This window comes from Bubalus bubalis, chromosome 10, assembly GCF_019923935.1.
Source record: "Bubalus bubalis isolate 160015118507 breed Murrah chromosome 10, NDDB_SH_1, whole genome shotgun sequence".
Classification (NCBI taxonomy): Eukaryota; Metazoa; Chordata; class Mammalia; order Artiodactyla; family Bovidae; genus Bubalus; species Bubalus bubalis.
Window position 1 is genome coordinate 91,138,285 of NC_059166.1, and position 54,137 is coordinate 91,192,421.

At 41.0% G+C, this 54,137-nt stretch overlaps 2 protein-coding genes across 5 annotated transcripts; one reads left to right on the forward strand and one right to left on the reverse strand.

The window, feature by feature from the left end:
• Nucleotides 1-1,233: 1,233 nt before the first annotated feature.
• EEF1A1 (eukaryotic translation elongation factor 1 alpha 1) lies at nt 1,234-7,769 on the forward strand. Its single transcript, XM_006071099.4, has 8 exons — nt 1,234-1,385; nt 2,319-2,496; nt 2,753-2,932; nt 3,052-3,348; nt 3,429-3,579; nt 3,677-3,933; nt 4,017-4,251; nt 4,353-7,769. Exons 2-8 carry the CDS (start codon nt 2,353-2,355, stop codon nt 4,475-4,477), a joined length of 1,389 nt encoding a protein of 462 aa, XP_006071161.1. The 5' UTR covers nt 1,234-1,385; nt 2,319-2,352; the 3' UTR covers nt 4,478-7,769.
• A 12,009-nt stretch (nt 7,770-19,778) lies between these two features.
• MTO1 (mitochondrial tRNA translation optimization 1) lies at nt 19,779-48,506 on the reverse strand. 4 transcript variants are annotated; one of them, XM_044924512.2, is made up of 13 exons: nt 48,193-48,506; nt 45,968-46,167; nt 45,752-45,869; nt 40,984-41,273; nt 39,009-39,121; nt 38,720-38,910; nt 38,353-38,483; nt 37,488-37,692; nt 37,234-37,405; nt 32,980-33,098; nt 30,112-30,272; nt 28,127-28,277; nt 19,779-20,268 (listed from the first exon to the last, which is right to left on the reverse strand). In XM_044924512.2, the coding sequence occupies exons 1-13, from the start codon at nt 48,407-48,409 to the stop codon at nt 20,168-20,170; spliced, it is 2,169 nt and encodes a 722-aa protein (XP_044780447.1). In that variant the 5' UTR covers nt 48,410-48,506; the 3' UTR covers nt 19,779-20,167. The 4 variants fall into 4 exon arrangements, with proteins under 4 accessions (XP_044780447.1, XP_044780448.1, XP_044780449.1 ...); XM_044924513.2 differs by lacking the exon at nt 19,779-20,268 and adding an exon at nt 26,657-27,923; XM_044924514.2 differs by lacking the exons at nt 19,779-20,268; nt 28,127-28,277 and adding an exon at nt 26,657-27,923.
• Nucleotides 48,507-54,137: the final 5,631 nt, after the last annotated feature.

The following is a 54,137-nucleotide window of genomic DNA, read 5'->3' on the forward strand; positions in this document are numbered from 1 at the left end:
AGGTGTGTTACTCTGTCGTGTCCGACTCTTTGCGATCCCATGGACCGCCGCCCACCAGCCTCCTCTGTCCATGAAATTCTCCAGGCAAGAATACTGGAGTGGGTTGGCATTTTCTTCTCCAAGCAAATGATCTAGTAATTAAGCTCATTAAAGATAAAGCTTCTTCTGCAGGAGTGTTTCTGAGAGTTTGCCCTTATTGCTAAACTAAAAAGGCCTCATCCAGTCTCACCTTAGATTTATGCCTAAAATGTAGTTAAAATCAACAGGATGACGGAAAATGAGGCTATTTACTTAAACCGGATAGGCCATTTTTGGGAAGCAGTGATTTCACAGCAGTAAACTGCGTGGATAAGCTTGCTGATGCTGAGATCTTAGTCTCTACATGAGATCATGTGGAAAGGCTGAATATGAGAAACTCCTTTTAGGTTTTCCATGCTTGCAATCAAACGAGTTTATACTGGAAAATGTACCAGGAGACCAGGCACAGACTGAGGATTTCGTTAACGTAATAACACTAGAGTTAGAAGTAATGCAAACTGCAGGATTTAAGTCTGTTCTAAACTGGAAAACTGGACAGCTGGAGTACCACATGGCGTGACTGTGTGGTATGATAAAAGCTCTGAATGGCGAAAGCCAAGAGACTGCCCCTGGAGCATATTCGTCCGGCTGCTGGCCTCCGAATCGAACCACTCGTGGATTCTCCGGCCCTGTCGGCCTCCGCCCTCGCCCGCCGCCCGGGTCCCCGGGTCTTAGACTTCTCTCCAGTCGGAAGGGGCGCGGAGGGCAGGAGCCGGTGAGACATCAGCCCTGGTACAGCAGGCGGCTGGAGGAGTTGGTCCGGAACCCGCGAGACTGCAAGGCTGGGCACAGGAGATGGACTGCAGGATAAAGGGATACCCCAATATCGGTCTCTGCACTTAAACCGGGAATGGTATAGAGGGAAGCTTCTGGATGTCCCCACCCGGCCGCCTCCTCGCCGCCCCACCCCCCAGCTGTGCAGCGAGTAATTCATACAAAAGGCGGACTCTCCTCTGCCGGGGGAAGCCCAGGGACCGTCGATAAACTCCCACTACTCTGGAACCGAGGGAGCGCTCGTCCCCGCCCCCCACCCACCCGCTCTCGTCCTCCTCTGGGTCTAGAGGAGCATGCGCGGGGCGCCCAGCGCTCGTCAGTGGGCTGAGCGTACATCGCCCACGGTCCCCGAGACGTGGGGGGAGGGGATGGAGATTGAACTGGTGCCTGGTGGAGGCGGCGCGGGGTAAACTGGGAAAGTGGTGTCGTGTGCTGGCTCCGCCCTTTTCCCCGAGGGTGGGGGAGAACCGTATATAAGTGCCGTAGTCCCCGTGAACGTTCTTTTTCGCAACGGGTTTGCCGCCAGGACACAGGTGAGTGCCGGGTGTGGCTTCGGTTGGGCCCAGCCTCCGCCGACGGCCGCGGCCTTCGCGTGCGTGTATCTCCCGCAGCGCCCGTGGGCATTTTCACCATGTTCTTGACCCGAATTTCGGGGTGTGAGAGGGTGGGGGGCGTGGGGAGAGTTCGAGGCCTTGCGCTTTTCTCGCAGTCCCTTCGCCTCGTGCTTGGGTTGAGGCCTGGGCTGTGGCACCGTGGCCGCTGCGTGGGGATCCTGTCGCGCTTTGCCGCTCTGTTCCTCCCACCCCGCCGCCACACACATACTATTGAACAACTCCTTACAGCCGCGGGTTTTTTCGGCCGGGGCGGTTCACCCGGGGCCGGCCGGGGGTTGACAGGATGGGCTTCTCGGCGCCCGTCGGGATTTGGGGTGGGGGCGGCCGCGAGGCGCAAGAGAGCGCGGGCCTGCTTTCCCGGCGCACATGCCGTAGCGGCTTCGCTGGGCCGAGGCGGGGCGGGAGAGCCGTGGCGGCCGGGCGAGCAGAGCGCCGCCCCGCCCGGCACCAGTTGCGTGCGCGGAAAGATGGCCGCTCCCCGGCCCCTCTGCACGGCTTCAAAATGGAGGACGCGGCGGCCCGGGCGGGGAGCGGCCAGTGAGTCACCCGCACAAAGGGCCCGGGCCCGTCCCTGCCTGGCGCCGCTTCCTTGGGATACCCCCCAACCCCCGCCCCCTGCGGCGGACCGGGTGCCGTCCTGGCCCCTCGATGCCTCGCGTTTCCAGAGCGACACATGGGGTGGGGGAGGGGAATCTGGACGGTGGAGCTTATGGGTGGAGACTTGAGTTGGGCCAGCTTGGCTCTAGTTGTAATGCTCCTTGGAATTTGCCCTTGGAGTTCGGATCGTAGCTTTTTCTTCAGCTTCCGGACAGTGGTTTAAAGTTTCCCATACCTCCACCCCTTTCTAATTAGGTGTCGTGAAAACCACCGTTAAACCTAAGCCAAAATGGGAAAGGAGAAGACCCACATCAACATCGTTGTCATTGGGCACGTAGATTCAGGGAAGTCTACCACGACTGGCCATCTGATCTACAAATGTGGCGGGATCGACAAGAGAACAATTGAAAAGTTCGAGAAGGAGGCTGCCGAGGTAGGCAAACTAAGAATATAGGCTGAGAAAATGCATTGAGTGGTAATTTTCCGAAAACGAGCCACTAGTCTAGAATTTTACTAGTTAAAAGGTAAATTGCAAAGTTTGCTAAGTCAGTTAACTTTTGAAAATAAGGTAGATGAACTTAAGTGTAACAGTTGTAAGTGAAATCCGGCATTTTTTCCAAATTCGGTAAAAGAATTTCATGCTGAAGTTCATGGTTTAGTTACCAAGTAATCGTCCGTAATCTTTCTAGATGGGAAAGGGCTCCTTCAAATATGCCTGGGTCTTGGACAAACTTAAAGCTGAACGTGAGCGTGGTATCACCATTGATATCTCCCTGTGGAAATTTGAGACCAGCAAGTACTATGTTACCATCATTGATGCCCCAGGACACAGAGACTTCATCAAAAACATGATTACAGGCACATCCCAGGTTTGTGAGACTAAAAACTACTGAAAATAACTCTTTGGGTCTGTTTTTACACTGGCAAAGCCGTGAATCCTTTTGAAGAACTTGGTTTTAACAGGATGTGGACTTGTTTTCTTTCACAGGCTGACTGTGCTGTCCTGATTGTTGCTGCTGGTGTTGGTGAATTTGAAGCCGGTATCTCCAAGAATGGGCAGACCCGTGAGCATGCCCTTCTGGCTTATACCCTGGGTGTGAAACAACTAATTGTTGGCGTTAACAAAATGGATTCCACTGAGCCACCCTATAGCCAGAAGAGATACGAAGAAATTGTTAAGGAAGTCAGCACCTACATTAAGAAAATTGGCTACAACCCCGACACAGTAGCATTTGTGCCAATTTCTGGCTGGAATGGTGACAACATGCTGGAGCCAAGTGCTAATGTAAGAGATTTTCAAGTTTTTAAGACTTAAGTTCTGTAAGGGGGTTTAGTTTGATGGTAACACAGCCTTTCTTGTTCTAGATGCCATGGTTCAAGGGATGGAAAGTCACCCGTAAGGACGGCAATGCCAGTGGAACCACCCTGCTTGAAGCTCTGGATTGCATCCTGCCACCAACTCGCCCAACTGACAAACCCTTGCGTTTGCCTCTCCAGGATGTCTATAAAATTGGTGGTAAGTAGAATAAAACCATTAGAATTTGTCTGGGTTGGTACAATACCTTCTGCCTGCGTTTGAGGCATTTATTAAGTGCTGTAAACGTTTATTTTAGGTATTGGTACTGTCCCTGTGGGTCGTGTGGAGACTGGTGTTCTCAAACCTGGCATGGTGGTCACCTTTGCTCCAGTCAATGTAACAACTGAAGTGAAGTCTGTAGAAATGCACCACGAAGCATTGAGTGAAGCCCTTCCTGGGGACAATGTGGGCTTCAATGTCAAGAACGTGTCTGTCAAAGATGTCCGTCGTGGCAATGTGGCTGGTGACAGCAAAAATGATCCACCCATGGAAGCTGCTGGCTTCACAGCTCAGGTAACACTTGGAGACAGGTTTTTATTTACTGCTATAACTTTAAGGGTCTTTGAGACACAACTAAATACAAGTCTTCTTTCCAGGTGATTATTTTGAACCATCCAGGCCAAATCAGTGCTGGATATGCACCTGTGCTGGATTGTCACACAGCTCACATTGCTTGCAAGTTTGCTGAGCTGAAGGAGAAGATTGATCGTCGTTCTGGGAAAAAGCTGGAAGATGGCCCTAAATTCTTGAAATCTGGTGACGCTGCCATCGTTGATATGGTTCCTGGCAAGCCCATGTGTGTCGAGAGCTTCTCTGATTATCCTCCCCTGGGTAAGGATGTTTTTCTGCTGTAATTAAAAACTAAGTTTTAGAAGTAAACTTAAAGGTTTGAAAAATGTTTCTAATGGTAATACAATGTTTGTTTTTCATAGGCCGTTTTGCTGTGCGTGACATGAGACAGACAGTCGCTGTGGGTGTCATCAAAGCAGTGGACAAGAAGGCAGCTGGAGCTGGCAAGGTCACCAAGTCTGCCCAGAAAGCTCAGAAGGCTAAATGAATATTATCCCCAATACCTGCCACCCCAGTCTTAATCAGTGGTGGAAGAACGGTCTCAGAACTGTTTGTCTCAATTGGCCATTTAAGTTTAATAGTAAAAGACTGGTTAATGATAACAATGCATCGTAAAACCTTCAGAAGGAAAGGAGAATGTTTTTGTGGACCATATGTTTTGTGTGTGGCAGTTTAAGTTATTAGTTTTTTAAAATCAGTACTTTTTAATGAAAACAACTTGACCAAAAATCTGTCACAGAATTTGAGACCCATTAAAAAAAGTTTAATGAGAAACCTGTGTCTTCCTTTTGGTCAACACTGTAACTCCCTATAGTATTACTTTGGTAAGAGTTGCTCATAAGCTATTTCTGATAAAACAATTTTCAAATTATGGGTTTGTATTTCTAGGGTGGAGCTTCAGGTTTGTTAACCTTGTGTTGAGAACTCCTCTGTTTTAATAACATCTTAAGCATTGGTGCAACACTTTTCTATATTAGGACAGATGAGCAAAGAGTAACTGTTTTATATGTAAGCTAGTTTGTAAGGTCAGATTCTATAGTATAGAAGCTCCTGTTGCATATAAAATTTTGTATGGTTACATAAATGAATAAATCTATGTCATTTAGTTTGCCAGTTATGAGGATGTGCATTCACATTTATAATAAGTAGTTAAAATGTGAGGCTTAAATAGTATTGAGGACTGCCCTGCTAGAGTTAATTGTATACAGGTTCTAGGAAAAATAAAAGATGCTGGAGGCTAATTGTTTCCTGTCACTTAAATAGAAGTGAACTTTATAGGAATTCTCATGTAATGGGCAAGGTTGGGTGAATGAGAACATTGCTACATTGGCGAGGAGGTATGGCCCATTTGGGTCTGAGTGTAGGTTCATCTAGTTAATGTTTTCAAAGTTAACTGCCATTTTAAAAACGAGAAAGGAAACTGGAAGTTGTCATTTGCAGGTTGCTATAATTTGACAGTTGAATGAAAATCACCCTTAACTCGAGAGGAATTACTTTCATAACCTGTCAATTGTAGGGCTTGTTCACAAATGGGAAAAACTAGGTGGTCAGTTGATAATTGGTCTCTGGTATAAGCAATGTAATTCTAAGTTACCTTGGTTTTGATAGTAAGTCTTACGCATTTGCAGAAACTGAGTAATTCTGTATCTGATAACTAGGCTTTTATAATATGAAAGGAAAATTAATCCAGCTGAAACTGGTGAAATCACACCAGATACCATTCTAGAAGCCTTTTTTACGAATAGAAAGCATCCTCTGAGCTGTAGACAGGTGGTTTGTTAATTGCAATTTTTCCTGGATAAAAATAATTTATATGGCCATTGGTAGGGACTCTAAAATGACAAAGGATTTGGTCCCTAGCTTGTTCCTTAATGTTTTGACAGGTATGGTGTTAACTGATTAAAGGAGATATGAATAAAGATTGCTAGCTAGTAAATAGCTGGTGAAGACTTGTCTTCACAAGGAAGGTTTCATTGCAGAAAATAGCTTTTGTTAAGTGGAAGTTTAAGGAGAGCAGGACAGTTGGCATGCTTGGAGCCATAGATTTGTCTGTACAGAATTGCTGTGAGCGCCACCTACTGGTGGTCACTACAGACTTGTTTAAAACATGGATTTCTAGATTCAGGATGAATGTTTTGCTCAGTTTTTTATACAGTTGCTTTCTGAATATGAACTGACTGAAAAGATTTATAAAACAAACTGGTGCTTGACCTTAAACCCCATTTTTAAAATTGCCTAGCTGTTGAAATGGAATCTTGTTGAAACTTGGCCCCAGGAATTCTTGTGTGGTTTCAGAATATGAGAGGCAGTATGATTTCTGAAAAAATGATTCTTAATCCTATTCCCATAATAGGCAGTATAGTTGAGTTTTGGCCAGATTAACTGTGCTTCGGGGGTTTTTTCAAGAGCATGAGCAATTAATCTGGTTGGGTTCTGGTCTGCCCAAAAGCAGATTGCATATACTGAAGAGCTTGATTATTAGTAATTTGCAGAATGGGGTATATAAATACCAGGACAGGACTATAGAGACTATTTTTATTAAAATGTATTTACCTTGGTTACCTTTTGTTAGGTTGAGTACTGAGCTCATGCCAAAAACAGGCTGTTTCTGGCTCTATATACAATTCTTGAAATGGGCAGCTCTAGAAAAGGGATGAAAACTTGTGTGTCAAGATGTCCTTTTATGTTTTCTGTTGATAGGTGTTAGACGTCCTTGTGAAATGCTGCAAGATTATGTACAGTCACTTGGGAATTACTAAAGGTATATTAGTTATTCCCTTGTATCTTAAAAGGAATGAGCAGCATGAGTTCTCAATCTTGTGATAAGAGAAGAGCAAGCTCTTCCATATGAGAAAGAAGGTGGAATGAAATGTATTTTCCTTTATTTGCAGCGTTCCTGAAATTTTTCCTGATCTGGTTTTGGTTTTCATGACTTCTGTCCTTTTTTCTTGCAAACTTAAGAGGTTCTCTCACCTAGGAGCATCAGAGTCCTCTATTTGCAGGCCTCTGGGAACTTCCTAGACTAGTTAAAATCACAATTGAAGTTGCATTGCTTACTCAGGTGATAGTGATTTAGAAAAAACTTTGGAAACTGCCGCATGGCTTCTGAGAGGTCATTGACCTCTGATCCAATGGAAAACTTGGAAAGGATCATATGGGTTTCTTTTCTAAACAGGTTATGCTACATAGTCCTGCTGTTAATAGAAATGAGTGAGATTAGTGAATTTGTCCTATACCTTGGACGACCTTGAGCAGGCCCATGGATCACCAAGCCTTGAGTGCTCAGTGACAACAAAGAGCATGTTAATATTTCAAGTAAGCAATAATAGAAAAGTTATTGGAATATTTTAAAGTTCTTACCACTGTTTTCATTGAGGTCCTTAACCTAAAATTTACCCTGTAAAAAGCATTTTGCAAGTTTTGATAAAGTTTACCAAAAAACAGTTTATTTACCACAATCATGGTATAGAATATTTCCGTCACCTTTCCCCCTCCCAAATTCCCCACGTCCCTGTGTGGTCAATCACTCTTCTCTACCTCTTATTCTTGGTAACTACTGACCTATATTCTTTCCCCGTTACGATTTTTAGCAGTGTCACATACCTGAATTGATACCATATGTAGCCTTTGAATCTGGTTTCTTTACTTAGCATGATGCCTTTGAGATGATCTGTTTTGCATGTATCAGTAATCTGTTCCTTTTTAATAACTATAAGCTTGTTTACAGCTGAGGGACATTGGTTGTTTTGGATAATTACAAATAAACCACTAAACATTCACATATAGGTTTGTGTGTGATTATAGGCTTTCATTTTCCTTGTGTAAAAACCTAGGAGTGGGATTGCTTACCCTTGGCAAGTGTATACTTTTTAAGAAACTGCTAAATTTCAAAGTGAACCGTTAGTAATAAGTTTTATTTTGATAGGAATTTTTTGAAAGTAATTCATTTGGCTCTGTTATTGTTGTCAGGTCTCAGTTGTGGCACATGGGGTCTTAGTTGCATCATTATCTCCCGTTGCAGCACAACTAGGGGCTCTCTAGTTGAGGAGTATAGGGTTAGTTGCCTGGGATCAAACGCACATCTGCATTACAAAGTGAATTCTTAATCATTGGACCACCAAGGAAGTTGCTGATGTGATTAATTTTTTAATGAAAAGTAATTTGAGTAAGGTTTCTCTTGTAGCTCAGTCAGTAAAGATTCTACCTGCAGTGCAGTAGACCGGAGTTCGATCCCTGGGTTGGGAAGATCCCCTGGAGAAGGAAATGGCAAACCTCCAGTATGCTTTCCTGGAAAATGTCATGGACAGAGGAGCCTGGTGGGCTGCAGTCTATAGGGTTGCAGAGTTGGGCTCAACTGAGTGACTAACACTTACTTTGACTAAGTGTTACACTGAGATTCTAGGACAGGGGCGCCAGACACTATTCTATTCCACAAACTTGGGATAGGATTGTGAACAAAAGAGAGAAAGTCCGTGCCCTTGGAGTTGATAGTCTACTGGGGGAACTAAATACTGAGTTAGGTAGGCAAAATCTGAGTTCTGGTGATGCTCTTAAGGGAAAGAAGGATGCTCTGAGCAGGAAGAGTGAAAGAGATGTAATTTAGATGGTCTAGAGAAGGTTACTTGTCAGAAATAGCTGAGATCTTAAAGGATAAGTAAAAATTACTGAATTGAAAAATGTGAAAATGTTGCACTACTCTGTAACAATTACATAGAATCAGAAGTCTTGTGGGTGTGAGTCACTCAGTTGTGTCTGCCTCTTTGGGAGCTCATGGACTGTAACCTGCCAGGCTCCTCTGTCCATGCAATTATCCAGACAAGAATACTGGCGTTGGTAGCCTATTCCTTCTCCAGGGGATCTTCCCAACCTAAGGATCGAACCTAGGTCTCCTGCATTGCAGGTAGATTCTTTACCAGCTGAGCTACCAAGAAAGCCCTAGAAAAGTCTTGAAAACCTAGGAACCTTTTAACTACTCAAATCGATTTTGAATATGCTCATGGCAGTTTTTGGTTGATTACTTTGTCCGTGTGGGGTTGTCAGAAGCACAGTTGCTCAGTTGTGTCTGACACTTTCTGAGCTCATTGACTGTAGCCCACGACTCTTTTTGACCCCATGGACAGTAGCCCACTAGGCTTTTCTGTTCATGGAATTTTCCAGGCAAGAATAGTAGAGTGGGTTGTCATTCCTATTCCAGGGGAGCTTCCTGACCTGGGGTGGGGACTGAACCCTGGTCTCGAGCATCCCTTTCCTTGGCAGGCAGGTTCTTTATCTCTGAGTCACCTGGGGAGCCCCATAGCGCTGTCACTGCTGTTAGAAATGGAGAGACAGGTATGGAGGCGACTAAATGGTCCCATTGCTGGATGAAATTTTTTCTTTAAATTTATTTAAATATTATTGTTGGTAACATAAATAGGGTATTCTCTTCGTCTAATTGAATGATTCCATTTTCTTTTTTAAGAGTTACTAATTTACCTGAAGACGCCAGTCAGTACCTCTCAGTCACATCCGAACTAAACACTTCAGTTCCTACAGCTGTTTCTTAAAGTATAGTTGATTTACAATGTTTCAAGTGTACAGCAAAGTGACTCAGTTATATGTGTATATATTCTTTTTCAGGGGCTTCCCAGGTGGCTCAGTGGTAAAGAATCTGGCTGCCAAGCAGGGGACACGGGTTCCATCCCTGGATTGGGAACTGGTATTACCCACTCCACTATTCTTGCCTGGGAAATCTCTATATTCCATGAGTGCCATATTCCATGGGGTCGCAAAAGAGTTGGACATGACGTAGGGATTTTAACATTTTTTCCCAGGCTCTTCCTGTATATGTTATTTAAAAATATTGAATATAGTTCCCTGTACTATACAGTGGATTTTGTTGGTTACATATTTCTGTTTTTTGTTGGTTTTTTTGGCCTCACTGCACGGCAGCACGTTGGATCTTAATTCCACATTCGACAAGGGATTGAACCCACACACCCTGCAGTGGAAGTGCAGAGTCTTATCCACTAGACTGCCAGGGAAGTCCCTGGTTACCTTTTTCCTTTTGTATGATTCCATTTATATGAAATGTCCAGACTAGACAGAGCCAGAGAGAAAGCAATGATTAAAAATACTCGAGTGATGGTTACACAACAGTAGATACACTCCAAACCATTGACTTTTATACTTTAAAAGAGGTGAATGTTGTATGTGAGTTACATCTCATAGCTTTTAAAAAAAATGTCAGGTATCAGGACAGCCCAGAGGTCAGTTGTTTAAGGCCAAATGTCCATCATGGGTTGATTGTGCAGTCTGTCTTGGATCCACACACTACACAAGGCAGTTACTACACAGGTTACTAGTTCCTTGCCCTAGTAGAAATCGGCACAATTGAGAGATCTCAATTTCCCTAAATAGGCTGATATTAGGTGGGGTGTGTGAATGTGTGTATGGCTTGTCAATTAAAGTGACTTGAAGCAGAACCACCTGTGTAACAGGCCCTGGCTGGCTTTCGGGTATGTGAGGGGGCGAGGAAGGAATGTGTCCCAGTTTTCTGTTATTTAGTCACTAAGTCATGTCTGATTCTTTGCAACCCCATGGACCGTAGCATACCAGGCTTCCCTGTGCTTCTCGATCTCCTGAAGTTTGTTCAAACTCGTCCATTGAATTGGCAATGCTATCCAACCATCTCATCCTCTGTTGCTCCCTTCTCCTGCCCTCAATTTTTCCCAGCATCAGGTCTTTTCCAATGAGTTTGCTCTTCACATAAAATCACCTGTGACCATTTCATGTGTCCTGGGTTTGTGGCAGGCACTGGGTTCCATGAGTGAGAATCCTAAGGGAAACAGATGGAAGCCTTATTATCTTTAATAGGACTCAGCTTTGGAATTGATGTAATGTCATTTCTGTAGTCACTGGCTCACTCCACAGACCCCAACTCGAGGTGAGAGGAGTGTCACTGTCATGTGGTAGGAAGAGCATGTGAGATGGAAGTTGTGGTCATCTTTGGAAAATACCATATTTTTATGATAATGTGTATAGTTCAGTCTCTCAGTCCTGTCCAACTCTTTGGGACCCCATGGACTACAGCATGCCAGGCCTCCCTGTCCATCACCAACTCCTGGAGTTTACTGAAACTCATGTCCATTGAGTCGGTGATGCCATCCAACCATCTCATCCTCTGTCGTCCCCTTCTGCCTTCAATCTTTCAGGGTCTTTACAACTGAGTCAGTTTTTCACATCAGGTGGCCAAAGTATTGGAACTTCAACATCATTGCTTCCAGTGAATATTCAAGACTGATTTCCTTTAGGATGGACTGGTTGGATCTCCTTGCAGTCCAACGGACTCTCAAGAGTCTTCTCCAACACCGAGTCCAAAAGCATCAATTTTTCGGCGCTCACGGAGACGGCAATGGCACCCCACTCCAGCACTCTTGCCTGGAAAATCCCATGGACGGAGGAGCCTTGTGGGCCGCAGTCCGTGGGGTCGCTAAGAGTCGGACATGACTGAGCGACTTCACTTTGACTTTTCACTTTCATGCATTGGAGAAGGAAATGGCAACCCACTCCAGCGTTCTTGCCTAGAGAATCCCAGGGACGGGAGCCTGGTGGGCTGCCGCCTATGGGGTCGCATAGAGTCAGACATGACTGAAACGACTTGGCAGCAGCAGCTTTCTTTATAGTCCAACTCAAATCCATACATGACCACTGGAAAAACCACAACCTTGACTAGATGGACCTTTGTTGGCAAAGTATTGTCTTTGCTTTTTAATATGCTGTCTAGGTTGGTCATAACTTTTTAATTTCATGACTGCAGTCACCATCTGCAATGATTTTGGAGCCCCCCAAAATAAAATCTGTCTCCGTTTCCCCATCTGTTTGCCATGAAGTGATGGGACCAGATGCATGTTTTCTGAATGTTGACTTTAAGCCAACTTTTTCACTCTCCTCTTTCACTTTCATCAAGAGGCTCTTTAGTTCCTCTTTACTTTCTGCCATAAGGGTGGTGTTATCTGTATATCTGAGGTTATTGATATTTCTCTCAGCAATCTTGATTCCAGCTTGTGCTTTATCCAGCCCAGCGTTTCTCATGATGTACTCTGCATGTAAGTTAAATAAGCAGGGTGACAACATACAGCCTTGACGTACTCCTTTCCCAATTTGGAACCAGTCTGTTGTTCCATGTCCAGTTCTAACTGTTGCTTCTTTACCTGCATGGAGATTTCTCAGGAGGCACGTCAGTTGGTCTGGTGTTCCCATCTCTTTAAGAATTTTCCACAGTTTGTTGTGATCCACACAGTCAAAGGCTTTGGCGTAGTCAATAAAGCAGAAGTAGATGTTTTTCTGGAACTCTCTTGCTTTTTTGATGGTCCAGCGGATGCTGGCAATTTGATCTCTGGTTCCACTGCCTTTTCTAAAACCAGCTTGAACATCTGGAAGTTCATGGTTCATGTACTGTTGAAGCCTGGCTTGGAGAATTTTGAGCATTACTGGTGTGTGAGATGAGTGCAATTGTGCGGTAGTTTGAGCATTCTTTGGCATTGCCTTTCTTTGGGATTGGAGTAAAAACCGACCTTTTCCAGTCCTGTGGCCACTGCTGAGTTTTCCAAATTCAGTGTGTATATGTTACTCCCACAGAGAAGGCAATGGCACCCCACTCCAGTACTCTTGCCTGGAAAATTCCATGGACGGAGGAGCCTGGTGTGCTGCAGTCCATAGGGTCACTGGGAATTGGACACAACTGAGCAACTTCACTTTCATGCATTGGAGAAGGAAATGGCAACCCACTCCAGTGTTCTTGCCTGGAGAATCCCAGGGACAGGGGAGCCTGGTGGGCTGCTGTCTATGGGGTCCCACAGAGTCGGACATGACTGAAGCGACTTAGCAGCAGCAGCATGTTACTCACAAATTCCTAATTTATCCTCCCCCAGCCCTTCCCATTTGGTAACCATAAGTTTTTCTATCTATGGGCCTATTTCTATTTTGTATGTAAATTCATTTGTATTACTTCTTGGATTCCACATACAAGCGATAATCATACTTGTCTTTGGTTTAGAATTATAATCTTTAGGTCCATCTGTGTTGCTGCAAATGGCATTGTTCCTTTTGTATGACTAAGTAATATTCTGTTGTGTATATACACCACATCTTCATCCATTCATCTTTTGATAGTCCTTTACTTTGCTTCCATTTCTTATCTATTGTAAATAGTGTTATGAACATAGGGGTGCATGTATTTTTTCAAGATACAGTTTTCTCCAGATAAATACCCAGAAGTGGGATTGCTGGATCATATAGCAACTATAGTTTTTTTTTTTTTAAGGAGCTTCCATACTGTTCTACATAGTGGCTGCATCAATCTACATTCCTACCAGTAATGTAGGAGTATTCCCTTTTCTCCACACCCTCTGCAGCATTTATTATTATTTTAATACTTTTTGATGATGACCATTGACTATGCCAAAGCCTTTGACTGTGTGGATCACAATAAACTGGAAAATTCTGAAAGACATGGGAATACCAGACCACCTGATCTGCCTCTTGAGAAATTTGTATGCAGGTCAGGAAGCAACAGTTAGAAATGGACATGGAACAACAGACTGGTTCCAAATAGGAAAAGGAGTTCGTCAAGGCTGTATATTGTCACCCTGTTTATTTAACTTATATGCAGAGTACATCATGAGAAACGCTGGACTGGAAGAAACACAAGCTGGAATCAAGATTGCTGGGAGAAATATCAATAATCTCAGATATGCAGATGACACCAACCTTATGGCAGAAAGTGAAGAGGAACTCAAAAGCCTCTTGATGAAAGTGAAAGAGGAGAGTGGAAAAAGTTGGCTTAAAGCTCAACATTCAGAAAATGAAGATCATGGCATCCAGTCCCATCACTTCATGGGAAATAGATGAGGAAACAGTGTCAGACTTTCTTTTTCTGGGCTCCAAAATCACTGCAGATGGTGACTGCAGCCATGAAATTAAAAGACACTTACTCCTTGGAAGGAAAGTTACGACCAACCTAGATAGCATATTGAAAAGCAGAGACATTACTTTGCCAACAAAGGTTCGTCTAGTCAAGGTTATGGTTTTTCCTGTGGTCATGTATGGATGTGAGAGTTGGACTGTGAAGAAGGCTGAGTGCCGAAGAATTGATGCCTTTGAACTGTGGTGTTGGAGGAGACTCTTGAGAGTCCCTTGGACTGCAAGGAGATCCAACCAGTCCATTCTGAAGGAGATCAGCCCTGGGATTTCTTTGGAAGGAATGATGCTGAAGCTGAAACTCCAGTACTTTGGCCACCTCATGGGAAGAGTTGACTCATTGGAAAAGACTCTGATGCTGGGAGGGATTGGGGGCAGGAGGAGAAGGGGACGACAGAGGATGAGATGGCTGGATGGCATCACTGACTCGAAGGACGTGAGTCTGAGTGAACTCCGGGAATTGGTGATGGACAGGGAGGCCTGGCGTGCTGCGATTCATGGGGTTGCAAAGAGTCAGACACAACTGAGCGACTGATCTGATGTGATCTGATTCTGACTGGTATGAAGTGATACTTTATGGTAGTTTTGATTTGCAATTCTCTTAATAATTAGTAATGTTGAGCATCTTTTCATGTGCTTATTGGCCATCTGTATGTCTTTGGAGAAATGTCTCTTTAAGTCCGTAGTTCATTTTTTGACTGGGTTGTTGGATTTCCTTTTTTTAACATTGAGCCCTACAGCTTTTCACTTAGATGCACTGCAGAAGGCAACCCACTCCAGTGTTCTTGCCTGGAGAATCCCAGAGACGGGGGAGCCTGGTGGGCTTCCGTCTATCGGGTCGCACAGAGTCTGACACGACTGAAGCGACTTAGCAGCAGCAGCTGTTTCTTAACCTAGATTCTTTCCATGCCATTCTCCCAGACAGCTTATAGCTTTAGAGTGTTTTCACCAAAATTAAACATTATGACCATGGATGCATTAAAAGACTGATTTCTTAACCTAGAGTGTACTTTTATTAATGTGACCCAAGAGATAGTCACCCAAATTTCCTAGTTCCTAAACTGATATATTTGACTAGGTCATTAGAATGGTGTAAATGGATAAAAGCTGTCCTTTTCATCATCTAGCCAGTGGGTACAATACTATCTATCTCTTAAGACTGCTGTGAGGGTGAAAAACTGCCAATAAAAGGTAACTTTGATCATCATTACAGTCATTTGGAAGATCACAGTTGCTTTGAGCAATACCACTCTACTTCTCTGGACTTCCCTGGTAGCTCAGCTGGTAAGAATCCAGAAGACACGGTTTTGATTCCTGGGTTGGGAATGGAGAATGGAGTGTGGCTACCCACTCCAGTATTCTTGGGCTCCTCTGGTGGCTCAGATGGTAAAATAAATCTGCCTGCATGCGGGAGACCTGGGTTTGATCCCTGGGTTGGGAAGATCCCTTGCCATCCCTTGGGCATGGCAGCCAACTCCAGTGTCCTTGCCTGGATAATTCCCATGGACACAGAAGCCTGCTGGGATAAAGTCCATGGAGTCACAAAGAGTCGGACACGACTGAGTGACTAAGTGCAGCACACTGTACTTCTGGATTATTCTAAACATTACCTGATTTTTTAATATGATTCCATTTATATGGAATATCCAGAAAAGGCAAATCCATAGAGACAAAATTGACTCATTTTTTAAAAATTACCTTTGGCTGTGCTGGGTCTTTGAGTTCCAGAAAAACATCTGTGTTATTGACTATGCCAAAGCCTTTGACGTATGGATCACAACATACTGTGGAAAATTCTTAAAGAGATGGGAATACAAGACCACCTGGCCTGTCTCCTGAGAAATCTGTATGCAGGTCAGGAAGCAACAGTTAGAACCCAGCATGGAATAATGGACTGGTTCCGAATTGGGAAAGGAGTATGTCAGGGCTGTATGTTGTCACCCTGCTTATTTAACTTTCACAGAATACATCATACGAAATGCCAGGCAGGATGAAGCACAAGCTGGAATCAAGATTGCTGGGAGAAATATCAATAACCTCAGATATGCAGATACCACCACCCTTATGGCAGAAAGCAGAGAAACTAAAGAGCCTCTTGATGAAAGTGAAAGAGGAGAGTGAAAAATCTGGCTTAAAACTCAACATTCAGAAAATTAAGATCATGGCATCTGGTCCCATCACTTCATGGCAAATAGATGGGGAAACAATGGAAACAGTGATGACTATTTTTTTGGGCTCCAAAATCACAGCAGATGGTGACTGCAGCCATGAATTAAAATACGCTTGCTCCTTGGAAGAAAATCTATGGCCAACCTACACAGCATATGAAGCAGAGACATTACTTGCTAACAAAGGTTCATTTAGTCAAAGTTATGGTTTTTCCAGTAGTCATGTATGGATGTGAGAGTTGGACTATAAAGAAAGCTGAGTGCCAAAGAATTGATGCTTTTGAACTGTGGTGTTGGAGAAGACTCTTGAGAGTCCCTTGGACTGCAAGGAGATCAAACCAGTCTATGGTTAAGGAAATCAGTCCTGAATATTCATTGGAAGGACTGATGTTGAAGCTCCAATACTTTGGCCATCTGATGCTGGGCAAGATTGAAGGCAGAAGGGGATGACAGAGGATGAGATGGTTGGATGGCATCACCGACTTGATGGATATGAGTTTGAGCAAGCTCTGGGAGTTGGTGATGGACAGGGAAGTTTGGTGTGCTGCAGTCCATGGGGTTGCAGAGTTGGACAGACAAGACTGAGCCACTGAACTGAGTCTTTGTTGCTTTTTTGTTGTTTGAGTTTTCTCTGATGTTGAGCAGGGGCTACTCTTAATTGAGGTGTATGGACTTCTCAATGGCAGTGGCTTCTCTTGTTGCAGAGCACAGGCTCTAGGCATGTGGACTTCAGTAGTTCCCGCTCACAGGCTCAGTAGTTGCAGCTGGGCTCTAGAGCAAGGGCTCAGTGGTTGTGGTGCAAGGGCTTAGTTGCTGCATGACATATGGAAGCTTCTCAGATCAGGGACTGAACCCATGTCTCCTGCGTTGGTAGGTGGGTTCTTACCACTGCACCACACGGGTAAGTCCAAAAGTTGACTGATGCTTGCCAGAGACTAGTGAAGGGGGACTAGGGAGTGATCTTTAATTCAGGTTTTCTTTAATGGGGTGATGAAAATGTTCTGGAAGCAGATAGTGACTGGTAGTTTTGTGACCTTGCAAATGAATATACTAGAAACCACTGAACTGTACATTTTAAAAGGGTAAACTATGTTGTAAAAAAAAAAGTATATATATGTACATATGTATATATGTATATATAAAATGGCAGAAAACAAGAGTGACAGCCAAGGGTCAGAGTCCTGCTGTTACTATGCACCATTCCTGGCCCTAACTATGCTTGAGCACAGCCAAGGGATCCTCTACCCTCACTCTCACTGACCTGCCATGAAAACTGATGTTTTTAAACATAAATTATATTTTAGGAAGATCTCTTTTAAGTTGTACTGCATTGTTTTTTTTTAACAGATAAAACTTTATTTTGGAATAAGTTTAGATTTATAGAAAAGTTCCAAAGATAAGTAAAAGCTCCCATATACCCCTTACCTATTTTGTTTCTCCTCCTGTTATCATCCTGCATTACCATAAAACATTTATCAAAACCAAGAAGCCAACATTAGTGTCTAGACTTTATTCAGACTTTGCCAGTTTTTTTTTCAAATGGCCTTTTTACCTGTTTCAGGACACAACCCAAGACACCACTGTGTGATTAACTTTAAAAACTCAAATGCTGGGAGTTTACAGTTACATCTCTGCTATACTTTATCATTTTGTTGAGATAATTTTGCATTTGGAGCCACGTTAAATAAAAATGCGGGCTTTGTCATTTATACATCTCGTATTTTGTGTTTCTGTAGTTTTACTTTAATTATTGTTAAGTACTAAGCAAACCAGGTCCAAAAACAGGGAACTTGGTATTACAGTAGAGAACTGTTGTTTGACTTTGGTCTCACCAATTGCAAATTCACCTAATAATACAATAACCTGTGCCATACTTTACCATTTTAATCACAGGGTTACCATAGTGAAAATTTTATCAAATGTTTGGTTAAAGAAAAGTGAAGTAGGTGAAAGCTTTAAACTGACTTGGCCTTTTTGGGCAGACCGAAAAAAAAAAAAAAAAATTTGCAGAATTTACAGTTTCTATTTTAACCAGTCACACTTTCCCTAAAAGAATTCAGGTAGTTTTGGGTTTTTGTCAGAGTTAACAACATATGCAGTCTGGATATTGCCTTTAACGCTGTCTCTTTTGATACGTTGTATAAAATGTAGGTTATTGCTTGCATAAAGCCAAATCAATTTTAAAACGGACAGAATCAAAAGTAGGTAGTTTATTTTAGTGAGAGTAACTGGCAGCAAAAACCAAGCCAAGCGAGTGTGGTATGATCATGCACGTGTGGTTAAACAACGGATGGCTAATATAAAAAATAACTAAAAACCCGAAAATATTCCACTTGGTTGAGTTTTCAGTAAAATCATGTGGTTGAGAGAATACCCTAGTTGGTGTTGCACTAACTGTAGGGTTGCCACATAAGGAGTTTGAGTTCCAGTGCTGTCTGGAGGAAGCCAAGGTGGGGGTGTGGTCTTCTCAGCCTGCTGGTGAAGCCATCTGCAAAATTTTCTGAGACTTGGGTTGTAACCTTTCAGATGTAAGGATTGCAGCTATGCCATTGCAACAAAGGAAGAACCTGATCTAGACTTGACCTGTAGCCCCTCTCCTTTAACTATTGTCATACCTTCCTGATTGACCCTTTGAACTTCTCTGTTAAGCGTCCTACAGGATTCTGTGTAGAAACTGGCAACTCAGTAAATGTCTGAGAATTGAGGTGGTTTTTATTCAGTCATTGCTATTGCTAAGTCACTTCAGTCGTGTCCGACTGTATGTGACCCCATAGACGGCAGCCCACCAGGCTTCCCCATCCCTGGGATTCTCCAGGCAAGAACACTGGAGTAGGTTGCCATTTCCTTCTCCAATGCATGAAAGTGAAAAGTGAAAGTGAAGTCGCTCAGTCGTGTCTGACCCTCAGTGACCCCATGGACTGCAGCCTTCCAGGCTCCTCCATCCACGGGATTTTCCAGGCAAGAGTACTGGAGTGGGGTGCCATTGCCTTCTATTCAGTCATGGTTGGGTATAAAAAAACATTTTCCCAAACTAACTCTTTGAGTCTAGGGGATGCATCTCTTGGAACTCAATTTCTCATATTTTATATAACTGCTTATAAGTTTTTTTCTTCAAAGCTCTGATACCTGTTTCTGCAGTTTGTTAAATTGCCCCCCTTGAGGTTTTTCTGTATAAAATTGGAAAAAAGATCAGTTAAGTTTCATTGTTTGAAACACCACATGCTTGCACACACATACATAGTCTGATCTTGTATTAAATAGAGTCTAGAAATGTTTCGTTTTAAATTTATGCAGTGTGTTTTTATGTATATTTATGCATTTAAAATTTTCAATTTCCCATGTATTAAAAGGGTATAGACTGGACTTCCCTGGTGATCAAGTGGTTAGGAATCTGCTGTGCAATGCAGGGGACACGGCTTCTATCCTTGGTCCAGGAAGATTACACGTGCTGCCTGTGAGCTACAACTACTGAAGGCCCTAGGGCCTGAGCTCTGCAACAAGAGAAGCCACTGCAATGAGAGGCCTGCACACCAAAACTAGAAAAAGCCCGCATGCAGCAATGAAGACCCAGTGTAGCCAAAAATAAATTTTTGAAAATTTATAAAAGGGTACAGACTAACTCTAAAAGAGAATTAAAAGAAAAACCAACGTAAGACTAAAAATGAATTAATCAGGAGGCACTGGATTTTAAAAAATAGTCTAGCAAACACTTAAAAAAAGCATAACTCCATAAATGCATAGCATGAAATGGTCTGTAAAGAGTGACTGTGGGAACTGAAGGGTAAGCCAAAACAGACTTCTACCCTATATTGTTTAACAAGGAGGAAGAAACACTTTATCCAGTGGAGGACCTTTCCTGGGAGGAAAAAACCTACTTGAAAGTGACAGGCATTGTGAAGTCAGAGTATCTGAGATTCATGCTCAACAGCAACTTGGAATTACATTTAAATCACATCACTTAATCAGGTACAGCATAGGGAGAGACCAATGTCTTGTTTTTAAAAGCTTTTTAGAAAAACTTGAGGAATGTATGTGTGTGTGTGCTCAGTCGCTCAGTCATGTCCAACTTTTGTGATCCCATGCACTGTAGCCCACCATCCTCCTCTGTTCGTGGAATTTTCCAGGCAAGAATACTGGAGCAGGTTGCCATTTCCTACATGGAACAAATATGCCTCTTAAAATTTATGAAATACAATTTGTATATACATTACTGAAACAAAAGTATTAGAACACTTGCTGCATATGACAAAAAACTAATTTCATGATCTGATAATGATTGCAGACAGCAGTTATAAAAATGTCGATTTAGCTCAGTGACAGTCAAAAATGAGGTTTCTAGATTAAAATAGTTGCATTTTTTTCTTTATGGCATAAAAACATAGGACCTCAGGGCTTCCCAGGTGGCTCAGTGGTAAAGAATCCGCCTGCCAATGCGGAACACAGGTTCGATCCCTGGTCTGGGAAGATTCCACATGCAGCGGAGCAAATAAGCCAATGCACCATGACTAGTGAGCTTGTGCTCTTGAGCCCAGGAACCACAAGTACCGAGCCCACGCACTGCACCTGCCGGAGCCTGTGCTCCACGACAAGAGAAACCACCGCAGTAAGAAGCCCGAGCACCCACCTAGACAGCAGCTCTCTCTCTCTGCAACCAGAGAAAAGCCAGCGTAGCAGCGACCCAGCACAGCCAAAAAATAAGCAGATCAAGAGGCGCAGGATCTCAACCTATATATATATTTGTCCACAGGCATCAAGTATATCCAAAAAAGTGTACAATTTGAAAAAAATTTGAAAAAATAAAACAATGTGGCCTTGCCCACAAATTACCATAGCCCACCTCTGACTGCAAGCTGGAACAGCTTTTAGACTTGATTTCTGTAACAATGTGAGTTCACTATTCTGCGCAACTGAACTGCTCTAGTACTTCCTTCAACAGTACAAATTATTTGTCATCTAGGTTCCTGAGCCATCACACATTATAAAGTTATAGCTTTGTTTCTGCCACAAGCTACTGAGTGGATATTTATTTATGAAGGAAAGTCAGTGATTCTCACAGTTGGCTGAGCATCAGAAACACAGATGTGTTAGGAAGGAAGTTAGACATGAGCAACAAGGGGAGGCTTGGCTGAAAGGGAGGCAGGCTGATCTCTAAGCTCCAGCCCAGATGCACCCAGGAGAGCTGACATATGCTAAAAACCACAGACTTTTCAACTGGTGCGCATGTGCCCTAGGCACACAGTGGATACAAAATAACCACAGGGGCTTTTCCAAGGAACTTTAGGCAGTTAGGAGCCCAGTAAGGATTTAGGAATATTCTACATCTAATTTTAACACACTAAATTATTGGAAGACATATGGGAAGACATAACAGAGCCTGCTGTTATATAACTTACAATTATCAACTGGCCTTAAGCATATGCTCATTTGCATTCCCTTTCATTGATTGGTGGTGGGTATAAGCCCTACTTTGCACACACCATAACCAAAAGGAGGAGACTGGAAGTACAAAAAGGGGAAGCCAAGTGGGATAACGTTGAAGAATGAGGAAGACTCCTTTAGGATCAGCCTGCTCCCATGTCTTGGGAGTGTCTGTTTAATAAAAGATCTGTCTGCTTGAGCTGAACTGAGCTATAACTTGTGTTGTTTTTTATACTCTTTAACGACAGCTCTAAATTTTTGTTGTAACAAGACAGACTCTCAGGAAGAGAGAGAAACTGACCTGCCAGATGCCAAGACATTTCCAGGGAAACTAAATTAGAATTGCGTGTGATGAAGTTGGCTGTCTACAAGCTAGTATTGAAAATTCTGGTGTCTAACTAGATCAACTGTAAAGAACCTGAAGTGCAGGAGACCCTGGTTTGACTCCTGGGTCAGGAAGATCTGCAGTAGAAGGGATAGGCTACCCATTCTAGTGTTCTTGGGCTTCCCTGCTGGCTCAGCTGGTAAAGAATCTGCCTGCAGTGCGGCAAAGCTGGGTCCAATCCTTGGGTTGCGAAGATCCCCTGGAGAACGAAATGGCTACCCACTCCACTATTCTGGCCTGTACAATTCCATGAACTGTATAGTCCATGGGGTTGCAAAGAGTCGGATGTGACTTTCACATTTTTCAACTAGGTTTTGGGGCTTCCTAAGTGGCACTAGTAGTAAAGAAACTGCTTTCCAATGCAGAAGAAACGCAGGTTTGATCCTTGGGTCAGAAAGACCCCTGGAGGAGGGCATGACAACCCATTCCAGTATTCTTGCCTGGAGAATACCATGGACAGAGGAGCCTGGCAGGCTACAGTCCATAGGAGAGTCAGATACAACTGAAGCAACTTAGCACATATACACATCTGGGTCTAAGAATCACTGTTCAGTGACATCCCTCGTGGTCCAGTGTCTAAGACTCCATGCTCCCAATGCAGGGAGCCTAGGTTAGATACCTGGTTGGGGAACTAGATTCTGCATGCTACAATTAAAGCCTGGCACAGCCAAATGAAAAAAAAAATATATATATATTTTTTAAACATTTTTTTAAAAGATTAAAAAATCACTGCTCAAGGGCTTGCCAATCATACATACTTCCTTTATTTTTTTATAACAGCTTTATTGATATATGTCACTATAAAATTCACCCTTTTAAAGCGTACAATTCAGTGGTCTTGAGTATGTTCACAAAAGTGTACAAGAATCTAATTTCAGAACATACCACCTTAAAAACAGGTGCCCTTTTAAAAAGCAAAAACACTACCTAGAGGACTGCCTTTCCAACTCATTGGGTCAGTTTGCACACCAGCCTCAGGCCTAGACCAAATGCTGGGGGGCTGCCATGACCAAGATTACTCTAAACTAATGAGTTTAAGCTTCTGGGGCTGCAGAAGCAAAGAGTGAACGAAAGCAGGGTTCTTTAGGCAAGGAGGAGGGCAGTGCACAGACATGGCTATCAGGAAGACACCAGCAGTGTTTCTTAACATTTCCAAGTGTTGTTTCTCTTGTCTGTAGAACAGGAAAACTGCTCTATCATGGGTTAAAGAGCAAGAATCCATGTAAAGCTCTTAACTTCGTATCTGACACACAGTAAACGTTATTAGGTAGTAGCTACTCGTTTAAAAGAAGGCTGAGCACCAAAGAATGCTTTCGAATTGTGGTGCTGCAGAAGACTCTTGAGAGTCCTTTGAACAGCAAGATGGAACCAGTCAATCCCAAAGGAAATCAACCCTGAATATTCACTGGAAGGACTGATGCTGAAGCTGAAGCTCCAATACTTTGACCACCTGATGCAAAGAGCCAACTCATTGGAAAAGACTCTGATCCTGGGAAAGACTGAAGACAAAGCAGAGGGAAAGGCAACAGAGGATGAGATGGTTGGATGGCATAAAGACTCAATGGACCTGAGTTTGAGCAAGCTCAGGGAGATGGTGAAGGACAGAGAGGCCTGGCATGCTGCAGCCTAAGGGGTTGTAGAGAGCTGGACATGACTTAACGACTGAACAACAATGAAAAGCATAATTCTCCCTATGGGGTTATGTGATTTCTTTTAGTTAATAGGAAAAAGTTTTCTTCTGGTCCCCTTGATGGGACAGAAATAACTGGGGTTTAACATTTAAATGCAATATGCCTTTTCCTCAGACCCTTCTCTTTAAAATATCTCAATTTTTAGAAATAAGAAGGGGGTAAGTTATCAATCAGCAGGTTTTGGAGTCTGAGATACAAGTTAATTCATGGCTTTTAAAATTGTTATACAATATAAATTTTAACATCTTAATCAGTTTTTTTTTTAAATTTATTTGGCTGTGCCAGGTCTTAGTTGCAGCACAAGGGATCGTCAGTACGTGGGATTTTTTTTTTTTTTTTTTTCAGTTGTGGCTTGCAAACTTCTAGTTGTGGCATGTAGGATCTAGTTCCCTGACCAGGGATCAAACCCAGGCCCCCAGCATTGGGAGCGTGGAGTCTTAGCCAGTGGATCACCAGATGAAATCCCAACATCTTAAATTGTTTTTAACTGTAAGGTGGTGTTAAGTACATTCACATTGTTGTGCCACCATTAACACCATCCTCCTGCAGAACTCTTCATCTTGCAGAACTGAAACTCTATCAAACAGTAAATTCCCATTCCTCCCTTGCCCCAACTCCTGGCAATAACCATTCTGCTTTGTCTCTGTAAATGTAACTACTCTAAATACCCCATGTAAGTGGGATAATACAGAGTTTGTCCTTTTGTGACTGGCTTATTTCAGTTAGCATAATGTCCTCAAAGTTTGTCCAAGTTGTAGCTTGTGTCAGAATTTGCTTCGTTTCAAAACGCTGAAAAATATCTCATTGCATGTATATACATTGTTTATCCATACATCGATTGATGTACTTAGGTTGCTTCCACCTTAGGCTATTGTGAATAACGCTATGAACATGACCCTTGAACAGATCTCAGACCCTGCTTTCAATACTGTTGAATATATATGTGTGAGGTTTCAGGGTCATACGGTAACTCTACTTTTGAGGGGAACTGTCACCCAGTTTTCCAAAGTGGCTACACCATTTTACACTTCCACCAGCACTTCTAAGTGTTCCATTTTCTCCACAGTGTTCTCAACATTTGTTGTTCTTTTAAAAAAATATATTATGTATTTATTTTGCTGCACTGGGTCTTAGCTGTGGCATGCTGGATCTTGGATCTTTGTTGTGGCACCAGGGATCTTTAGTTGCAGCATGTGGGATCCAGTTCCCCCACCAGGATCGAACCCATGCTCCCTTTACTGAGAGGGCAGTTTTAGCCACTGGACCACCACGGAAGTCCCAACATTTATTATTTCCTGATTGTTAAAATCCATCCTAACAGGTATGAAATGGTATCTCTTTTTTTTGGCCACACTGTGCAGCATTTAGAATCTTAGTTCCCTGACCAGGGAGAGAAACCATGCCCCTACAGTGTAAGCTTAAGTCTGGACACTGGACAGTCTAGGGAGTCCCTCACTCTGGTTTTGATTTGCACTTTCCTAATGACTTGGGATGTTCAGCATCTTTTCACAGGGTCATTGGCTATTTGCATATCTTCTTTGGAGCTATGTCTATGCAAGCCTTTTGCCCATTTTAATTTTCTTTCAAATGCTTTTTACTTTTTTGCTGTACCATGTGGCTTATTGGATCTTAGTTCCCTGACTAGGGATCAAACCTAGGCCCTGACAATGTGTCCTTACCACTGGACTGCCAGGGAATTTCCTCAATTGTGTCTTTAATCTGGCTTTTAAGTTAGGAAATATTTTCTGATTGAATAAAATGGCTTGAATATAAAATATAGGCTTTAGTATCATATCAGGAGCAGTGATAAGCAGGGATAACAGGTCAGAAAGATAGAGGAAATGAAACTGAAGAGAATGTGAAGACAGAAGAGAGAGAGAAAGGCAAACGCTTAAGTATGCAGTTCTTAATATGTTATAAATCTTTTTATCCCATTTAATTATTCAGTTAAGTTTTAGTTTTGCCATCTCTTGCCTTTAGTACTATTTTTTCATTTATTCAAAAAACATGTTCTGACTGTCTACAACCATGCCACTGCCTACATTGAAGAGGTTTACATGTTAATAAGAGTAAGTTAGAGTAAGACAGGTATTAAAAATTAAGGTGGATGAGGTAAGTGCAACAAGAGAAGACTGTGAAGAGGGAGCCTGGGGAAAGTTTATCGATACTGTGTACCTTCTAGTGTAAGCAGCTTTGCCAACTCAGGGGGAACCCCTAGTCTGCTGGTGGCTTTCCTGGTACTTCTGACCACTTCTCCTGAGCAGGGCATTCTTCTAGGAGTTGAAATTTCTGAAGGGGAAAAGTCATGGCTATTCCAATGGAGGCTGAAACTCAAAAATGACAAACCAGTTTAAAACAATCAGTAATATAACTAAAACACTTGTCTATAAGGTAACTTCGTAATTCAAGGCTGTGATGGTTTCATTTAGCACAGGTCCTTATGTTCATATTCTCTCCCTCCTCAACCAATTTGACAAATGCTTAGTGTTTCTTAGTCATTTCCTTTATTGGCTGCTCAGTGTGGCTCGTAACATCTTAGTTCCCTGACCAGGGATCAAACCATGCTCCCTGCATTGGAAGCGCAGATTCTTAACCACTGGACCACCAGGGAAATCCCTCATTTCCTCATTTTAAGTTTGGTGTTCCTGTTGAAATGAACTTCAGTATGTGCCCAGCTTTTCAAACTCCCAGGCTATGTGGTCTGCGGTGGGTGGAGGAAATCATAAGGCCAACTTCTGTTGGATGCTGGCTGTTGTCATTGTTGGGGGATTCCCATGGAGTAACTGGACTAAGGTTACATTTTCAGCTGGTTTGTTCTGAAATATTCTGTTAAGTGAGATAATTTTGTATAATATATGTAACAACATATTTTAAATTGTGGATTTAAAGAGGTTTTATATGCTAAACTAAATGCAGAACCTAAAACATGTTTTCTATCAAACATTTTTCAGTAAGATAGTTACTACTGTAATGGAATCACATTATAAAACCCAAGCTTCTTTATATGTGGTGTCACTAGGCCCAAATTACAGCTGTCGAGATCCTTCCAAAGCATTTAGGAATTTATTTCCTCAAAATCAATTTTTGCTATATTCCATTCAATAAGCACCCCACTCACTGCTTTTACCCCTGCAATTAGCCAGAAAAAGAAAAGTTTACAATCAATGGTTCCCCCCAGTGATAAACACTAGTACAAAATACCCTCTTTTAACAAACACCATGCAGAAGTGTACTCAATATGCCTCTGTGGTAAGAATTCTGCCTAGGAATGGCCATAATAACTAAAAGTTACCACTTACTGAAATTACTACATCAAGTATCAAAAAGAACTCATCATTACTAAAACATCCAGCATTACACATATTGGGTTAGCCAAAAAGTTCACTCAGGGTGTTCTGTAACATCTTCCGAACAAACTTTTTGGCTAACCCAATGCTTTTTACTTGCTACTGATCTGGACCGTGTTATGGAAAGACAAAATTAGATGAAACCCATGGAAACCGAGCTACATCCAAGAGGCTATACATGATTATAGTAAGAAGGTATTTGCCCCACACCCACTGAAATCACACTAGTGATTTCAGGGCGCTTAGAACTGTCTGAGATACCTGCTTTGGCTTGAGGCTGATATGGGAGCTTCTCCCTGGACTGACAGGAAAGGTCTGAGTTGGCATTTCCAAGGATAAGTAGGGTCCTCTTGTCCACTTGGCTACATTCATCCTCTAGTCAGTGAAGAAAGGTCAAGGTGTCTGAGGAGCTAGCCAAAGACCCGGCTGGTCACCCCTCCTAACCCCAGTAACCATGTATCACAAGTACTGGAGAGTCCCAGCGCCAGAGTTTTCTGTCAATTCTGACTTTCAATAGGGGAACTTTAGTCGCCATGCTGCAGCCAGCACTGGAAATTAGCTGAATGATTCTGGATGATTTTGTACAGTTTGAAATTTTTAGCCTTAAGAATTTGAGGGCTTTGAAATAACGTAACTAAGCAGAAGCCTGCCAACTTTCAAAACTAGTTGAAAGATAAGACTTTTAATTTGGTACCTTTTACGGACAAAGTTCTTATTATTTATTTTTGGCCACGCCACGCACATCTTAGTTCCCTGACCAGGGTTCCAACCTGGGTCCCCTACAGTAGAAGTGCGGAGTTCTAACCACTGGACCACCAGGGAATTCCCAGTAAATTTGTCCTTATGAGTAGGCAAATCCGCAAGCTGAGATTTTTTTTTTTTTCCAGATTCAGTTTTAGTTCCACTGTATCTCTCTTTGATGAACACTGCCCAAACTTATATTAGTAGGTATACTGTATTAGAACACCTGAAAGAAAGAGTATAAATAGACTTTATAACTATTTTTTCAGATATACAAAAATGCAGAATTATAACCTATTTACAAATTAATGACAAAGCCACAAAACCTAATAAAGTTATTTTAACAGGTGCTAAATATAAATACTTCTTATCTCCTGTCTACACTCTTGTTCAGATTAACTCTTCTATGAATAGAAAGCTATAACTGACTCTCTTCAAGTCTGTCTGTATCCCGTAACTGTTGATCAGTTTTGGGAGCTCTATTCATAGCTGCCTGTCTTTGCTGAGTGGTCTTCACAAATCTGAGCAGGTTGACGATGGCAGCAGCTGTCACTCCAGGTATACGACTGGCAGCCCCAATCTAGGAATTAAATCCACGAGAAACATAAATGAGCTATGTTAGTTATAAGCAAATTTATTTTCCTCCTGATAATGATCTGTATGTTACAGTTTATAAAATATTTTCAAAACTTTATCTTAATGTATTGTCAAAATAACTTTAGAAAGTAGATAAAAGAAATATGGTTATAATTAATCTCTTCGCTTTAAAAACAGGGGAAACTGAGACTAAGAGATATTAAAATGACTTGTCTAAGATCATGTAATTAACAGATGTTAATTTTCTTTTCGTTAAACTAAACTAACATCACTAGCAGTGTGTTGGTCAGCACCCTATGACTAATCTCAGTAATATTTCTATGGTATATTTTTGCAGTGAAATGTATGACTTATTCACTCCAAGTGGTATACAGACCTCATATCAGTTCAGGTCTGTTTTGCCACCAAATGACTCTGTAGAAAACGTTTGTCAGAGCTTATGGTATTTCAGAATTTGGTTAAGAGGTGAACTGTGATGACCAATACAATGCAACTGAACTTTTCTGTGATAATGGAAAATTTCTGTAACACTGGCAGTGTAAAAATATGATAACTGTCCAGTATGACAGCCAATAGCCTTTTGTAGCTACTGAGCATCTGAAATGTGGCTATTATGACTGAGGAGTTGAATTTTTAACTTTATTTCATTTTAATTACTGTAAATGGTTGCACTTGGTTAGCGGCTATCATATTGGGCAGTGCAGCCTATGATTATCCACAAAAACATAACCCAAAATGAGTAAGATACAGCTATAAAACTTAAGGCCTCTCTGCTGCTTTCCATAATGACTATGACTAAGAATACCATGTTAGTTGATGAAATCACTCCTCTTTAAAAAAAATCTTTTCAAAAATTTTTGCAGGCCATGGTTTTGTTACTGCTACCGCTACTGCTAAGTCGCTTCAGTCGTGTCTGACTCTGTGAGACCCCATAGATGGCAGCCCACCAGGCTCCCCTGTCCCTGGGATTCTCCAGGCAAGAATACTGGAGTGGGTTGCCATTTCCTTCTCCAATGCATGAAGGTGAAAAGTGAAAGTGAAGTAGCTCAGTCCTGTCCGACACTGAGCGACTCCATGGACTGCAGCCTACTGGGCTCCTCCGTCCACGGGATTTTCCAGGCAAGAGTACTGGAGTGGGGTGCCATCACCTTCTCCTGGTTAAGTACCCCTTAATTTTATGAACCACTGAAAAAAAAAACCCAATGCAATGCCCATTAAACTATGACACACCATCAATTTTTAAGCTACAACTCAGAGATGTTAAAAATGTATCTCAGAATCAATAAATACAGCCTACAAGTCTTGAAATATTTGTTATTACGAATTCAATACTGTATGCTGAAGTTTTTAACAGATGTGTACAGCATGGTGCCCATGTACTCATGCAAATACAAACCACACACAGACACACACAGGATCATGGGTGGGGGGCCTCTCTGGCCCTCTACTTCCTTCTACTGGCTCCCAAGGCAACACTAGGGAACTCCTTAGAGGGATCCAAGCAGTGATCTGAAAACCACTGACATGTATTCTATTTTAACCCAAAGTAGTTTAAGTCATGCATATAAACAAGCATGCACATGGTTGGCTAATTATAATCAACCCAATTCTTGACTTCCAGATACTTAGACTAAGCTTTTTTTATCTCTCATAAAAAATATAATGACACCTGTTATACAAAGAGAATATGAAAATAAGAGGTTAAGCTTTTTATGATGAAATAAAACATTAGTTATATGGCCACTACAAATCCAGCTTTTAAAAATTAAAGCATTGGCTCTTTATGATCTGTTCCTATCCACTGCCTGTTTTCTTACCGTCTGTGGGCGACTGAAATGGAGCTTCTCTCGAACTTCATAGGACAAAGATATATCCTTGAGAGTCAAATAATCTAGGTCCTTTGGCAGTTGGAGAGCTTCATCTCTCTGAACTTCCTTTATTTCTTGTTGCTGATGGAACAGTACTGATTCATAAGTAGCTGGTGAACAAAATTAATTATGTTGTGATACTCAGATAATATTAACAACCTACATGTTTCTAGCTTTTTACAATTTACGGGGAGCTTTTGCATATATGATTTTAGTACCACGATAGGTGGGTAGGTATTCCCTTTCGCAGAAGAGGAGACTGAGGTTAAAATAAAGAGAGGGAGTATCCTGTGTATTAACTACAATATTCTGTCTGGCAGTTTATTCCATGTCCTTCTCATTTAAAAAACCTAGAAAGTTTTAAGTAAAAAAAAAAAAAAATTGCTTTCTTTCTCAATGCAAATTTTGGTGGAACACTTGCTTCAACAGGCTATAGGTTTGAAGTTCTAAAGATTAGGTGTTTCTCCAAGAAGATGGTTTTCAAATAAAGCTATAATTGTTAAAAGTATATATTCTTGGATGATAACATATAATTTAAATAAATTAACTGAAGTTTTATTCAGAGTGAAGTTAGAAAGACAATTCAGCAATTATTTTGTAATTAAAGCATTCCATTCTTAGAAAAATAAATCCAAGACCTGTTTTAAAACCTATACTGAGGTAAAAGCAAGTCTTCCCTAGAGGTTCTGGCAGCTTCTGCTTCCATCACTTGACTGGTAGCCAGAAAATCTCAGCTCTGAGCCTGGCTCTACCAATAAATTACCCTCTGACAATGAACACATGATACTTCTGGGCCTCAGCCATGTTATCTAGAAATATTATGGGCTGACCCAGAAACTTATGATGGTCTTTTTGACAATAAAGGAGAGCTGTGAGGTGCACCGGCCTTGTAGACAGATATACTAGGTTCAAAGCCCAGTTCTGCCACTCCCCAACTGTGTGACCCTGGGCAAGTTATAACTATCTGTAAATTAAGACATAATGCTAGTAGCTATCCTTCACATGACACTTTTTAATTATCAAATGAAATAATTCATGTAAAGGGATTAATATAACATATAACACATCAGCATGACAAACTGTAATGAAATTTTATGACTCAGGAATAGACTATAGGATCACAGAATATAAATAATGTATATGTTAAAGATATATTTACTTTTTCAAATATGTATAGCAAAACATGAGAGATAGTACAAAGAATCTGAAACTGATTTCTGCCTTGAAGAAACTTGTCTAAGGACTTCCCTGGCAGTCCAGTGGTTAAGGCTTCACCTTCCAATTCAAGGGGTGCAGGTCTGATACCTGGTCAGGAAGCTAAGATCACACACGCCTCAGGGCCAAAAAAACCAAAACATAAAACAGAAGCAATATTGTAATAAATTCAACAGATTTTTAAAATGGTCCACATTAAAAAAAAAAAAAAAACAACTTATCTAGTGGAGGATCTAGGTAGTAATTTGAAAACTACTGATATACGCTATATTTTAACCTAGTGTGGTTTCTTTTAAGCCATGGGTATTAGTTAGAGTCTTTATATACGCCAGTCTTAAAGAACAAAGCAAAACAGTAACTACTCCATGGCTGAAGTCAGGGTTTCCTATAAACAAGTTGAAGATAATTATTTTGGACCATTTATTGGACACAGTAAAACTGCAAACCAAGTTTAAATACAGAGTTTAATCACCTTTTCCCAGATGCTAATGGCCTAAATGTTTAATAAAGTAACTTTTACTCAATAGAAAGATCATGATGTTGAGATATAAGGTTAACAATACTTCTTACACATTAGCAAATGACCAGGGCATGTTCATTTGGAAGAATGATAGGCAGCCCTTGGGTCATTCTATATAAGCAGTCAAAGCATAGTAAGGTAACAGACCTCTCTGGAACTGAAAGAAAATGTTACTGCTAGGACTGCAGCATTCTCACCACCTTTGCTGGTCCCCAAGGAGCCTGAAGGCCTTTCCTGTTTAAACAGTCCACCTTTTATCCTGCTTTTCCTACCCTTCTCTCCCATCTCATTCTGTTCCCTGACTTTTTCTGCACACAATTTTCCAGTGGAGGAAAAAAAAAATCATCTATCACAATGCAGAAGCTAATGCTATTATCAGTATTTCTGTTTGAATTTTTTTTTTTGGCATGCGGGATCTTCCCTGACTGAGGATCAAATCTGCGCCCCCTGCATTTGGCGTATGGAGTCTTAATCACCAGGGAAGTCCTGAAATTTTTTTTATAAAGAAAAAATTAAAAATTGCAGTACAACTCCAAAAGTCACATGTGACTTTGATGGTCAATATACTGACCAAGAATATGAGAGCACGCCAAATGTTATAACATACAGGGGCAGAATGTGAACTTCTTTGCCTGATACAAAATAAGTCTTTGTTAATAGAAGAGTATTATATCATCAAAGCCAAAGATAGCATTATTTTCCTCATTAGTAGAACATTTAAGTGGAGAAAACATTAAAAAAAAAAGTTCAAAAGGAAAAAAGATTTAAGTTTTTTTTTTTTTAAAAGGAGAGCTCTACAGTGGCACTTCCCAACATGAAATATACACACAGATCTCCTAGGGTCTTGTTAAAATGCAAATGCTCACTCAGTGGGCCTGGGGTGGAGCCTTCCTAACACATTATGATGTGTTACAATGCTACCTGGGAAACCTACTCTGAGTGGTCAGAGCCTAAGACGATGCTGGTCTTATGGTAATTATGGCTCCTCTTGACACAGAGCTCTCTGTGTATCTGCAATTCATTCATTATTTGCACAAACGAAGAAGAGAGCATACAGACATCCTAAGTAAAAAATTTTCTACCTTCTATTTTCAGTCTTTCGGCCAGCTCTCTACATTGGGTGTACTTCTTCAAGGGCTCTGGAACAGCCCTGGCCAACAACTCCATGTCAACTTCCTCATACTTCAGAACATCAAGAGCTCTACAAACACAGAAAAGTTTCATTAACACAAGGGTCCATATCATATCAGGCAGATTAAGAACAAAATTCCTTGAAAGTAATACCAAATCTCAGAATAAATAATATCAATATATTTCTAATTTTCCCCAAGTACACTGAGCAAACAGCAGCATCTGCGACACAGCGGGACCTCCAGGAGATCAGCATGTGATTCTCAGGCTGAATTCTGTCGAAAGCGTTTCTGCATCTACTGAGATTATCATATGGTGTTTATCTTTCAATTTGTTGATATGGTGTATCACATTGATTGATTTGTGTATATTAAAGAATCCTTGCATCCCTGGGATAAACCCGACTTGATCATGGTGTATGATCTTTTTAATGTGTTGCTGAATTCTGTTAGAATTTTGTTGAGGATTTTTGCATCTATGTTTATCAGTAATAGTGGCCTGTAATTTTCTTTTTTTGTGATGTCTTTGTCTGCTTTTGTTATCTGGGTGATGGTGGCTTCATAGAATGAGTTTGGAAGTGTTCCTTCCTCTGCAATTTTTTGAAAGAGAGCATGTGATTCTCAACTCCTTTCCTTTATCAAGAGGGGTAAGTAGTTGGTAAAGTGGTACTGCAACAATCCATTTGTCCTCTGGAGCTTTCCTATTAGGACAGAATATCCTCTGAAAACAAGGCTGTGATTGAACTCCCTAAGAATTTACATCTAAGTCACGTTAAGCCCATGTCCGGTGAATGCGTCATCCTTCTACACGCATGCTTAGAACCAACTAAAGGGGATCTGCTTGTTCCAAGACTGGAAAATACCCTGCAGTTTCCTTCTCATTTTGCTTGGTTCTCACAAGGTTTCACTGATCTGTACACTTTCCTTACAGTACACTTACTGCCTTAAGTTTATTTTTATTTACTTTGCCCTTTCCCTCTTTCAATAGATTGCTTTTTTGATCAACTCTGTCCACCCAAAATCAATTAAACCAATTAATTTATTAAGTCAAAAGAAAGTCAAATCTGCCCATCCCAGGATTCCAAGTCCCTTCAGGCCTCCCAGATGTGTTTATTTTTTTATTTTTATTTTTTTACAGCTCATTCTATCACCACAGTCATGTGTCACATTCTCTGCAGAGGCCTGTCTCATCTCAGACAGTCTAGGAAAGGCCAGACACCTCTTCCCACAAGGAGCTGTCAACTTTGGTGTGCTCCACAAGATGAATTATGTCAATTAATTTCAGAAGTCTCATCAGATAAGCTGTTGATACAATGAAACCAAATAACCCTCAACTCCACAAGAAAAGGGGTTGTTCTTTCAGAAATTATAGAACCAAGACTTCCCTGGTGGCTCAGTGGTTAGGAATCACCTGCTAATGCAGGGAACATGGGTTTAATCCTTGGTCTGGGGAGATCCCACATGCTATGGGGCAACTGAGCCTGTGTGCCAGAACTACAGAGCTCACTCGCCTTGGAACTGGTGCTCTGAGACATGAGAAGCCATCACAACAAGAAGCCCATGCTCTGCAACTTGAGAGCAGCCCACACCAGTCACACCAGAGAAAGCCTGCATGTAGCAACGAAGACCCAGGGTGGCCAAAAATAAAATAAAAAAATTACAGAACATACAGGAACACATCTCCTAATGACTAACCAAAAAGAGAGGAATCTTAGAGGATGGTGACCTCAAAGAAAAGCCTATGACCATTTAACTTTTAAGAAGGTTTTTAGGGTTCCCTGGTGGTCCAGTGTTAAAGTTAAGAATCTGCCTGCTAATGCAGGGCACGTGGGTTTGATCCCTGGTCTGGGAAGATCCTGCAGGCTGTGGGGCAACTAAGCCTGTGAGCCACAACTACCGACCCAGCACTCTGGAGCCTACCAGCTGTGACTACTGAAGCCTGTGCTCGTAGACAGGACAAGCCGTTGCAATGAGAAGCCCTGGTACCACAGTGAAGAGCAGCTTCCGCTTGCTGCAACTAGAGAAAGCCCACAGGCAGCAGTGAAGACCCAGAGCAGCCAAAAATAAATACATCTTTTAAAAGGCTTTTAAACAATTTGTTTAGAAGGCTTGGAGCTATTTGCAGGTCCAAACTTCAAGAACAGCTTTGAATGAAGCCTAAGCCTCAGAGTACAGAGGGCTGCCACTGAAGGACAAGTTAGCACACTCCTGCAGAACACGAGACAGTTTCTGCACTACCTGACGCATCAGTGCATCTCCCTATGATCCTGACAGGAATGTGTGCGCGCATGCTCTGTGGATCTCTTCTGTCAAAACGGTAGCTCAAAGTCCAGTCCCACTCCTCAGTGCCTGGCGCACAGCTTGCTATGTGTGCGGCAGACACAATACATGTCCTTGGACCAATTTTCTATCTTTCTAGCTTTATATATCTAGGAACTGATCAAGTGAGTTCTTTCAGGGAGGCTCAACACTAGACTATAAATATTCTACTAAAATCAAACAGGAGGATGAGGTCCCTGTTTCCTTCTGATAGACACCTGAAATTAACAAGAAAAGCATTTGGTCAAATTACTGTTTTAAAAAAAGTTACCTTAACAAAATGGGTACTCTTGGGATTAGGTAAAACTATAAAGCTGACAGCCCCCTCCTTTTTCATATTTTTATTCATCAATTAGCATTCTAAACTGTGTTGAAAACAATCACTTCCCTTGCTCTCACTATGACCTCAATCCACATGAGTCACATTGAATGAAAATTCTAATTATATAAAATCTAACACAGTGCAATATTTGACCTAAATGAAGCATAATGCTATAAATTCTTCTGAAAAGCTTGAAATAATAATACACCCTTTTAAATTTAAACAAATAGCTGGACAACAGAGTGAAATATAAAACTATGCTTATTCTACTACCATCTCCCAGTACTACTTAACTGGTACACAAATAAATCTGCCACCCTTATCTGTGAACCAACTGTCTTTCCTGTGAATGAGACCCCCTGGTTTGGGTAACAACCATGCAGATTCTTTATTATTTATTGTTGCTAAGTCACTTCAGTCATGTCTGACTCTTTACTACCCTATGGACTGTAGCCCGCCAGGCTCCTGTGTCTGTGGGATTCTCCAGGCAAGAATACTGAAGTGGGTTGCCATGTCCTTTTCCAGGGGATCTTCCTGACCTAGGGATCGAACCCACATCTCTTAGATCTCCTGCATTGGCAGGCGGGTTCTATACCACTAGCGCCACCTGGGAAGCCGATTATTTACTGTTACTATAATTAAAAACCTGCTTATTCTCCTCTTCAGTGGTGCCAGTGCTTTGGGAAATTCTCATGAAAATGAAAATTTGGGAACACAAGTTGTAAACAAAAAACACTGTGATGAGATGAAAGTCAAAGACATGTTATGCCTGGCTGTTAGTTAAAAAGAGAGAGAGCACTTAGAGAGATTGTGGATGATAAAAAGTGGCATTAAAATGAATATACCATTAAGTCTACAAATTTCCTCACAAGCAAAACAAGGACTGAGAAAAAGAAAACTATAAACAAAAAACATACTGGAGACACAGGACCAAGATCAAGTCAGCATGTGTGCTTCTAAGATACAATGATTGTAGGTTTATACCTTCTAAACCCACCCTCCAACCCCCTTCCCTGCGTTAGCTTACATTTTTTAAATGGGAAAAACCAGTGGTGACTGATGTAAATTTTGAATTACATGAGGTTTTCAGAAATGTATCTCTGAATCAAGAAAGATCTCTATTAATGCCCTTTAGATTTAGAGTCCATACAACCAGAATGGTAAAAACAAGGACAAAAAAACTCCTAAAATGTAGCAAGGGACTCTTCAAGAATTGATAACACTGCTTAATCAAAGTTTCCCTGCTATGGCTCACAGGCAAGATGAGACCATTCAATTGTTCAATGCCTAAAAAAGAAAGCAGATGCTATTTCTTGGTTTATGCCCGCTAGATCTTAGGAAAGGCGGAACTCAATGGGAGCGACAGAGAAATAAAATAAAGAATAATTTAGAATCATATATATTGTCATTCGTGAGTAAGGAGATTACCTCTAAAGAATTTTGAAAAGAAGCAAACGTAAGAGCTGCGTTCGTTTAAAATGTGTAGGTAGGGAATCTATAGGCAGTATCTCTCTGAGATGACTCCATTTTTCTACAAAAAGAAAGTTTATACAAAAAATGCATACCTGAGAGGCAGACTTTTACCACTACTTATAGAAGACTCTGGAATTAAGTTTTTCCATTTAGTGCTTAAAAACTCAATGGATTTTAGCATAGAAATGCCTTCTTCTAAAGAAGACTTCATCCAAGAAGCTCTTTCATATCGTTGTTGGGACACACAACCAGCTTCCTTGTACCCTAGAAGGGGGAGGGGGAGATTATAATGAAAGAGGTCTTAAAGGAGAGAAAGTCTGGTTGCAGGACTCAGTGTAAGAGTTACCTCGGAATGTGAGCCTGCTGTCGGCGTTATCAGGACGCAGTGACAGACGGAACTCGGCTCGGCTGGTAAACATGCGGTATGGTTCGTTGGTGCCCAGTGTGGTGAGGTCATCAATCAAGACTCCTATGTAACCTTCTGTTCGGCTAATGACAAAAGGAGGCTTGTGTCTGACCCGAAGACTTGCATTGATTCCAGCTATCACGCCCTACAAGAGGACTGAAATGTTTAAAAGGCCATTATGAACTGAAAAAAGAGCTATCTTATTCAGACACTACCTGGAAAAAATGGTTCAGGCAGTAAGGAAGCAGGCCTGCCCAGAAGGGACAAAACAGAGACAGAAAATGTGGTTCATATTCAAACAGAATATGGGTAATATACCACTTTAGAATGCTATAATTCATTGTTTTCAAAAATATCTAATATTCTTGATAAACCAGGTGGTGAATCTTTAAAAAAAAAAAAAAAAAATCCACTTGTAAGACTTTTTTAGCCTTTTCCCACTTACAAGTAAAAATAACATAACTTTCTGTTTAAAAAGGAGTAATAACAGGGTAATTTTCAATAAAGTTAGGTTAGGTTAAAATAACTAAATTTTCTTTTTTTAAATTTCAGAAACAATACAAAAATCTAGTCAAAATATGCAACTGGATCTAGGAGCTCAGAAAAGAGTAACAAAGACACAGTGTTTAAAAAATCCTGTTGTATGCAGAAGCCACCCCCATAGGTCCTGAAACAGAAGTCGGTTTGCTATTACAGTTATGAGTTGTATCTAAGCTCTATATAGCAATCATGACAGATGTCAAGAGGAGGAACACCAGTTAAATAGTCCTTTTCTGTTTACAGTAACATTTGAACCACTTCTTACTTGAGCTGCAGCTTCCTCGTAACCAGTAGTGCCATTTATCTGTCCAGCAAAGAAGAGCCGCTGCACCAAATGAGTCTCGAGAGAAGGAGAGATCTGCCGGGGGTCCATGTAATCATACTGAACACCGTAGCCTGGCCACAGAACAGATGGTACAAAATAAGCAAAAACAGCACTGGCTTTGCCTCAAGCAGAGATGCAAAGGTTATTATTAAATGCTCTTCAAATGTGAAGACTATTTTATAAATAAACGTGCAGATGCTGGGTTTTGTCTTCTGGGGCTCTAAGCACCATGACTGTACCTTCAATTTTCCGCTGTATGCTAAGCAATACTGAGCTCAGACCAAAGGGCAGCTGGCAGTCTCTTTACCTGGCTGAATCATTTTAGCGTTCTCCAAGCCTCTGATGCATGTGATCATCTTCTCCTGTAATTCAGCTGGCAGTGTCACAGATAAACCTTGGGGGTAGATGAGGTCAGAATCCATTCCTTCAGGTTCCAACCAAACTTGATGTACACGGTTTGGAAAACGCAAGACCTTTGATTCAATGGAGGGACAGTATCTAGAATAAGACATTGGAATTTAAAAATGCAGTTAAACAAATAAAAAAGGGTTGACATTATTCCTTACTGTAATTAAGCACTGGTATTTTGTCCTTACCGGGGTCCTCTTGTAGTTTCCTTAACGTGACAGTTAAGGTGAAGGTTCTCAAGGACAATCTCATCCACTCGAGGGTTAGTGTGAGTCAAGTAACATGGCAGCTGATCTTCTGGCTAAAACATGGGAACTCGTCAAAACACTGTTTTGCTTCTCTATTAGTTTGCCTCTAATTCAAATAAATTCCACACATGATATAAACTTACTTGTATAGACATCAAATCTATACACAAAGCCAAATACTAATGGTGAAGTATGCTTGTGAAAAACAACCCCAAAGATGAATCTAAATTGACACAAGCCTCCAGATCAACAGTTCACAGGAAATACTGATGATACAGGTTCAGGCACCAGAGCAGTGAAATCAGACAAATCTACACATCTAGAATGTTGGAAATTCCAGAAGAGAAATGTCTCAGTTTCTTCCCCATGTAGATGTAAAAGAGGCTCCCCTGGTAGCTCAGCTAGTAAAGAATCCACCTGCGATGCAGGAGACCCTGGTTCGATTTCTGTGTCAGGAAAATCTCCTGGAGGGGGGCATGGCAAACCCACTCCAGTATTCTTGCCAGGAGAAGCCCCATGGACAGAGGAGCCTGGCAGGCTACAGTCCACGGGGTTGCAAAGAGTTAGACACAACTGAGCGACTAAGCACAGCACAGCACAGCACACAGATGTAAAAAAGAGAGGAACTATTATAAGATATGTAATGTATGAACCTCATTTGGTTCTTGGTTCAAATAAAACAACTATAAAATACTAGGAATGCACTTGGAACATTGTAGTTCAACTATACTTCAATAATATATATATATTTAATACTAAGGAAAATTGAGCACTGAGTATCAGATGATATTAAGAAATTATGTTTTGCTATATGTGATAATAGTATTATGGTTGAGTTTTACAAAATCCTTATTTGTTAAAGACATGTACCAAGGTATTTCTGGATGAAATGATGTCTGAGACTTACTTTAAAACTAAGTAAGACAAAGCGTTGAGGAAAGATAAGAATGTCAAAAGAGGGAATTCCCTGATGGTTTAGTGGTTAGGATTCCACACTTCCACTATAGGAGGCATGGATTCAATCCCTGGTCGGGGAACTAAGTTCCCACAAGCTGTGCAGCATGGCCAAATAAATAAATTAATAGCCACTCATCAGGGTAACACTCACCAGAAATTAGGAGCGTCAACTACTAGCCCTTAATTCTAAACACACAATATATAGCTTGTTTTTTTTTTTTAATTACAAGGATAGGTAAAAGTAGCCTATATCTTCAAAAGTATCAGTACTATTAAGACTGAGGAATTATTCCAGATTAAGAAGAAATGACAATTAAACGCAATATATGATCCTAGGTTGGAAAAAGAACGTTGGGACAAAAAAATGTATTGGGGTGGTCAGAAAACTCTATGAATTGTATTTTCGATAACAGCACTGTGTCAATGTTAAAGTCCCCAAATTTCATCACTGCATTGAGGTTATATGAGGATGTCTTTGGGCTTAGCTGAGATGCAGACTGAGGTATTTAGAGGTAAAGGGTCATGATCTCTGCAACTTTTAAATGTTTTGGGAAAAGAAAAAAGAATAAATGTGTACGTTACTGTTCTATATGTTAAATATATGTATCTATGTCTATATATATGGAGAGGGCAAGTAACAGTCCTACAACTTTTCTGAAATTATTTCAAAAAGTTTAAATAGGTAAAGTTATCAAATCAATGAAATTTAAGAATTTATGGGATTTTGGGAGGGAGGGTCAGGATGGGGAATACATGCACACCCATGGCTGATTCATGTGAATGTATGGCAAAAACCACCACCAATTAAAAGAATTTATGAGGAAATACCCAAGTAGCCAAATCAGCTACTCCTTTTAAAGAACACATTATTGTGCCCTAATTAATAGTGATGAAAAATGAATACCAAAAAAAAGTCTATATTCCCTATTTAAGGCCGGATTTTCATAAATTATCTCACCTTAATCCACACTGTCTGATTGATAAAGCTGAAAGGTATGGATGGATTATCTGGTGTCTGCTTGTTTAGAATGCTGAAATTAACGGATTCTTTGGCGATTCGGGGCGGAGTCCCAGTCTTCAATCTTCCCACCACAAACCCCAACTTCTCCAGAGTCTGAGCCAACCCTACGGCAGGCTGATCCCCTAAACGTCCTGCTGGATGCATCTCCAATCCGATTACAATCATGCCTCTCAGGAACGTCCCAGTAGTCAGAACCACACTCTCTGCATACACTTTACTTCCATCGGCTAAAGAACAGGAAAGAGAACAAAACTCATGTCCTAACTGTCACCATGGGTCAAATTAGAATGTTACGCTTTTGTAGGAGAACTACAGAAAAATTTGTCTTTAGAAACCTGAAAAAGATTTTAAATCAGTAAGAAGGCTACATGTCATCAATCTGAAGAATGCAAGAAAGCTGAGACGGAGAGCATAATGTATTATCACAGATACACATGTTCCTCAAGTCTTGTCAGCACTGAATAGCTGGTCTCAGTTAATTTTTAAAATTAATTAAATTTAGACTTCTAGTTAAATTTAACAGATCCCACCTCACATGATTTCTTCTCCTTCTTAAAATTCCAAAAGAAAATAAAGGAGCAAAAAAGATATGAAACCACGAGAACCACAAGAATGGAAAAGAATGTCAAAAGATGAAAAATTTCAAATATTTTTGAAAGATAGAAAGTGGTTGGGGGGGATGGTAAATCAGGAATTTGGGATTAACTTATACACAGCACAATAAATAAAATAGTCAACAAGGACCTACTATATAACACAAGGAACTCTACTCAATATTCTATAATAACCTACAGTAGAAAAGAACCTGAGAAAAGAATGGATATATACATTATGTATGTTTAACTGAATTGCTTTGCTGTACACCTGAAACTAACACAATATTGTAAATCAACTATACTCTACATAAAATAAAAAATTTTTTGAAGTGGTTGGAAGAGTGATAACTGATTGAGCAGAGGGGAGAACGCTATAACTCAAGAACCTGAAGAGAACATACAGATGACAGTGAAGTACTCTGCCCTGCAGCGGCACAGAAACGGGAGGACTGAGTGTGAAAAATGTGGGAATGCAGCTGGGGGCTGAAGAGGAGAAAGAGCTGAAAACCACATATAAAGGCTTGTCTACAGATGGATCTACCATACAAGAAAATGAGGGTGAATTCTTTGGGTAATAGAGAGTTACTGTTAACGGGTACAGTATTTCAACTAAATTTCCACAGTCCTAGAAATGGAGGGTGGTGACAGCCGCACATCTGTGGGGCACTTGAGGGCGTGGGACTGTATACTTAGAAATGGCTACAGTGGCAAACTTTATGCTATATACATTTTACTACAATGAAAACCCGATTATTAATAAGCTATAATGGAGAAGACTGAAAAAGAATATATCACTTCACTGTACATCTGAAACACTGTGAATCAACTACACTTCAGTAAAACAAGTTAATTAAAAATTGTATTGTTGGGCCCATAAAATATAGACAGGGTCCAAGAAATAGCATTTGAAGATACTAATTTAAATAACAAGTAAAAATAATTAAAAAGCATAAAGGGCTACCTTAATAAAAACAATATACTCATCAAGTCTGGCAAGGAAAGGAGGCAGAGAGAAAAGGAAATAAAAATAAAAGTAGTAACTGTTCAACATAGGGAAGTCAGGAAACACTGACAGAAGAAAGGGAAGATGGAGTGTATTATACAAAATCATAGTTACTAAGGTAATCACAGAACAAAAGCCATGAACTTATAAGAAAGAAACATAGCTCCTAAAAGGCAAAGCAAACACAGATTAAGTGGTTAAAAAAAAAAGTATAGCCGAGTGTGTACAATATGTTACTACTGTGTGTGGGGGTGGAATATATATACCTCTGCATGAATTCAAGGATAAAATCACAGACAGAAAGACCACACCAGTGCCTAGGAATGCTCCTGAGGAAGGAAACCGGCTGCCTGGAGCACAAGATGAGAGAGAGACCACCTTTTCACTCTGCCTTCTTTCATCCCCTTTAAACTGTTGATGATGCAAAAGGAACATTTAAGTTTTTAAATACTTGGATTGAGTTCTTGACTGTGATATTTTCTAGCTGTGGGACTTGGGGAAACTACTTGAACTTTACGAAAGTTGGCTTTCTAATCTATAAAAAAGATATGCCTACATCATAAATATACTTATATGGAATTTTAAAAATTCAGGTGGAATATAGAGCAAATTGAAAATTTTTTCAGACCCCTGGCTTTAATTGTCTGTGGTAAATGGCAATTTATTTTTTCTTGAAAAAATTTATTTAGGCATTAGCTGGCTGCAGCTACCATGTTTTTTTATTATTAATGTTGCAGTTATTTATTAAGTAATTAAGTATAATTATTTATTAAATATTTTATTATAATCTGTTAAATCCTTACTATATGCCAGCCTCAACATTAAGTCACATTTTTCACATTTCATGAAATATACATTACTCTCCCAATTTTGTCAATGAAGAAACTGAAACCCAAAGCTAAGTCTGAACACTAGTCTAATTTCAAAGCACCTTCTCCAGTCAATGTATTTTCTTTTTACTCTGAGTCCACCAAATTCCTCACAGTAAAGTTTGAGCAGTATCTTTCTGCTTTTCTTCATTTTGTCTTTCCTTTTCCTTTTAATCAGAGGATAACTGCTTTACAAAGTTGTGTTGGTTTCTGCCGTAGAACAACTATATGAATCAGCCAGACGTACACGTCCCCTCCCTCTTGAACCTTCCCTCCAACTCCCCACCGATTCCACCCCTCTAGGTTGTCAGAGCCCTGGATTGAGCTCCCTGTATTATACAGCAACTTCCCACTTGCTATCTATTCTACACCTGGTTTTGTATACATTTTAATGCTCCTCTCTCAGTTTGTCCCACCCTCTTCTTCCCCCACTGGGTCCACAAGTCTGTTCTCTATGTCTGTGTCTCTACTGCTGCACTGCAAATAGGTCCATCAGTATCATTTTTCTATATTCCATATGTGTGCATTAATATACAATATTTGTTTTTCTCTGACTTATTTCACTCATTTAACAGGCTCTAGGTTCATCCACCTCATTAGAACTGACTCAAATTCATTCCTTTTATGGCTGAGTAATATTCCATTGTGTATATGTACCACAATCTTTTTCTCCATTTATCTGTCGATGGACATCTAGGATGCTTCCGTGTCCTGGCTATTGTAAATAGTGCTGCAATGAACATTGGAGTACATGTGTCTTTTTGAATAATGAAGTTTTCTCAGGGTATATGCCCAGTAGTGGGACTGCTGCATCGTATGGCTACCACAGTATTTGATTATTGTTTTTACTTGTAACACCAGATATGTTCAATGCCTATGCGGGATGTAAGTTATAGGTAATATCTTTATGTCATGATAGCACTCTCAATATAAGTAATTCCTTATCCAACTGACACACTTTCTTGACTAATAACTCTAATTTTCCTTGGGTGAAATATACCAATTAAAAATATTTATCTTCTCACACCAATTTGAGGCCATAGAAGGCCATTAGGATGCAGTTTTGGTCAATGGACTTCAAGCAGATGCTGGGCTAGACTTCTATTAACAGGAAAGTGGAAATCCTGTTTAAAAGGAAATGTACCTTGTTTGCTCTGTCTTTATTTGGTCTTTACCCTTTCCCTCTTTTTCCTTTTCTTTCTGATAATGGATATGTGGATATGTGACTCTGGTCTCGTGAACACTGGGATGAAAGCTACAGCCAAAGGTGATAGAGCAGGACAATGGAAGGGGCACGGGTGTCTGGTGACATGGCTAGGACTTCCAGGTGGATTGTCTGCCCATGTCCTTCTTATCGTGTTAAGACAAATACACTCAATTATTTCTAAGTAAGAAAATTAATATGTATATCCCATTCTAAAAAATGTCTATAATAAAATTTAAACAGGGAAAATAAGTTAATAAGTGTATTTTAAATGATGAATTTTTTATGGCTGATTTGAGATGTTGTATGGCAGAGACCAATAAAACACTGTAAAGCAATTATCCTCCAATTAAAAAAAAAAGGATAAATTTCTCCAGTGCAGCCCCTCCTACCACTTTGTTCCTAGAAAGCTAACAGTCCAGTCCTCTGGCAGAGACTGATTCTTCTCTTTAGGACTAACAGACATAGATGTTTGGGAATTCCCCAACAAAAAGGCCAGTTCAATCCCTAATCATCAGACTGTACAGAGTCAGTCAGGCCATGAAATAAACTATGCACACACAAATCTTCCAATTAGTGTTTGCAGTGAAGGCTAAAAAAGCTGAAGTGGTTAAGTCTTTAAAGGGAGAAAACAGATAAATTGCTTTTCCATTCTTCTGTAAAAAATATGTGCATGTGCAATTTTATTTTAGAAATTAATATGTAACTCAAATAAAAACATACATAATAATCTTGTAAAATATAGATTTAAAATGTTTAAAGTCAGAACTAAGAAAAATAAAAATTACCACAGAAATACCAAGAGGAAAATACATAATTATGCAGGCTATAGAGTCCTAAAATAAGATGGTACAGAAGGTGAGCGTCATGGTGAAAATAAAATGAGGAATAGGATTTTTTCTATACAGTTTCCCTCATACTTGAACAGAAAACACAACAATTTCCTAAAATAAGCAAAATATCTCCATACGCTACTCAGGATAAAATTTTCACATGGAGTTTGATACTATTATTATCTGTAAGCAGTACATACCCAAAACAACGCCACTGACACGGTATTTCCCAGTGTGCTCAGGCTCTGGTTCTGTAAGAATGAGATCTTCTACAGCTCCCTCCTGAACAGTAAGCAGCGGTGTATTTAGGATTTCTTTCTATTAAAAGAGAATGCAAGTTGAAAATAACTTGTTAAAAATAACTTGCATGTTAAATAATCACTACAATCCTTCCTGTTTTCATGCCCTGTTCCTACCTGCATGTTCTGCTTATAAAGCTTCCTATCAATCTGAGCTCTCAGACCCCAAACAGCTGGTCCCTTGCGCCGGTTTAATACTTTGTAATGTATACCAGACTGGTCACAGATTCGAGAACACAGGCCATCCAAGGCATCGACTTCCCTCATTAAATGCCCCTTTCCAATGCCACCAAAGGAAGGATTACAGGACATCTGACCTAGAGAGAACAGACATAAACAAAATAAATATACGAGCATCTTGCACACAGTGTGTGCTTGATAGGGAAATGTCTGTACAAGTGACTAGAATCATGTGATTAAAAATAAAAAACGATGCAAACACTAAAACTGCTTAAGTCCCAATGGGATGCAAGAGGTATTCAGGGCATCTTGGAAGACAAACCATTGCTGGACGTTTCTCTTGAATCTTTCTCTTGTACATATTTTTAGCATTTCATTACACTGCCTCTTCCTTTACAATGTGATTTTGAAAACCTTACCTCATGAAACCTTCCTAAATCAAGCATAATTTAAGAAATTTCTTTGTACTGGTTCACAGTTATAAATAATTATGTCTTCCATCAAGGCCATCTGCTGATCCTGTGACCAGCATTAAGGCCTCCAAAAGTTTTCATGGTCTCCAGAGGGAGGCTGAATAGAGCTGTCATTATGGGCATGGGTTAGGAGCAAGGCCGACTTCTGGTCCAGTTCCTGTATTTACCACTTAGAAGCTCTACGTGATCTTGGCAAGTTGTCTAATATTCTGTATCTCAGTGTCCCTACTGTAGAAACAGGGATGACAACTGCATAGATTATTTTCCTCCTTCCTTTGATATAGAACCACTGTTTATTTAGGTAAACACTCTTCCTGATGAGGCTTTGTGCTTGGGGAGGATGATAAATCTATTTTAGGGATAAATCTTTATTGATCTAAAGTAATCCTGTTCCTACCTGCCAGTGAGTGGTTTAGTGTTAAAAGACTTACCTCTTTCATCAGAATGGCAAGAAATATTTTGTCAAAAAGCATTATTTCCCAGGTTATTAATAAAATAAAAAATTTTCTACCTCTGACTTTATTATGGCAGACAATACGACGGAACTGATACAGGACAATTCCTGCATTCTGTATTCCTATGGAAGTTTAACCTTCTAAGTCAAAGCTACTTTCTGAGAACAAGCAGAAATACTTCATACTCCACGACATCAAAGTACCTTAAAAAATGAGACTTTGATTTTAAGAAAGAACTGTCATTCATTAAGCTCATTTATGAGTTATTAAATATCTCTGAAATTCATTTATTTAAAAAGATAACAGGTCACATTGTATTGGTATAAAAATATAAATACAGGTTTTGACGGGAATTCCTTTATCCTTGACAAAACTACACCGCTTATAGTATTATCTTATCATCTTAGTTCAATAATACTTTTTTGTTCATTCAACTTTTAAGATTATTATTGAAATGCAGTACCTGGTTTTTATTTGGATAATCACATAGCCTCTATCCGAAAGAATCGCTGTTAACAAAAGTATATATTTCTCCACAGTTATAAACTGAATGGTTATTTCTAAACAGTATTTCAGTACAGAAGGCATAGTTAACATTTCAATTACAGTTCCCTCGTAAGCAAAATGCACAAGGAAAGACACAGGCATGCATAATTTACAAGATAGTGTACTAGCTGGCATCTATGATGATGCCACAGAGGGGTCTTGCTTTAAATTATGGCCGTCCAATCACTGCTTGTGAAGTGCCAAAAAGCACAGTCGGGTCCTAACCATAAAATTGGGGAATAAACATTCAGTATGAATATAAAATACAATTTAAAAAGTAGCCGCGTTCTTCAAAAGGGTTCCACAAAATCTCGAGAAAAACACAATGGGTATTTAATAAACGAGCACTAATAACGATCACTCTAACCGAGGCAACAAGCTAGTAAAGGGCAAAAGGCACAATTGAAATAAAGTATCACCAGTATTCTTAAGAGTTTGCTCTTTTCTCAAGGCACCTCTCCCTCAACCCTCCTCCAACCAATTACTTCTGTCAACAGCAGCACAATTCGTGGTCCACAGAATAGCCGAAATAAGAGTTCTGGCCCGGTCCCGCCTGCTCTGCGAAAACACACATCAGGCTAAAACAACATTCGGTAGGATTCTCACCAGAGGAAAAGGCACTGGGAGGGGGAGAAGGAGGACCCTGGCAGCGTGCGTCTCTCTGCAAGCCTCACACCGCGCCACTCACCGATGGTGTCCACTCGGTGCGTAAGCAGCAGAGTCCGGGAGCCGCACCGAGCTGCGGCGGCAGCGGCTTCGGTCCCCGCGTGTCCTCCGCCGATGACCACTACGTCGAAGTGCGGAGTCCAGGGCGCCGCGCTGTCACCGCCGAACCGGACCGACGCAAGGTGCTGTTTGGTGAGGGAAGCCGCGACCCAGCGGCCACAGCCTCGGATACAGAACATTGCTGGAGAAAGGCAGTCTGTTAACTCGGATCCTGACACCAGCAAGGGGAAAACACTTAGGAAAGAAAGCCTTCAGGAAGCAGCCATCTTGCTATGATGTCACAGCGTCACGTCTACGTCCAGCGTCGCCGCTGATTGGCAGTTTGGCGCGACTTTTCTGGCGAAGCGCGTTGGAGTGTGTGCACGTGGATTGGTGCGTGTGTACCTCGTTTCTTGCCTGGCTGAGGCTGTTGGATTACCTATGGTTGGAGAAGGGGACGACAAAGGATGAGATGGTTGGATGGCATCACCAACTCAATGGACATGGGTTTGGGTGGACTCCGGGAGTTGGTGATGGACAGGGAGGCCTGGCGTGCTGCGGTTCATGGGGTCGCAGAGTCGGACACGACTGAGCGACTGAACTGAACTGAACCTCGTTTCTTCCTGGCGGAGGCTGTTGGATTACCTATGGTTCTGGATTTGTGGGCAGGGGCGGGGGGCGGCACTTCTACTCAGTCATCTTTTGTCCTTTTCAGCGAATTGCTGCCCTAATCACCGGGTGACTGCCTACACAAAATAATTTAGGTCCCTTTGCTTTACATGAGTCTTTGAAATTTGTGGTGCAGCCATCACCTTGCCTTCTGTTTATGAAGATTGGGATAGATTCCAGAGATATTCAAATGTATTTGTGGATGAAAGGTTCATGAAGCCTAGTTAGAAGAACTGAAGGGTTGAAGGTTAAATGTCCAGCCTTTGGGAACTGATAGTTTTAAAACCTCTATGTGGTCAGGTACATCCACTGCTCTGTGTGCATGCCCTAGTCAGCCAGTGTCTACCTCACCTACACCCTACTCACATGACTGACCTTCCTACATACTCTTGCCCCAGGCCTTAGCTGGTGACCGCTGAGCAAAGGACTACTGAGAGGGTCATGTCCCAGTTACTTCACCATGTAACTGCTAACCTCTCCCTTCCACTGGGAGGGAATTCTGCTGCTGTGGTCTGTCCCCCCTCCAAGGTATGCAGTGGGGTGTCTTGAGGACCTTGCTGCAGACAAGCAAGCACTCCCTTTCCCTTAAACCATTGACGTCTCTGTGCTGACTCCAAGCTGTTTCTTCAGTTTTGAAGCTGTGCAAACACACCCTGGTTAGGGGGAGGAGGGTAGTGTGCAACCCAACACCTTCCTTAGAGAGGAAACTTTTCACTGGTTGGATTGTGAAATGATCCATGTCGCTGTTTTATTATTCTGATTATTAATATCTATCAAATACATAATTTTTGTCATTAAATTATTAGTATTTTTTTATACACAGTTTAAAGCTTAAACAGAAATACAAAACTTTGAGTTAAGGAGCTTGTAACTTCCATCGGGCCTTCGGACTTTCATCTCTGTAATAATTGTCAGCATTTTGTTGCTAATGCCTCCTAATTTTCATTTATTAATTTGACTGCACCAGGTCTTATTTGTAGCATGCGAACATAGTTGTAGCATGTGGAATCTAGTTCCTCTGACAGGGATTGAACCCAGGCCCCCTGCGTTGGCAGCATGGAGTTTTAGCCACTGGACCACCAGCAAAGTCTCAGTGTCTCATTTTTTATAGTTATACTAATGCTACTATTATTTTGCACATGTAATACATTACATGTGACTATATTGTTTTTTAGTTGGCTACTTTTTTAAACAATTTTTTTTTTACTATCTCTATGCCAATATGTATGAATCTATCTCACTTTTTAGTGATATAGTCAGTTGTTTATATGAACCATAGTTTATTTTTGAGCGGATGGCTACAGCAGTTGATTGCTAGATGGTGGGCATTCCTGGTTTCCATCCTGCGTTCCCTCAGGGCTCACCATCCAGACGTGTGGTGGCTTGATGGCTCCAGCATCCTTTGTTTACTGAAATGGCAGGCAGCACTCTTAGTTCACGTTTCTAATTTTTTGATATTATGGTCATCTTTGTACATGGATCTTTTAAAAGTTATGGGACTCTTGGGCTTCCTTGGTGGCTCAGTGGTAAAGAACCCACCTGCCAATGCAGGGGACATGAGTTTGATCCCTGCCTGATCCAGGAGGATCCCACCTGCTCAGAGCGACTAAGCCCACGTGCCACAACTTCTGGAAGCCCGGGCACTGCCACTTGAGAGTAGTCCCTGCTTGCCGCAACTAGAGAAAAAGCCCTCACAGCAATGAAAACAGCAGAGCCAAAAATAACTACATAAAAACTATTTTTAAAAAAAGTTATGGGACTCATTATAAGTGAAAATTCTGGGTAAAAGGACTCCTCAATGTTTAAATTTTTCATAACTACTAAATTAACTTTCTAAAATCTTTGTGTCAGGTTGCATGGACAGTGTAAGATTATTTCATCTCATCGTAGCCAGCACTGGATTTTAATTAAGTTTTAATTATAAATGTATTTTCATTATCTTTTAATGAAAATATGGTCATACTGTGATCTAGATACACTGTTTTGTAACTTTTTTCACATAATAGTTTATCATGGACATTTTTCTATGCCAAGGAATACAGGTTTATGTCATTTTCAAGGCTACACAATGTACTGTTTTATTAATAAGTATTTTAAAATTAGTAGCTTGAGCCTTTGATTAGAGAATCACAGGCCTACATCTTCAGTTTGACTATTCCCTTTACATGGTGCATATTTATTTATTTGTTTTTAACTATGTATGTATGTATCGGCTGTGCTGGTCTGTGCTGCTGCGTGGGCCGTCCTCTATTTGTGGCCAGTAGGGGCTGCTCTCTAGTTGCAGTGCACAGGCTTCTCACTGTGGTGGCTTCTCTTGTAGAGGACAGGCTTTAGGCTTCAGTATTTGCAGCTCCTGGGCTCTGGAATAAAGCCAAAGTGAGCTGCAATACAGAGGGCATGATCCTGCCCACGACAGATGATGGGAAATGCTTGCTTCTTAAAAGAACTGATTTATGAAATGGACTTGAAGTCAGTCATCCTAAAAGGAAAGCACAGTGGTTGGATTGCTTATTATCTGGCCTCCAAATACCTTCTTAGTCTTTTTTATTTTGCATTTGCTGTTCCTTCAGCCTGTAATACATTTTTCCTTTAACCTTTGCTCTGCATCCACATCTCCCCACAAACTTTATGGTATTTCATACTTAAAAAAAGAAGAATAGCATTCAGCACAAAAGGAAGTTAATTGTAGGCAAGAAAGTGGACATTTGTATGTTAATACATTCCCCTTCACAGCTGTTTCTTTTTTGTAATACTGGATTATAACATTATGTATTTCACCTGTACCATATTATGGGCTTCCCAGGTGGCACTAGTGATAGAGAATCCACCTGCCAATGCAGGAGACACAAGAGACACAGGTTCAATCCGTGGGTTGGAGCCCTGGAAGAGGAAACGGCAACTCACTCCAGTATTCTTGCCTGGAGAATTCCGTGGACAGAGAAACGGGCTACGATCCATGGGGCTGCGGAGAGTCAGACACAGCTGTGGAACTGAGCACATGTACCACACTGTGTGTCTTCTCTGTATATACTACAGAAGGGTATTCACCACCACCAAAAGTTTAGTTTCCATCAGTCGCCATACAGTTGACCCCCTTTACCCATTCACTTTCCCTTCACTCCCTTTCCCCTCTGGTAACCAATACTCTGCTCTGTATATCTGTGTGTTTTTGTGGTTTGGTTAGTTCACTTATTTTGGTTTTTTTAAATCCCACCTATGAGTAAAATCATATGCTGTTTGTCTTTCTCCATCTGACTTATCTCACTTTGCATAATATCCTCAATATTGTTGCAAATGGAAAGATTTCATCTTTTAATGGCTGAGTAGTATTCCATTGTACATATACACCCATCTTCTTTATTCATTCATCTGTCAATGGGCACTTAGGTTGTTTCCATATCTTGCCTATTGTTAATTTTAATAATACTGTGGTGAACATAGGGGTACATATCTTTTCAAATTAGTGTTTTTTTTAAATTCATCAGATAAATACCCAGAAGTGGAATAATGGGATCATATGGTACTTCCTTGGGCTTCCCTGGTGGCTCAGATGGTAAAGAATCTGCCTGCAATGCAGGAGACCTGGGTGTCAGGTTGAACCTTGATACCTTCATTCTGTCAATCCCCTGCCACTCCATTATGTGGAAACGGCGGGAAACATCTTCCTGCAATGTTCCTCCAGCAGTTTCTACTGAGAAAAGTTACCATAGTGGGCACTTTCAAAGAGAAATGCTTGTGCTTCCCTGGTGGCTCAGCTGTAAAGAATCTACCGGCCAACGCAGGAGACACTGGTTTGACCTCTGGTCCAGGAGTATCCCATATGCCGTGGAGCAACTGGGCCCATGAGCCACTACTAGGGAGCCCAGGCTCTAGAGCTCCAGGATGTCTGGCTCTAGGTGAGTGATCACACCATTGTGGTTATCTGGGTCATTAAGATCTTTTTTGTATAGTTCTTCCGTGTATTCTTGTCACCTCTTCTTAATATCTTCTGCTTCCATTCGGCCCATACCATTTCTGTCCTTTATTGTGCCCATCTTTGCATGGAATGTTCCCTTGGTATCTCTAATTTTCTTGAGATCTCTGGTCCTTCCCATTCTATTGTAGAGTTGGGAGTATTGTAGAGTAGTAGAGCTGGGAGTTGGAACTACTGAAGCCTGCACGTCTAGAGCCCATGCTCTGCAACAAGAGAAGCCACAGCAATTATAAGCTTGAGCATTGCAACCAGAGGGTAGACCCAGCAAAGGCAAAAATTTTTCTTAAATATATAATTAATTTAAAATAAATAAAAGAGGAATGCTTAGAGGAATTCTGTTTATCAGTAAGCTTTTATTGAAGGGTGTGTTTGAAGCTGAGAGGCATTAAGGGGACAACCCACCCTCTTCCCCTGGGTATCCCCTCCTTTAACTTTTGCTCAAGTGTCATTCTCTCACTATTTTACTGAGAATGAAAGTTGCTCAGTCTTGTCTGATTCTTTGCGACCCCATGGACTATACAGTCCATGGAATTCTCTAGGCCAGAATACTGGAGTGGGTAGCCTTTCCCTTCTCCAGCCCAGGGATCAAACCCAGGTCTCCCACATTGCGGGTGTATTCTTTACCAGCTGAGCCACAAGGAAAGCTGAAGAATATTGGAGTGGGTAGCCTATCACTTCTCCAGCAGATCATCCTCACCCAGGAATAGAACCGGAGGTTCTCCTACATTGAAGGCGGATTCTTTACCAATTGAGCTATCAGGAAAACAATAGAATGGGAAGGACCAGAGATCTCAAGAAAATTAGAGATACCAAGGGAACATTTCATGCAAAGATGGACTCAATAAAGGACAGAAATGGTATGGGCCGAATGGAAGCAGAAGATATTAAGAAGAGGTGACAAGAATACATGGAAGAACTATACAAAAAAGATCTTAATGACCCAGATAACCACAATGGTGTGATCACTCACCTAGAGCCAGACATCCTGGAGTCCAAAGTCAGGTGGGCCTTAGGAAGCATCAAACATAGCTAGTGGAGGTGATGGAAGTCCAGTTGAGCTATTTCAAGTCCTGAAAGATGATGCTGTGAAAGTGCTGCACTCAATATGCCAGCAAATTTGGAAAACTCAGCAGTGGCCACAGGACTGGAAAAGGTCAATTTTCATTCCAATCCCAAAGAAAGGCAATGCCAAAGAATGTTCAAACTACCGCACAACTGCACTCACCTCACACGCTAGCAAAGTAATGCTCAAAATTCTCCAAGCCAGGCTTCAACAGTACATGAAG

Coding starts and splice junctions, on each gene's coding strand:
- MTO1 (XM_044924512.2), bottom strand. CDS start 48,409: ATGTTCTGTATCCGAGGCTGTGGCCGCTGGGTCGCGGCTTCCCTCACC. Junction 37,693..38,352: donor ACGAGGAAGCTGCAGCTCAA/GTAAGAAGTGGT, acceptor GTCCTCTTGTAG/GGCGTGATAGCTGGAATCAA. Junction 30,273..32,979: donor CGAAAGACTGAAAATAGAAG/GTAGAAAATTTT, acceptor TTTGTTCACCAG/CTACTTATGAATCAGTACTG.
- EEF1A1 (XM_006071099.4), top strand. CDS start 2,353: ATGGGAAAGGAGAAGACCCACATCAACATCGTTGTCATTGGGCACGTA. Junction 2,933..3,051: donor TGATTACAGGCACATCCCAG/GTTTGTGAGACT, acceptor TTTCTTTCACAG/GCTGACTGTGCTGTCCTGAT. Junction 3,934..4,016: donor CTGCTGGCTTCACAGCTCAG/GTAACACTTGGA, acceptor TCTTCTTTCCAG/GTGATTATTTTGAACCATCC.